Below are 51,172 nucleotides of genomic sequence, written 5' to 3'. Positions count from 1 at the left end.
CCTCCAGTTTTTTAAATGGCTATAAAAGATTTCAGCCATTTTTCTCCCCCAGTTTTATTGAGATATAATTTTATTGATATAATTGACAAATAACATTGTATAAGTTTAAAGTGTACACCATAATGCCCTGATACATGCATATACTGCAAAATGTTAACCACATTAAGAGTGGTTAATATTCATCACCAGTTACATTTTACCCCCTTGCGATACTTTTTAAGCTCCATTCTCTTAACTTTCAAATATATGGTACAGTCTTGTTAACTATAGTCACCATGTTGTACCTCACATCTCCAGAACTTATTTATATTAAAACTGGAAGTTTCTACCTCTTGATCACTTTCACCCAGTTTTCCCACCCCTCACCCTCCACCTCTAAAAATCACAAATCTGATCTCTATTTCTTATAAATTTGGGTTTTTTAATATTCCACATGTAAGCGAGATCATAACAATATTTGTTTTTCTCTTTCTGGCTTATTTAACTTAGCATAATGCCCTCAGGGTCCATCCATATTGTTGCAAATGACTTGATTTCCTTCTTTTTCACAGCTAAATGGTATATGTATATATATATTTATTTATTTATATATATATACATGCACCACTTTTTCTTTACCCATGCACCTGTCTTAGCTTGCTTCCATGTCTTGGCTACTGTAAATGATGCTGCAGTGAACATGGTGGTGCAGATGTCTCTTCAGGACGGTGATTTGGTTCCATTCTATTATTCCTCGAGGAGTGGGATTACTGGATCGTCTGCTAGATAGTTCTGCTTTCAATCTTTTGAGGAACCTCCACACTGTTTCCCACAGCGGCTGCACCAAACGCCACTCCCATCGGCAGTGCATAAGGGCTCTGATTTGGATCATCTTAAAGGACAGAGGTTTAGAAGCATCTCATTGTTGCAGTGATCCAAACCCAGGCACCCCATTTCTTCATCAAAATCCCATTTGTTGCTCTTGCCAGGCAGGGCATATTGATGATAAGGCTGAGAAGTGTGGGTGAGGAGAACGGGGTCTTCCTGGGGTGAATGGCATGTGGTGGGAGGGTGGTAGCTGTTAAAATCCACAGGCACCTTCTCTTCATAAAGTTCACCCCCTTGATTTGGCCATATGGGTGGATAGCTGGATTTGGCTGCTGCTGGTTCCACTGGAACCGGCTGGTGGAAGGGTTCTGAAGAGCTCTGGGAAGAGGAGAAGTCGTAGGGCCAGCTGGCCAGAGGAAAAGGGTAACTGGGACAACTGTTGTCATTCAGAGGACTTCGTCCCAAAGCCACGTTCTTATTCCATGTCTGCAGATCACTGTAATCAGAGAAGACTCCAGAGATGGAGGGCTGCAGCAGGTCTCCGCTGCTGGAGACCCGACTGTGGGACAAATCCCATTTGTCGTAGAGCTGAGGGGGGCCCAGGGTGGGAGTGAGGTTTGCCAGCTCAGAGGTACCCCCCAAACCATAGCTCTCGGGGAAGGATGAGCCGTCATTCCATGCCTTCTGCTGGGGAGTGTAACCTATCACATGTCCACTGTAACTAGGAGGCAATTGGACAGCTTCCTGGAAAGACCAAGTTAAACTTTCCCAACTTTGTGTTTCACCTGGAAGAGGCTGGAAAGACAAAAGCTCATGTTAATTAGTTAAACTCACCCTACTACCCCAGGCACCCACGAGTGACCCTGCACAAGCAAGCGCTCTGTGCATTTTCCTCATTCCCTACATGCTCGAAGCACAAACACGCACAGGGCTTTGCATGAGCTCACGAGGCCTGCAGGAACTCAAGGCTGCTGCCATTTCAGCGCGAAATCTGACCAACCAGGAAGGGCTGCATGGCCCTTCTTTCACTCAGACAGGAGAATGCTTAGAACATTCCACCTCAAATGCAAATCTGAAACCCTAATTGCCTCTGTGAGAAACTTGTGAGGGGCTATGTAAGAAAAATCAAACCACAGCTTCAGAGTTTTACATTATCCTCAGGGGAATCTCAACTTTCTCCTTGACTTCTCTACTTTTTAGTGGATTCCAAGGGATTATTTTTTTTCTCAAGAAACTCCAAGCTCACTTTGTTGAATCACAGACCTCTGGCATATGACGTGGTCAACTTTTTTTTTAAATGGAGAAAGTATATCATTCTCCAGTTAATCACAAGAAAAGAATCTGCTTGAGGACTAAGTTATCTTCTTGTTTATGTAAAACTATTGACTAATAGGGCTTTACCTGGTGGCTCAGTGGTAAAGAATCTGCCTGCCAATGCAGGAGATCCAAGTTTGACCCCTGGGTTGAGAAGATCTCCTGGAGAAAGAAATGGCAACCCACTCCAGTATTCTTGCCTGGAAAATCCCATGGACAGAGGAGCCTGGCAGGCTATAGTCCATGGGGTCACAAAAGAGTCGGACACGGTTGCTCCTATTTCCCTGAAATTATGGCTCAAGTTATGACTTTTTTCCTTAAGGTACATTAGAACCTCCAAGGACGGACTGGCTCAATTTCTGTACTCCTGAAATGTGGACCATTGACCAGCAGAAAAAGTATGCTGCATGCTTGTTCAGTCACTTCAGTTGTGTCCAAGTCTTTCTGACCTTATGGACTCTAGCCCACCAGGCTCCTCTGTCCATGGGATTCTCCAGGCAAGAATATTGGAATAAGTTGCCATGCCCTCCTCCAGGGGATCTTCCTGACCCAGGGATTGAATCCGCATCTCTTATGTCTCCTGCATCAGCAGGTGGGTTCTTTACCACTAGCAGCACCTGGGAAGCCCAGGAAAAAGTATAGGAATCAGTAAAACACTATTAAGCAGACAAACCCTACCTACACTATGACAGCCAGAAAGCCAGGAACATCACAGCACAGTTTGACTGTGGGGAGAAGTGGGCATCCGCACATTCCCAGATGACCACTGTTTTCAGAAATTGCCTGGTTATTTCATCTTGGTCAAGTGCACTAAGGAAATCATCGGCTTCGGGGGAGAATGAAGAAGTATGAGGCTCAGATTTTATGCAGATCATTTCTTTTTGGTTCTAGCAGAAATACAGAGAGTGCCAAACACAGGTTAAGTACTAATTCAGGTCTCTTTTTAACTACAGTAGGGAAGATGATTCTGAAATTATATGGACTTTATGGTTGAGAGCATGCTGCAAAGATGGTAGACATTAAGAGGAACCACAGTTTCTTTGCCAGATCCTGGCTCATACGTGAGCCTGAATATATATGATTTGGGGCTTTCCTTTGTAGGCTCAAAGACCTGCTAAGAGCATGCTTAATCCATCACAGATAAATTCTGCCTAGGAATTTGTCAGTCGTGTCTGACTCTTTGCAGCCCCATGGACTGCACCTTCTAGGCTCTTCTGTCCATGGAATTTCCCAGGCAGGTATACCGGAATGGGTTGCCATTTCCTATTCCAGGGGATCTTCCTGACCCAGGGGTAGAACCCGTATCTCTTGGGTCTCCTGTATTAGCAGGCAGATTCTTTATCACTAGCGGGCATGTGGGAAGCCCTCATTTGTAGGTGATGACAGTGAAATCTACTGCTGCCACCACAGGGATGGCAAGCCCCCAGATATTTTGGAGATGCATGCAGCAAGGTTACCTTTATGTCTGGGCTCTGTTTCAGCTTCGAGGAGACTGAGGAAGAAGCCGAGTGTGTTTTCTTCACTGCTCTTCTGGCCTCAGCTTCCAATTTGGTTTCTGGCTTTGGATGGTCATGCTCTCCCTTTGACTTAAAGGAGAAGAAGCAGCAAAATAAACAACTGGATGTACTTTATGGTATGTAAAGTCTTATCCTGTACTCTGCTGTTGGACTGGGTGCTGCTGCAGTTGACAGTTGTCACAAGATCAGAGTAACATTTCACGACCCTCCCAGGGTTGGGTAGCATCACCGATTCAATAGACATGAGGTTGAGCAAACTCTGGGAAACAGTGAGGGACAGGGAAGCCTGGCATACTGCAGTCCATGGGGTCGAAAAGAGTCAGACACAACTTAGTGACTGAACAAGAAGCCCACCCACCCGCCGGCCTTTGCTGATGGTATTCCTTCTTTGCATTCCTCTCCCCAGCTCTGCCAAGTCACATTCATAGTGATAATGAGTAACACTGATTACACATATTCTTGAATCTTCAGCGCAATGCTGTGAGGGCCACACCATTACCATCACCCCCAGCTTACAGAGTAGGAGGAGATGGAGGCATGGAGAGATTTACCACCTGGGAAACCTCCTCTAGTAAAGTGGGGGAACTGGGATCCAGAGTGTGCCAGAGCCAGCCAGGTAGAGAGCCAACTGTTGGCCATTCAGGTATTTTGTGAGCTGGTTGTTAAAAATGGCTTGACACTTTGCTGTACATCTGAAATTAACACAACACTGTAAATCAACTATGGGTGTGTGTGCGTGCTCAGTCATGTCCGACTCTTTGCGACCCCATAGACTACCAGGCTTCTCTGTCTATGGGATTTTCTAAGCAAGAATACCGGAGTGGGTTGCCATTTCCTCCTCCAGGTTACCTTCCTCCAGGGATCAAACCCGTGTCTCTTGTGTCTCCTGCATTGGCAGGCAGCTTCTCTAACACTAGCGCCACCTGGGAAGCCCCCCACCCCCAATCAACTATACTCCAATAGAATTAAAATTTTTTAAAATATGTTTGTTGGAGATACTGAAAGAACACAGAGGAAAGCAAGGAAAGAAAATTTCAGGTCGTCTTGCACAGTTCTAGCAAAGAGATCTTTCCAGAGAATTTCTGTCAAGCTTAATATCTTCATTCTCTATTACCTTCAATATTAATTTTTGATGTGCTTTTGCCATGAAACCCTGTGTTCAACCTTATGACCATGTAAGTATTATGAAAAAATGTATACTAAAATAATTGGCTTAAAGAAAACCAATTTGAAATCAGCCATGATGAGAACAGTTATATTCCAGAAGTTGGCAAACCCTGTACATTCAGAGCATTTTCTTTTCCAAGGCAGATTTAGCAAGGACTCAGATCCAGACAGTCCAGCTCTCAGAGTCCACTGTTTCTGCCACCTCCCTGGAGAGGACCCCTTAATACCACATTTTACTGAAAACTGGGGCTTAGGGGAATAAAGCAATGTGTCCATGTTTAGAGAGCTGATGAAAAGTCAGAGCTGGGTCTGCGGAAGCCCAGTGCACGGGGGCCCACGTTACCGACAGCGGTCACCCCCTTGGAGCCTGGGCTCCACTCTTGGCTCCTCTCTCGAGGTTCGGGGCACAGATGTTTGCTTGCCCAGAGGGTTCCCCCAGGGAGGGTGCAGGCTCCCCTCCACCTATGCCTCTCCTGGAGGCAAGTCTCCCTCGTGCTCTGTGAACAGTTCCTGAAGTAAACAGAAATGGAATCTTTAACGTAAATCCAACCTGGAAAAATATGAAGCGTCCGTCGTGCCTCCAGAAGTTGGTGACGGGAAAGCCCCCGTGGCCCCGGCAGGGAATGAGCTTCAGGGGCCCATCGCAGTTGGGGCAGCGTTTCCCTACAAAAGAGCAGAGGAAAGGTGACCACACTCAGCCAAGCCTGGCCAGCAGATCCCCGGGTCTGTGCAGCTCTGTCCGTGTCAGACTTGACTCCAGAACAGCAGAGTCCACCTGGACACAGTTTTACAGGCTTTCACCCGCTGGGCATGACTCCTGGGCCTAGGAGGCCAGACCACTAAAGCAGCCCAGGTCACTCTCACATGCAGTAGAGGAAGCAGTTACCTACTGAGTGGAATATTTTACAGGTCAGGGGTGTGCGGGGGTGGGGGGAGCTCTTTTAAGCAAAAAAAACACAAAAATCCTTCTCTCCTTATTTACTGATACTTGAAATTCTTTGTAAAGAGGAAAAAAATCCTTTCACTTCACAATTTGAACTAAGGGTCAAGGAGCAAAACCACATGATGGAGAGAATGCAGCTACTAAATTTCCACTAAAGTGTAAATGACTGATGCCGTCCTGCCCTGAGAGCAAGTTTGGAAAACAAAGGACAAGAAAAGAACGTGAAGTAACTTGAGATCCGAAGTGGGCAATGCACAGGGAATGCTGAATGTATCTATTTCACAATCTGATGAATATGATAAAAAAAAAATGAAGAATTAGCATGTGATGATGGCCTGAACCTAAATGGCAGGGAATTGAGTCTAACCTCAGATTTAGTCCTGGGTCCCCCCTCCAGATCAAAGCACTCACTGAAATCATTTGGGGGAACCCCATTCCCCAAGGTGTCGGGGGGCAAGCCTGGTGCACAACTTTCTCTTACACTATTCATATATGTGAGTGCACCGATGAGTTACTGTTTGTCCCCTGAGTGGTGCATCCTCCTTTTAACAGAGGCCCCGAGTCAGATCTTAACCCAAGGGAGCAGTGTTAGGGGTGGGTGCACCAGGCATGGCAGATCTATGGGAATACGGGGGCCCAGGGGGCTGGCTGTCTCTCCTTAAAATGATCTCTAGAAACAGCCTTGGTCACCTCCACCCTCCAGCAAGGAGGCTGGGCCCTCGGAGGAGGGAGAACGTTGAGGCCCCTCGGGGCGGGAGCGCCACTCACTCTGCTGCTTCTGCCGGGCCTTGTCGCAGATGGCTGGCCTCAGGTAGACCTTGCGGCCCTCGGCGACCGAGCAGTCGCGGCCGCACACCACCACGCCCAGGCAGGACTTCTTGAGGATGCGGGAGTTGTGGTTGTTGGTGTTGCGCATGGCCCAGCTGCTCAGGTGGCGCTGCGCGTTCCTGTCGTCGGAGCTGTAGATGTGCTTCTCGTAGGCATCGGGCCACTCCTGGAACCAGTCTGTCTTTTTCACGTTCTGATGAAAACACAAAGGAGATTATTATAGTTTCAGCTGGAAGTCACCACTGGACAGAAAGGTGGCCTGGCGCCCAGCTCTTCTGGGAGATGTATCTCTGGCAAAGACCCAGCTGGATCTTACCACGTAGCGGGGGTCTGAGCGCGCACAGCCCGGCTGCGGCCACGTGACCGCTGGGTCCATCCCACATCTGCCCCCTGGACCAGAATGGCTAGTGACGCAGCCCCCTGCGTGATTGATGCTCCTCTAGCCTTTGGTGATGAGTGAGGACCACTGCTCACTGAGAATGTTGGAGAGTGAAGCGATAGTATGCTTGCACAGTGGCTATGGATGGCACTGGGGCAGGGCAGAGAGACAGTGTTGCGCTCCACGTGGTGCTTAGCTTGTTGAGAAAGTGGAGGGTTTAATGCAGAACCAGCTGAGAAATGCGGTGGAAGGCTGGACAGCCACTTCCGCCTCTGCGGAAATTCTCTCCCCTTTGCTCTACTCGCATGTTCATGCGCCTCAAACAGGGTGGAGGAGTAAGGACAGGTTGAGCTTGATTGAAAACTTTAATGTTCCTGCCCAGGACTGACACAGTTCCCTGCCTATGGGTACCTAACTAAACCAAACTCTCCTCTTTAAGTAGGCAGGGACACAGGACACTTAATCCTCATAGCATAAGTTATTTGACTTTCTGTGTCTCCATTTCTTCATCTGTATAATAGAAATAACCAGACCTACCTACCTCGAGTGGGTCTGAGAGTTACATAGGATAACATATAAAAATTAGTTAGCTCATCACCTAGCATGCAGGGAGCTCTGGCTGAATGTTTGTGAAGTTATGGCTCATGGCCATGTTTGGCCAGTTCTTAGAGTGAGAATCATTAGCAATCTCAGTGGTCAAACTTAAGCAGCGCCCATTCTTGCAGCTTCCAGAGACATGGTATAAGAACATTTTTCAACAAGAAGCTTCTGGAAGGTTAGGGTTTAGATTCTAGAAGCTCCAGAAGGGTGCTTCTCCTTTGCTCCCCAAGCAAGAAAACACAGCACAGAATATGAGAAAGGAAAAACAAGACATTTGAAAAGGATAAGCAAACATCAGGATGGAAGGGCAGCTCCAGGAGGTCATGTCTCTCCAAGTTGGAGTTCAAGTGTAGAAGACACCAAACAATGGGAGCAGAGAGTCTTAGCCACTGGACCACCAGGGAAGTCCCCAATGCCTGTTTTTGTAAATAAAGTTTTATTGGAACCCAGCCATGTACATTCACATGTGTTGTCTGTGAATATGTTTACACACCGTGACAGAGTCCAGTAGGTGCAGTCAAGAATGTATGGCCCACAAAACCTAAAATATTTACTGTCTGGCCCTTCACAGAGAGCTTGTCAACTGTTAGTAGGAGCATGACTTGTGGAGGCACTCGGCCAGGCTGTGGGCCTCACCCTGAGAGGGAAGGGCTCCACTCTCTGCTCTGTGAGATGGGGGCCCTGGGAGTACCTGCCCGACAGGGATGTTTGGAGACTGAACGGGTCAACATACACAAAGCATTCAAAACAGTGCTCGCTATTCACAGCAGCCAAGGCATGGAAGCAACCTAAGTGTCCATTGACAGATGAATGGATAAAGAAGTTGTAGTATGTACACATCATGGAATAGTCAGCCATGAAAAGGAATGAAATAACACCATTTGCAGCAGCATGGATGGACCTAGAGATGATTGTACTAAGTTGAAGCAAGTTAAAAAAAAGACAAACATATCGCTTGTATGGAGAATCTAAAAAAGAAAAAAAAGATACAGGGAATTGCCTTGTGGTCCAGTGGTTAGGGCTCAGTGCTTTCACTGTTGAGGGCCTGGGTTCACTCCCTGTTCAGGAAAGTAGGATCCTGCAAGTTGTGTGAAGCAGGGGGAAAAAAAGGAGGGGAAAAAAAAGGAAAAATGAATTTAAATGATACAAATGAATTTATCTATGAAATAAAACTAAACTCACAGACATAGAAAACAAACTTCCGGTTACTAAAGAGGAAAGCAGAGAGGGCTAAATTAGGAGTTTGGAGTTAGCAGATGCAAACTACTATGTATATAAAATAGATTTAAAAAAAAAAGGCCCTACTGTATAGCACAGGGAACTCTATTTGATATCCTGTAATAAACCCTAATGGAAAGGAATATGAAAAAGAATATATATTGATAATGTGTATAACTGAATCACTTTGCTGTATACCAGAACCTAAACCAACATCAGAAATCTACTATACATCAATAAAAAATAAAATAGAACCCGTGCCTGGCACATAGCAAGTTCCACATCAGTGTTAGCTGTTAGTCTTCTGATCTCGGGCAACACACACCAGCCACTGGGTGTGAGGGCCAGCAGCTTTTAGATGACCCGCAGAGAAGTCACTTGATGCTTTAAACCTTGTTTAGCCAAATGTAAGACAGGCGTCCAAGCCCCTATAAAACCAAAGCTTAGTGGGCACAACTCCTGTTCTTGAGCCTCTCTCTCAGAACGATAGCTCCGCTATGCCGTCCAGCGGTGAGGAAAGGGCATGTTGCTCCAGAAGGGCAGGGGAAAGCGGGTGGTGTCTAGGGGATGGGGGTCCCCTCTGGTCCAAAGGCGACTGTGTCTAGTTTCTAGGAAAGAGGCCCAGCCAGCCCAAGATGCTGAATGAGCTGTCTCCAGCTCTCTCCCCAACTTCTCTGGTAATTCTGAGTGGGATTAATCAACACACAACCTCAGGCAGCCCCTGGAGGCAGCCCCCTCTTCCCCTCTCTGTCTCCTGCTTCCTCCACCCACCTTCTCTTCTCTTCCTTCTGATCCAAAGCTCTAAACAATGCTCTCTTCTGCCACAGAAATGCCACCGAAAGCATAATATTTTATCTTCTGAAGTAATAACAATATAGGTTAAAACGTTAAAATGTGGACCTTTAACGATCTGGGCTGCAGAGATTTACCAGTGGATTTGATTATTCCAATACAAAGCACAGTTGTCAGGGCAGCAGAGATAAGAACAAAGTGGTCTTGAAGGAAAGCTGAGATTTCCGTGTTTTAAAGGTGAGGGATGGGACTTCCCTAGCAGTCCAGTGACGAAAGACACCAGGCTCTCACTGCAAGGGGTCTGGATTTGATCCCTTGTTGGGGAACTAGATCTACATACTGCAACTAAGAGTTCCCATGCTGCGGTGAAGGTGTAACTAAGACCCAGTGCAGCCAAGTAAATACATAAATATTTTCTTTTAAATAAATAAAATAAAGGTGAGGGGCCCCTTCAGTCTGGTCAGTGGCATAGACCCCACAAACCAGAAGGAACCTACAGTGCTTGTGAGAGCAATTCAAATACTCCAGTTAAAGCAAGCACTCCCTTGCCAGAAGAGCCAGAAACGTTCTTCACTGTCTTTTCTTTCTCTCAGTTTAATGCATGTTTTCACTTCCCTATGAGGTTCCTTCTTTGATGACTTATTTAGAAATATATTGTTTAGTTTCTGTGTATTTACAGAATTTCCTGTTGGCTTTTGTTATTAGTGTCTAGTTCGGATCCATTATAGTTGAACACATCTGTGTTTTCGATTATTTTAATATTGTTGAAGTTTGTTCTAAAGCCCACATAGTTTGTTCTGCATTCCACAGTATGTTAAGCTTTTTTTCCATCAGCTCCTCCACCAGTACCCTAGTTTTCCAGTTCCATTAATAAGCCAGTAATAAGTTTGACAACGTAAAACCTCAAGAAAATTACCAGGAGCAAGAGTATTTATATCAAGATTTTCTCTTGGCTATTTATATATGACCAGTCTTTTGACCAGGACTTTTGTGGGATTTCTGACATTTTTTGACATTGCAGTTATGAGAAAACCTAGATTCCAGTGATGCAAAGGAATCCAGACGTCAAATGAATGATAGGGAACTCTGAAAATCTCCTAAATTTAAGGCACTAGAGCATAAAATTTTAGAAGAATGATTATTTCTTAATCTTGTTTAACAAATCCCCACAAAACATTTCCCTCTTTTTGGATCTTCTTTTTATGTTTGTTTCTAACTTTTCATGAGTAACTCTTTGTCTTTCCTCTTGGTTAGGAAGTTTATAATTTAAAGGGAATATTCTTAAGGTTTCCAACATATAAAATGTAACAAATTTATATTGTATTATATCATGGGTAATATCATTGGGGGTTTAATGAATATTTATGTGACTTCTGTATGTAATTTTTGTCCCTAAGAGACTTAGTCTTCTAAGTCACTCAAAATCTTTGAAGCTGTGCAATGATATAGCACCTTTCGTTCTTCCCTCATTCTCATTTATTTAACTACTTAAAGTTTTAATGGGTAGCTTAAGAAATACACACTGTTACATAAAACTAATGAATTAAAATCAAATTCTGAAATGAGATCTCAAAAATATTGATATTAGCATGCTATTATATTAAAAATGATTTTCCCTTGGGATATAATCCACTCTAGTGTAAAACAATTATCTGCCAGGTTTTCTTTAATAAGAATAGCTTATAAAGTCCTCATAAATAAATGTTTCCAAATAAAACAGGGCTAGCAAACAGATACATGTTTAAGCAAATCCGAGAGAGGGAAAAATTAGATATTACTTATGGAGCACAGAAAAAAAAATTTATCCAGCATTTTGATTTACCTTCAACCTTTTTGAAACTTACCTCTCTGAACCAACTGGAAACCCAACTCCAAATGTTTTCAAAGAGAGAAATTCAATTTGACTAAATGCTTTTGAGTTAACTTAAGCATTACTGCCTTTGGGTAATCTTGCCATTTTCCACCTTTATTAAAGATCAAGATGCAGGTCAAAAAGTTCCTTATTTGCTCAGACAACACTAAGGTGGGACAGAGTGCCCCAGCTTTCAAATTCTGTCACCCCCCCCAGATTTTCTGGTCTCCTTTTCCTTCCCAATTCCACCCGGCTAAGCAAGGGACCTCCTGGCAGGCACCCAACGAGAGTCTCTGCTACCATCCTCACCACCCCAGAAGCAGAGGGCAGCAGAAGAATTCTGGCCCAAAAGTGGGGGCACCCAATGACCATGGGGTCCATATAGGTGGAGATGTCCCAGGGAGTTCAAATGACATTGAGAGCAAGGAGAATGCCAGGCAAAGAGGACAAAGTCACGAGTGTCCCCGTCAGACCAACAAGGTGACCTGACCATGCAGTCAGATAATAATTCACCAGAAAGGCAGGCTCTTATTTACCCCTTAGCTCCCTAGCACCAAGACACATCTGATTACAACTAGCTTGTTCTGATTACATTTCTCTATACAAATTCACAGAAGGAGCTCAGAGATTCTCCTTTGCCCATAAGACTGAGGCAAAGGAAATTGTGCTTGTTAAAACCATGGTCCAGGAATGAACTCATCAAAGACATGGCCTCTTTGGGGTTGATTCTCCAGGCTTCAGGTGGCCCTGTATTTATGTTTAGCCTATGTATAGATTTTCTCTACAAAAAGTATATTTAAACATTGGAATTGTGTGAGTTAATAGCTCTGTGTGGCTTTGGTTGTGGGTTTAATCGGCAAACTGCTCATGTTCAAGAAACAAAATGAGTCGAGGTGTTTGTCTGCTGTGGGGCTATTGGAATACCTGTGTTTCTGCTCAGAGAATCTGGCAGGTGCAGGGAGCAGAGCGGTCGCTCCTGTCTCCCTCTTCAGTGGATACTATTGAGAAGAAAAAGGAATTGGTTTTCTATCCAATTGTCAACCAGAAAGAAAGAAAGAGATTACTTCATCATTCAAGGCTCTCAAGTATTACAATCAATGCTAATGAGATGCATCCTTGTAATGAACCATGTACGTGCATGCTAAGTCGCTTCAGTCGTGTCAGACTCTTTGTGACCCTATGGACAGTTGCCTGCCAGGTTTTTCTGTCCATGGGGTTCTCCAGGCAAGAATACTGGAGTGGGTTGCCATGCCCTCCTCCAGGAGATCTTCCCAACCCAGGGATCAAACCTGCATCTCTTGCACCTCTTGGAATCGGCAGGCAGGTTCTTTACCATGAGCACCACCTGGGAAGCCCAGTGAACCCTGTGGTGAGCATTTTTAACAAAGGTGAGACTAACCCAACCCAGACTTTTGCGGCTTGGATCAAGCAAACCCTACAGCAATTATATTTGAACTTCTAAAGTAGTTTAAAGGAATAGAAAGGGAAAGAAAAATTGGTGTATTACATTGGACTGGAATAAAGAAACTTTTATCAATGATGGTTTTGAGTAAGTTAAGTGCCTGCAGTTCTGGGCTGACTCCGTGGAGGCTGGATAAAGTAGAAGTGGTATCAAATTAACCACGAGCCAGACAAGTGATCAGAAATGAGTTCCATGAAGATTTATAAAGACAAACATGCAGCTGAAAGAAGGGAGGAGGGCACATGAAACAATTCTGCCTCCAAACCACCTTTCAGGCCGCTTGTCTCCCAGATCTCCTTACTGAATGCCTGTGCACGGCTCCCCTGTAGGGAGGCTTTGAACTTCAAAGTGCTCTACTTTGCCTTCGTTGTCTTATCTTCATCTGACCTAATCCTCTCACCTTTTACAATATACTTGTCCAGAGAGAGCCCTTTTGCCAGATGCTCAGCCTTTATCCCCATGCCCGAAAGTAAGTGAAAGTGTTAGTCGCTCAGTCGGGTCAGACTCTTTATGATGCCTGTGGACTGTAGCCCGCCAGGCTCCTCTGTCCATGGGATTCTCCAAGCAAGAATACTGGAGAAGGTTGCCATTTCCTTCTCCAGGGGATCTTCCCAACCCAGGGATCAAACCTGAGTCTCCTGTATTGCAGGTAGATGCTTTACCGTCTGAGCCAACAGGGAAACCAAAGCCTACAGCACTCAGTATTCCTAGGCAGTCTGCCATCCAAGTACTAACCAGGCCTGACACTGCTTAGCTTCCAAGATCAGATGAGATGGGGCGCGTTCAGGGTAATATGGCCGTAGACATGTCGGAGTCATACTAAATTATATATGCCCTCCTTCAGTGCCTCTGGCATTTTTCTATATGGCATTGATTCTCTGTTCGGACACTGATCTTGTTCCACTGGCCCAAATCCTGAGTCCTTCCATGAAAGTTAACATGGGTTAACAGCCCCAGCATCCAGCAGTATCTGACACAACCCACTGACATCAAAACTCTTTGATGTCCTGATGAGGATGTCATTGTTCACTGTTGCCAAAAATTAACTCATAGATCTTGATCTGTGATGTAAAAAGGGCCTTTGGAGTTTCCAGGACCAGAAGATGCAATAAGCACTCAGGTAACTATCTTGAAACTTGAAGCAAGTCAGTGGATTAATAAGAAAGGAATTTGTAGGAACCATGGCAAGAACATGCAAATATGAAAAACAAACTATAAATTCTTTGTATGGGTGGGAAAGAGAATGAAATTGGGGAAAAGTATAATAGTAGTAATCCAGTGCTTGCTATTATCGATGGAATTATTTGAAACATATTTTTTTAATGCTCAAACAGATGGTCTGAGGACCACTCATTGCCTAAGGGGCTCCATGGAAAAACAGCTTTGTGGTCAAAAATAAGTTAGGGTGACATTGCCAACACAGCCTCCTCTTGGGAGAGCCATAATGCAGTAAGAAAGACACTATGTCTGCAGCAGAGAGATCGGTTTAGGAAATTCTTCAGTGGTTAGAACTCTGCATTTCCACGGCAGGGGGCATGGATTCAAAACTAAGATTCCACATGATGCATGGCATGGAAAAAAAAAAAGAAGAAGAAATTGGCTTAACTTGGTTGAACTTAGTCCTTCTTTCCTTCCTTCACAACATCCATTAAAATTTCTTGTAACTTACACATACAGAACACATTTTGAGAAATCATCTGTTCTAAACAACTCAAAGATTCAAGCAAGGTATATGAGGAATTACTATTTTACTTTTACAGAGGAGATAGTGAAAACAAGAAAACAGATTTGTTTAGAGTCACCCAGATGATAAGCCATGGACCCACTCATTCATGAATTTCATACTTGTCCTTTCTTGTTTAATAAGTGCCAGGCCCTGTGATTGGCACCCAGTGCCTGTCCTAGGGTGCAGGCCACCTTCTGAATCTCGAGTCACCAGATCCTAGATTGTTAGTACTAAAAGAGTCCATAAGAGACTGTTTAGTGCAACAACTTCATTATCAGAAGAAGAAAGGGGACCTCAGATATGCTAAACCACTCCATGAAGTTCTACAGGTAAAAGGAGGCAAGACTGGAATTCAAAGCCTAGGCCTGGTCTCCTAGCCTTGTGCTTCTCATTGTACACTGCTCTGCCTCCAGAAACACTCTCAAAATATAAAAATCTACTGTGCTTGGCTTCAACACCTTCTATTTTTTGCCTCAGCTGGGTCTTGATACAATTCCACAGCCCCATAAATCCAGATGAGGACAATGTTGACTGCTCAGAAAATGTGCGTGCGTGCTTAGTCACTTCAGTCGTGTCTGACTCTTTGCAGCCCCGTGGACTGTGGCCCACCAGACTCCTCTGTCCATGGGATTCTCCAGACAAGAATACTGGAGTGGGTTGCCATTTCCTTCTCCAAAATACTAAGTCTTCATTTGCTCTTTTAATCATTTCCCTGGCATAGTTAACAAACTGAAGGACACTTATCTATTTTCATGAGCCACTGAAGTTTTTCTACAAACTAAAAATAGTACATTTCCAGAATTGCATGTAGACTTTTCTTGTAAGTGTCTCTGGTAGCTGAGAAGGCTTAAGTTTTGGAAAATTCATGTTGGAACATGAACCTTTATGAACCCTGAGATCCCCTCCAGGGACATGGTTCTTTCTTTTGTCTATAGATTTGATGAATGATATGACCCCTCTGCCCTAGAAAAAAAATACATGTTAGTACAGTGTTCTTAGACCCCATTAAAGGTCCCGCTCTGGGATGGGAATTTGCGAAATCATCTATATACCTGCTTCCTTCAACTCTTGTTTTTGAGGATGCCCAGTTTCTCTATTTGGGACCTTCTATCACGAATTAGGAATATGGGTCTCTGAGCCAAGAGTAATTAAAATTTACCTTAAAGTTTCCCCTAAAACAGCTATAACTACTGTAAACCAATTACAAGCAACTATAAACAGAAACCCTTAAAATAGATATTTGCATGATTTAGCTGTGATATAGTTAGCCATCCTTAAATGAATGGCAAGTAGGGCATACTTAGTACTTCCTAGCTCTTCCAAAACCTACCAGGAGAGAATGGGGGAGGAAGTGTAAGGGGAAACATAAAGAGAAGCACTTCACTAGAGTGAAATTTAGAATGATCTGGAAGCCTTTTTTAGAGTGAAATCTGGAGTGAGCATAAATCAAAACTGTGGGAAAAAACCAACAACGGTGGAATCTCCATTCCCTCTCCTCTGCTTGGGATAATTCAAATTTCTCATTCCCCCAAATCAGGCAAATGAGCATGACCTTCCACTAGATGGTTCTGGTGGTCTCCAGTCTTAGCTTTCCCAGGCACTCTTCCCAATAACTTCCAGTGAAAACCTTCTTTCTTCACTGGAAAAAAGACCAAAACGAGGGGTCAAGGAAATCAGTTTTAAACAACTAATGTTGGAAATTCTCTGGTGGTCCAGTGGTTAAGACTCAATGCTTTCACTGCTGTGACCTGGGATTCAGTTCCCAGTTGGGGAACTAAGATCTCACAAGCCATGTGGCTCAGCAAAAAAAAAAAAAAAAAAAGATAAAAAATAAAATAACTGTTTTCCACCAAATTAAGAGTTTAAAATGTCAATTGCCAGGCCTTCCCTGGTGGCACAGTAGTTGGGAATCCACCTGTCAATGGAGGGGACATGGGATTAATCCCTGGTCTGGGAAGATTCCACACACCGCAGAACAACTAAGCCCATGTACCGCAACTATCAAGCCTGTATGCTGCAACTACTGAAGCCTGCGTGCTTAGAGCCGGTGCTCCACAACAAGAGAAGCCACTGTAATGAGAGGCCCGAGCCCTGCAATGAAACATAGCCCCGGCTTACAGTAACTAGAGAAAGCCCGTGCAAAGCAAGATAGACCCAGTGCAGCCAAAAAGAAATAAAATAAAAAAAAATTTTTAATGTCATTGCCAAAGATGAAGGCAAAGAAAACACGAAGTGGAAGTCACTCTGTTTGCTGGAGAGTAGTCCCACATGCACGGACCGTGTAGTCATCACAAAAGATCTAGAAGAGAACTCTCACCGGGACATCTCAATGACAGATTTAGGTTAAACCCATTACTACCAGCAAATGAGGTTGTATGGGAGTTTGTGTGTTACAGAGAGTCAATCTATAGGCACATTATCATGGATTCCATTCTACTAGCTAGCCAGGCAGATGGCATTGGAGCCAAAACAACTTTGAAAGAGAAGGAAAGTAACACTTTCTTTGCTTCAGTCTATAACCAGGGGAGTCTGCTCTGTGAGGGCCTTCTCAAATCATGGGTTTAGGAATCTCCTCTTAAAAGTCCTCAGTCGGAGGCGAGGTTCCCTGGTGCCTCAGTGGTGAAGAATCTGCCTGCCAATGCAGGAGACACAGGTTCGATCCCTGGTCCGGGACAATCCCACATGCCACAGAGCAGCTAACCCTGTGCACCACAACTATCAAGCCTGTTCTCTCGAGCCTGTGCTCTGCAACAAGAGAAGCCACCACAATGAGACACCTGGGCACCGCAATTAGAGAAAAGGCCACGCATCAATGAAGACCCAGCACAGCCAAAAGTAAATACATAAAAAGTATATACATTAAAAAAGTCCTTGGTTGGATATCCAACTGAAACTCTGTAGGAGAGGCATTTACCCTGCTGGGACCCTCACCAAGTTCCTTCCAGGTCTTAGCGAGCTACGTTCAAGGCTTCACGGCTAAATGCTGAACGCAGCATGAGAACAAGTACATACCTGCGGCAGTTTCATATCATTAATATCCCAGCTTAGCTCTTTGTCTGCAGAGTCAGCGTTCTCAGGTTCCATGATGAAGTCAGGTCACCCACACGTTTCTGTCTATCCAGCAGCTCTAGAGGCACTTGAGAATTTTGCTCTCAAAGCCTCTTTCGGTTGGATCAGTCCACCCAAGCAGTTTAGATCAGGAGACTGCTTTCCAACACTAAAAAATAAATGACAGTGATACTGATCATTAAAGAGATAAAAATCAGTGCTCTTGGGTGGAGAGGGGATGGGAGGGAGGTTCAAGAGGGAGAAGACATAGGTATACTTGTGACTGATTTGCATTGTTGTATGGCTGAAACCCAGACAACTCTGTAAAACAGTTATCCTCCAGTTGAAAATGACTTTTAAGAAAAGGAATTCAGAAGAAAATATAATTAAAATACCAGCGCTCATCTGCCAGAAAAGACTGTTTCACTGACATTTTGGTAAGCGCCAACATACAAACAAAAACAAAATATAGGAGCCATTAGTGAGTTTGCTGGAATAAAGCTTGACCATGGGGAAGAACATCACTTTCACCCTCAGATTTGGGCTACCTTCCTGGTTGCTAGCCCTAAGTGCAAAGGCCTCTGTAGGTACCATGGTCACCTGTAGTCAATGGTTAGGACCTTTTCCTCCATGTGTCGGGTTGGGGAGGGAGGGATAACTGGCTTGGAGTTGTTTCCATGGATACACCTTCATAAATTAGCTACCCTGTGGATGTGTTATAAGAGGGGAACATCACAGCCAGATGTGTCTAGAAGTCTTTTTAAAATTTAAATTCCCATAGAGATTAATAATCCAGCATATATTTTCTATATTGAAGAAGGAAATGGCAACCCACTCCAGTACTCTTGCCTGGAGAATCCCATGGATGGAGGAGTCTGGTAGGCTACAGTCCATGGGGTCGCAAAGAGTCGGACACTACTGAGTGACTTCACTCATATATTTTATATCTTCAAATATTCTCAAATGATTATCAGATTCCTCTGAAACCGTGGCACTATTGACACTGAAAACCTGTTTGATAATCTTTGTTGTGGGGGTTGCCTTGTGCATTGTAGGATATTTAACAGCATCCTTTGGTCTCTGCCCATTAGGTGTTGGCGGCAACTCACCCCTCCTTGTTGACCACCAGCCGTATCTCCAGACATTGCCAAATGTCTCCCGGAGGGAAAAACTGTTTTTTGAGGACTACTGCTCTAAAATAGTGTTTCTCATCTTTGTTTGATCCAAAGCACCCTTCAAGACTTTCTGACTTTAGCAATCTCACTCTTCCCTGCCCGCCACAAGAAAATTCTGTCTGATCTTACTATCATTAAATTGTATTTCAGAAATAGTAGATATTAAAAAATGTCTGTGCAAACTGTATTCCACCACCCCCAACAAGAAATCCTAGTTTCTAATTATCATTGGTTAAAGGGGATTTGTTCTTGTTCGGTGGATCAGTTGTGTCCAACTCTTTGCAAGCCCTTGCACTGTAGCACACTAGACTCCTTTGTCGTCCATCATCTCCCCAAGTTTGCTCAAATTCATATCTATAAAAGGAACTTACCCTCCCCTCCCCCAAAAAAAGTAAAAAGAAGGAAAGATACTTAAAGTGTTCAACTTTGAGGGGAAAAAAAATCCAATTATTTTGAGATGACATGTGCTTGCTAATAGAATATGAAGTAAGACATGTTTACATGTGTGACATTTCCATGTCTTGGTGCTCTAGTGCCATAATGATGTTACACAGAACCACTTCAGAGGCACTCAAACCACAAGTCAGTTTAATAGTCTCAATCTTACAGAGTCCCATGTACTCTGTTCCTCAGTAATTTAGCTTTATGTAACCCTAATACTTGTCAGTCACTGAGATGTACTGAAGTAAAGTGCATAGATATAGACAACTGTTGACCTGAATGTGTAAATAAAGGTCTTTGCCACTAAACAACAAGTTAATAGGAGTCTTTTCCCTCCCTAACATACCTCACACTCACCTACAACCTAGTCATCCAAAAAGATGAAACTTCAGTACCCCCAATTCAAACACTGATGTGCAAGATTAAATATCCATTGAGTTTAAATCAAATTCTGTTTGGGAAAGAAACCCTAAGTTACAGAATAAATGATGCCACAGATTGACTTTAATTCAGACTTAAAAAAAAAGTGTATTAGAATAACAAGATTCACATTTCAAAACAGTCGAAGATATTGCCTTAAGCCTATGCAATGTCAATATAATTCTTTTGTTTTTAAATTAAGGAAAAGGAAATAAAAAATCTTGTGCAGAAAAACTACCTTGCTTTTCCGATTTTTTCTGATATGAATTTTTGCCAAATGAACATGAACTTAATATTTCTCTGAGAGCTAAGACTAAAATACAAGGAAGAAGAAAAGATGGTTTGCAGCCTTTGAAACAAACAAGCAAATTCCGTTTTCCTCAGGATTAAAAAACATTTGTCCAGACTTTCTTTCTTCAAAGCAACCTGGGCCAGAGTGTGTTCATGTCTCACCGTTTCTACAGAAGACCAAGCAGAACAAGTGAAACCCCTGTAGAAATGGGGTGACCATTGTCACCCCCCCTTACATTTGTCTCTCCTTAGGATTTCTGGCTTTGTTACATTTTTTTTTAATATAAATTGACTTACAATATTAGATTAGCCTCAAGTGTAAAACATATTGTCATCACGAAAAGACAAGCTACTATCTGTTACCATACAATTATTACAAAATTATTGACTATATTTTTAATGCTGTATATTATATCCCCATAATTTATTTATCTTACAACGGAAACTTTATAATGGTTTCCTTACCTCTGACTTCTGGAGATGTAGACAAAACTGCTTCAGAAAAATGTCCTCTCTGATTCAGGTCCCAGCAAGTTCTGGTCATTTTCTACGCAGAGACTGCTGTTCCCTAATCCAGGTCAAGGTACACTATGCTAATGAGCTCTGGCAATAATCCAATCAAAATCTAGATGCTCTCAGCTTGGGATAGGTAAGAGTGACCCGGGAGCCACTTACCCAGCCCAATTCTTCGCAGAATGCCAGCAATGTGATGAATATTCTATGGTACGCTTATGAACATTCCCCTTTTTATGTCAAAAAGGCATTTTAACAGAAATGGACATTGCTAAGATTCTCATGAGGAAGTCCAGATGTTTTCTTTCTTGTAATTTCAGAGTTTGGGCCCAAGGCAGACTGAGTAACGGTAGAATTCTAATTCTTTCACCATTTACCTCGGCATGTGTGCAAAGGAGAGAAGACAGACAACCAGCAAGATATGTCATGGTGATGGAATTGATTGGAATACACGTTTAGCAGCTGAACAACGACGACAAGATGTTGGTTAGCCAGCACCTCCCAAGCTACTAAAATCACTAAAATGCCATCCTGCCCCTAACAAGGATGCCCCATGACTTCTGAGTGTTTTAATTGCAAAGAATAATATAATCCTTTCTTCGAAAGTGTCCTGAGCAGTCAGGGTGCAGCCTACATTGATTCATCTCACCTGCCGTGTTCCAAGCAGTCTCTGGAGATAAGCAAGGAAGCGTTAAAGCCCTGAAGAAGTTTAGAGGTAGAAAAGATGAGCAGACACTGAGCTTAAGATAACGTGATGCATGGAAAAGAAGTAGTCTGGAAGGATGTAGAGGGGAAGGTACTAAGCTGGAGGGAGGAGACTCTGGGGAATCTCCTTCCACCAACAGGATGTCCGGTCAGCCTTTTGAAGGACAAACCATTTGAAGGTGTCAAGGAATAAGACTTAGCGCTAGATAGTGGCGACACCATGGGCAAAGGTAAAATGGTATGAGAAGTTATGTGTGCTCAGCCTGCTGAGAAGTCAGTACCTGGAGGAAGGTCCAGGTCATCGGAGGAAGGAACGAGTAAGGTGGAAGGCAAGATGCTGGGGCAGTCTCACCAGCTGTGTTATGCCCTGGGAGACCTTTGGCAATGTTGGAAAGATGTTTCACTAGGCTTTCAGTTCATTAGAAAATTCCTCCCCATCTTGAGTTAAGACCCTGCATGGTTTTCTTGTATTTTATTTGACTAATCTTGGTGTGCTCTTTGTAGACCCTCTTTGGTCAGGATCTTTCTCCATCCCCCAAACAGCTGTAGCATGACAAAGCCTGGCATTGTGCCAGCTGGCCAAAGAGAAATGTTCTGGGGTCTAGCTCCAGAACCAGGAAGCAGGACAAAAAGTGGACTTAGAGCTGAGAGGAAATAAGGTGATAATTGCACATGCCATGATCATCCAGTTGCTCAGGGTTTCTCACTAGGGTGTCTTCTCCCCTCCATACAGCTACACCCCACCCAACCCTCAGGAGCCCCCCAAATGCCACCTGTTATGACATCTTCCTACAACAAATCTAGAACACAGGATTTCTCACTTCAGTGGTATTCCAGAACTCTTAATTGGGTTGTAAGCTGTCTTATATCACTTTAAGCCATCACTTTTTTCCTTAATTACAAAATAAAATCATAATCTCTCTTTTCCCCTATTTTTTGACCAAGCTATGCAGCATGGGGAATTTTAATTTCCTGACCAGGAACTGAACTCATGCCCCCTAAAGTAGAAGCTCAGTGTCTTAACCACTGGACCACCAGGGAAGTCCCAAATTCATCATCTTAAAAAACAAAATCACCTCATGTTCCCAAGATCCTAGAGACTCCCACAGGTATATGTTGGCCATGTCTCTTCAGACTGTTTTCTTCCTACATACATCACCAAATGCACGTCTTACTTTGCATGATCGTAATACTACTGTACATATTGTTGCTTTAACTGTTCATGAGTGTTGGCTCTGGCTCCCCACTAAGCTGCTAGCTCCCTCAAGGTGAAGCTGGTATCTTCTACTCTCCTCCTCTTTACAGAAAGATCTGCTGGAATTCCAGCCTCAACAGCAGATCCATCTTTGTCCGCAAAACCAGCCCTACTCTGACACAGGGCGAACTGAGTCAATCAAGGTGCTCCGTCTCCACACTTGGGTTGAGCTCTGACCATATGTCCCAGATGAGTGATGACACTTCTGCTTTCTTAAGGCCATGCCCCACAGTCTTGCCCAAACTCTCCTAATTGGATCTCTGGCATTGTTATTAATAACAACAGTAATCATGACAGCTTTCCTTGACCAAACACTTACTATGTGTCGGGGCCATGCTAAGCACTGGTCCTTACTGCATCTCTGGGAGGTAGTGTTATTCTGTAATCTTCACAGCTACCTCCTGAGATATAGTATCATTAAGCTATATTGCTAGGATGAAACAGGCACAGAAATGTTAAGTACCGTGATCTTTATAAGATTGTTAAGTAACCAACCTCTTGGCATCAGCAAACTGACCCTGGTCACAGAAGAAATCAATCAGAGGAGAAGGACATTAAAAGGCATTCCCTTCCTGACAGAGTAAGCCTGTCTGACACCCCAGCCCCTCCAGGCATCAAGATTCCACAGCTTCTGGGGACTTTAGTGGTGTCCCAGTGGTTAAGACTCCATGTTTCCAAGGCAGGGACTGAGGGTTTGATCCCTTGTAGGGGAACTCAGATCCCACATGCTCCACAGTGCGGCCAAAAAGTTAAAACAATTTTTTAAAAAAAGACTCCACTGCTTCCTTACTTCATCATTTTAAAGAATATTTTTTTCCTCCCCCAAGGCTGTTTATCAGAATTTTCTGTCTCTTCTGGCATGGGACCCAGTCTGACTTGTGCAGTTCTTCCCTGGAATTTTCCAAATCAGAGGTGGACTTGTTATTTTTTCATTTCAGATGCCAAATTGTAAGACTGACCTTAGATTTGCTGTGGCCACATCTGTGGCCATATGACAGGTCTGAGAGATGAAACGAACAGGGGAGCAAGGAGCAGAAGAGAGAGGCAGACAGAGGAAGAGGAGAGAGACCTGGACACAGACAAGCCTGAAACCAGCCCCAACCTCTCCTTCCCAATTACGTGATCCTCAAAGACTATCTACACTCTCTCCCCTTAGAGAGGAGTGGCTCCAACTTGCAATTATTAGAGATCTACTAACACATCTCCCATCTAAGTAAGCCTGAACTTAGCCCAGACTTCAAAATAAATGACTCTCCTTTTTATTTATGCTTCTAAAAGTGAGCACCCAAAGGCACTTACCTGATACCCCTTAAAATCAGAAAATGCTTAGTAATGTCTCAACTGAGTCAACGTACAGGACATAGAGAACAGCCATCATCCACCCAACGAGGCACTTAGGTAACCCACGACACTTTCAGGCAGGTAACTGAGGAACCTCTCAGTGATCCCTTTCTGTGCTGCCTAAAACTGAACTTCGGGTTTTTCCTTTAGGGTTTCTCAACCTTTAAGCCATTTGTGATTCATGGAGAGTCTCCCAGTTCTGTCTCAGTATCTCAGTTTTAAAAAGAACCTGCATCATCTTAAAGCAAATTCTGAGCTGTATCTCTTCGGAGAAAGAAGAGGCTTAGCATTCTCTTTCCAATCTCTGGGCAGACAAGACAAACATGGTCAGCTGCTTAGAACCATAGTTGGCTGTCATGGTGCTTTTTGGAAAACATTATGAAATTTTTAAATATTTACTTTAACTATGAGACTTGAAAACTGTTTTTCCAATAGAAACAATAACTAACATATATATATATATATATATATATATATATATAAATCACAAGCACAAACCCAATGTCAATCCCCTCCCAAATAGAAAAAATTAAAACCAAACAAGCTCTCAAATTCATAGTGGTAGATTGTTTCCAATTGCCTATAAATATTTTGCTGTCCTTTTGTCTCAAAGGCAAGAGAAGTGGGATGCCCTACAGGTTGATAACAATGTGAGTAATGACAGGACTGAGAAACCTATTCTGTTTCATCAACAGTTTTGCAAATTAGGAAATAAACACCAACTTTTAAGAAATAACTTAAGAACCACAGATCAAACAAAGCAGACATGATCCCACCATTTCCATGAAGGGATGAGATACCACACTATTTTCATAAAAAATAAAAGTTTTTATAGTTCTGTTCAGAAAAACATGGTTTTAAGTTTACTTCCACAAAAATAAGATTTCTGTTAAACTGTATTGAGTTGTTACTGTTATTTTAGATAAATTAGTAAATATTTCAAAATTATCTGCTTTATTAGGTTGGTGCTCAAGTAATTTCAGTTTTGCATTGCTGAACTTTGCCATTCAAAATTTGCCATATTGGGATACTTTCTTAAATAAATGTGGTTACATTATATATCATTTTAATGTACACTTCTTGCTTTATGTTTTTTATAATGAATTATTTCTTGCTATTTATTTTATACATATTTTAGATTATGGAAATGATGTTAGACAAAAAGCAAATTTGAGAGATTTTCTTATTGGAGTTCAAAGTGGGTCATAAAGCAGCAGAGGCAACTTGTAATAGCAACAATGCATTTGGCCCAGGGACTGCTAATGCACGTACAGTGCACTGGTAATTAAAGAAGTTTTGCAAAGGAGACTAGAGCCTTGAAGATGAGGAGCGCAGTGGCCAGCCATTGGAAGTTGACAATGACCAACTGAGAGGATCATCGAAGCTGATCCTCTTACAACTACACAAGAAGTTTCCCAAGAATTCAGCATCAACCATTCTATGGTTGTTTGCCATTTGAAGCACATTGGAAATGTGAAAAAGCTCAGTGAGTGGGTGCCTTATCAAGTGACCACAAATCAAAAAGATTCTTGTTTTGAAGTGTCATCTTCTCTTATTCTACGTAACAACAATGAACCATTTCTTGATTAGATTGTGATGTGCAACAAAAATGGATTTTATGAGACAATCAGTGATGACCAGCTCATTGGTTGGATGGAGGAGAAGCTCCAAAGCACTTCCCAAAGCCAAAATTTGCACCAAAAATAAGAGTCACAGTCACTGTTTGGTGGTCTGCTGCCCCTCTGATCCACTACAGCTTTCTGAATCCCAGAGAAACCATAATATCTGAGAAGTATGCTCAGCAAACAGATGAGATGCATCAAAAACTGCAAGGCCTAACGGCATGTTGCATAACCAACACTTCAAAAGTTGAACAAATTTTTGCTACAAAGTTTTGCCTCATCTGCTATATTCACCTGACCTCTCACCAACTGATTACCACTTCTTTAAGCATCTTGACAACATTTGGCAGGGAAACTACTTCCACAATCAGCAGGACACAGAAAATGCTTTCCAAGTGTTTGTCAAATCCTAAAGCATGGATTTTTATGTTACAGGAATAAATAAATATCTTTCATTGGCAAAAATATGTTGATTGCAATGGTTCCTATTTTGATTAATAGAGATGTATTTGAGCCTATTTATGATTTAAAACTCAGGGTCTGAAACCATAATTACTTTTGCACCAACCTAATAATTTCTAACATGGTAAATACTGACAGATACACATATACATAAGCTCTTTGAGGGTCTCGTTACTATTTAAGAAAAGTGGTCCTGAGACCCAGAAGTTTGATAAGTGTTGCTATAAAATACTAAGCTTTAAAGTTCTGAACCTTGACCACCTCAGGGAGGCTGTTTCTGGTGACATTCTGTATTCAGTGCGTAAATTGTCCTTCCTCTAACTCTCCGTGGGCTCCTAGCTCAGGACTAGGAAGTGGGCAGAAGTCAAAGGGAGAAGATGACAGGACTTTCCTGGCTTTAGTGGTTAAGACTTCCCCTTCCAAGGCAGGGACTGCAGGTTTGATCCTTGGTTGGGGAGCTAAGATTCTACATGCCTCATGGCCAAAACCCAAAATATAAAACAAAAACAATATTGTAACAAATTCCATAAAGACCTTAAAAATGGTCCACATCAACCCCACCCACCCCCGCCCCGCAAAAAACATTTGTTTTTTAAAGGAGATGTTGAGGAAAAAGATCCTTTTAGGAAAACTGCACTCCACCAGCTGCCCTTAGGACATAAACTGCTGGAGGAGGGAGGCCTCGCTCACAGCAAGGCTTTCGGCATCCAGGACCGATTCCAGTACACTCGGTGCCCCACTTCTGTGTCCCCAGAGCTCCTGCCCATATCAGGCAGGGCTCCCCGAGAAAATGGAGACACTGGACTCTGAAGGAGGTGGTGGGTTGTGTGGATCTTAGCTGCCCCAGCTCCAATGTGCGCAGAGCAGGAGAGGAAGGAAAAGATGGACAAATGATAACCCAAGAGTCAGTGATGGGAACACAGGAGACACCTGTTGAAGAAACCGGATGATTGGGGTGGAGCCGAGATCCTGCAGGTGGGTCCGAGGGCCAGCACATAACCACCTAAAACTCTTTTAGCCACCCAATTTAAACTCTGAAGCCTGGCAAAATCACAGGGTAGATAGTCACAATTAAAGGATGATGAGAAAAGTGCAAAAAAAGAAGTGGTAACAGTTCTGTGTATTATGAAATTATTGATACTGTTTCCTTCTTCATATTTGTCTATAATTCTCTAAATTTTCCATCAAAGGCATGCATCCTTTTTATCATGTGATACATTTTTTCTTTAAAAGCCAATGATATAAAGTAAAAATTCTACTATTTCTACAGGACTTTGGAGTAGTAGTTCTCAGACTTTTGGATCTCCGGACACTTTTCATTCTGAAAAATTGAGACCCTCAAAGAGCCTTTGTACTCAGCTTGGTGCTCTGTGATATCCTAGAAGGGAGGGGTGGGGTGGGGAGGTACTGGTGGGAGGGAGGTTCAAAAGAGAGGGGATATATATGTATTTATAGCTGATTCATGTTGTTGTACAGCAGAAACTAACATTGTAAAGCAATTATCCTCCAAATAAAATTTAAAAAAATCTTAAAGAGCTTTTGTGTATGTGGCTATGTCTGTCAAATTTATCATATTAAAATTAGACCTGAAAAATTTTTGAAATATTTATTAATTCATCTCAATCAAGAGTAATAACCCATTAGGTTGTATTGTTGTTCAATTGCCAAGTCATATCCAACTCTTTGAGACCCCATGGATTGCAGCAGGCCAGGCTTCCCTGTCCCTCACCATCTCCCGAAGTTTGCCCAAATTCAGGTCCATTGAATGGGTGATGTCCATTGAATAACCCATTGTATTTTAACAGAAATAATATTTTAATGAAAATAACTGTATATTCAAAACAAAAAATTGAGAAGAATCACACTAGTTACCATTTTTGCAAGTGTCTTTACTATCTAACCTAATCGAAGACAGCTGGCCTTCTCATTTCTGCTCCCACATTCAGGCTGTTACAAAACCACCTGCCATGTAATCTCTGAAAACCCCACTGAATACTTGTGAGAAATTTTCAGTGAAGAAAGCCAAGTAAGAGCTTAGTTTTATCGTGTAAATAGTTTTGTTCTTTGAACCCTTCCTGGGAAACCCCCAGGTCTTTCTGGACCACTCTTTGAAAGTCCTTTTCCTTTATGCTATAAAAAATACATGCACCAACAAATCCCACTTGACAAAAACACTTTGAATTGAGCATATATTTTAACAGATAAGGAATCAGATTCAGAGAGGTTAACCAATTCATGCAACATCACAGACTCAGATTCTTGTCTTTAGTCTCTGAATCCAGATAACCATCCACCTTTTCTCAGATAAGCAACAGCCTGGGACACCCAAAGATTTTTTTACACAATAATTAGAAAGGATAATAATTTCACCTTCCCAGGTAGTCAAACTGTAAAGAATCTGCCTGCAAAGTGGAAGACCTGGGTTCAGTCCCTTGGTCTGGAAGATCCCCTGGAGAAGGGAATGGCAACCCACTCCAGTATTCTTGCCTGGAGAATCCCATGGACAGAGGAGCCTGGTGGGCTACAGTCCACGGGGTCTCAAAGAGTCGGACATGACTGAGCGGCTGACATACACACAATATTTTCACTCTAGAATGTGGTGTGCAAACAGAGAAGTTACGTAAAACAGAGCATGACAGAGCAGAGATAAGCACAGGTTCAGAAAGATGGGGCCCCCAAGTCCTGGACACAGACCACACCTCCACTTTTTGTGTGATTTGACACAAATTTCTTTGTCTCTCTGAGCACAAGGATTGCTACATCTGCAAAATGGGGTGATGGTATCTTAGCTGCCTGAAGACACAGACTGGCCCAGACGATTGCCCAAGGTCCTGGTTAATGGAAGGGCTGACGTTTACCCGCCATCCCAGTCATTTAGAAGTCTGGAAACAGGACTTGCTGAAATGGACTCATTTTAAAAGTGAGTCCCTGTAATTCTTCCCTTTTCTCTAAGGTAATACTTGAAACTTAGTAACTTTGAAAGCTACTTCAGTCATCAACGCCTTCAAACTTCATCCAGAAATCTCAATCTTGAGAACAATTCACTGAAACCACTTGCAAGTTGATATGTAGAAATTCATGGCAATTCAACCAACCTGACAAGTAGACTGAATGCCTGCTGTTGTGTGGCAGGTGCGTAAGACTACAGAAGCATGAGCATCTGATTTTTAAAAAATTCTTTTCTGATACTTTAAAATAAATTATTTACTTATTTGGCCGCAATGGGTCTTAGCTGCAGCATGAGAGATCTTTGCTGTGGTGCATAAACTCTCTAGTTGTGGTACTCAGGCTCAGAGCTCCTTGGCATGTGGGATCTTATTTCCCTGATCAGGGATCGAACTTGTGTCTTCTGCATTGCAAGGCAGATTTTTAGCTGGACCACCAGGGAAGTCCCCACTTCTGATTTCAATTCTGGACATGCTAATGGATTTACACACTTGCAATGCACTAAAGCGCCTTTATTTTTCCCATTAAAAAAATATTACTGTAAAATATACGTAGCATAACATTTACCATTTTAACCATTTTTGTTGCTGTTTTTACAAAATAGCTTTAGTTCAGTTCTCTCTGCATTAACAAGCCTGCAGTGGGCAGTGGCCTGCAGTACGGCTTGCAATACTGAGCCTGTAACTGCTGTTATCAAAATATACATCTGTGTCACCATAGAAAACAGCATTAGCTACCCTTCTTGTCTTACCACAGGTATAAAAGTTGTAACTATTTACACCCTTGTTTTACCCTAAGATGGAAATTTGAGGCCCAGGTCCCAAGCTGGGGGGGTGGGGGAGGGTGGTCAGCAAGGCCCGTGTGTGGGGTGCTCCTTAGACGGGTGGGTGCAGGATGAGGCTTGAAGATTGGAGGGGAGGGCTGTTGCCCCACCTTCTGGGCTCCCAGCATTAGAGGCAGACAAAAACAGAAACAAAACTTTGCTCCAAAATTTGTAGGAAAAAAAGGAACCCTGAAAGTTTAAGAGTGCTTGTCCTCTGGGACAGAGGACAGTGACGGATGAGTGAGCTATCAGGGGCCACGGACATGCCGGCCCTGCTGGGTCTGCCCTGGAAACTAGATCCTGCCCTGCGACTCAATGACAAGGAATAAGATAAGTATAGAAGGTCATACCACGCGAAGAAAGTTTAGGTTACACTCATACCATTTTTATCATCTTGCTGTTTAAAAAAAGTTACTTAAAACTATTTCTTTTGCAAAATAAGGAAAAAGATGAGACTATTTGGTCAACTGGTTTAACCATGTTTAATCGTGCATTTCAGTGGCATGAAGTATATTCACACTGTTTGCAAACACTGCCACCATCCATCTCCAAAAGACTTCTCATCTTGCAAAACTGAAACTCCATACCTGTTAAACACTAACTCCCCTTCCCCTTGAAGTCCTGATAAGTACCATTCTACTTTCTGTCTTTATGAATGGACTAAGTACCTCATGTAAATGGACTCATACAGTGTTTGTCTTTTTGTGATCGGCTTGTTTCATTTAGAAGAAAAGCCTCAGGTTCACCTATGTTGTAACATGTGTGAGAATTTCTTTTCTTTTTAAGGCTGAATAATATTCCATTGCATGTATATACCCCACTGGGTTTATCCATCCATCCATCGATGGTAACTTGGGATGTTTTCGCTGTATTTAAGCTTTTCAAGCCTTTGTATACAGGGTAGAGAAACTCGACATCAGTCAAGAAAAGAGCAAAATTGAGCTAAGAGCAGCAGACGTGGATCAGAGAAGTATGCTCTAAATTATTTCCAATTTGAGAAGCAAATTCCAGTGTTTAAAAAAAGTCAGGTTTTTGCCTTTGTTCTTTTCCCTCCTCTAAAGAGATATTACTGAATTGTAAGTTTCATAAGATCAGGGAATGTACTGAATTTAAAGAAGGACTGAAGTTACGGCACATTCCACATACTTCGTAGCAAAATTCCTAGCAAATTCCATTACCTTATCTTTGAATACAAAATGTAGTGTGCTGTTAATGATCTATTTTGATCTGAATTACAACATGCGATTTTACAACCATCTTATAAGATGAGCGGGCCGTTTACTTGTGCAATTTTGTAGGTGGAGAAGCTGAGAGCTTCAGCCATCAGCTCACCACCAGGCAACGTGGTACAGGAGACCCCTCCAGAGGTCTTACGGCACCAGCTCCAGCCCTGTCCCTTTGTCCACACGGCCTGTCGGTAGTCGTGATGAGCATTTCAAGTCACTTCCTGAGTACAGTTCCACCACGAGGCACAGACATGTAAGCTAGACAATGTCTTAAGGTCCTTCTAACCTTAATATTTTATGTGACAGTTTTCCACTGACAGTGAACCCTATTTTTATTGTTATTTTTATTTAAAACTTTTTATTGAAGTATAGTTGATTTACAATGTTGTATTAATTACTGTTTTATAGCAAAGTGATTCAGTTATACATATATGTATACATAGAGGGATTTCCTAGTGGCTCAGATGGTAAAGAGTCTGACTGAAACGCTGGAGACCCAGGTTTGTTCCCTAAGTCGGGAAGATCCCCTGGAGAAGGAAATGGCAACCCAAACCAGTAATCTTGCTTGGAAAATCCTATGGACAGAAGAGCCTGGTAGGCTACAGTCCATGGGGTCACAAAGAGTTGGACATGACTGAGCAACTTCACTTTCACTTTCATATGTATACATACATTCTTTTTTACAAAAATATTCTTTTCCATTATGGCTTATCATAGGATAGTGAATATAGTTCTCTTGGCTGTATAGTAAGACCTTGTTGTTTATAGGTGAAAGTGAAAGTCGCTCAGTTGTGTCCAACTCTTTGCGACCCCATGGACTATACAGTCCATGGAAATCTCCAGGCCAGAATATTGGAATGGGTAGCCAGCCGTTCCCTTCTCTAGGGGATCTTCCCATCCCAGGGATCAAACCCAGGTCTCCTGCATTGCAGGCAGATTCTTTACCAGCTGAGCCACAAGGCAAGCCCAAGAATACTGAAGTGGGTAACCTATCCCTTCTCCAGGGGATCTGTCTGATCCAGGAATTGAACTGGGGTCTCCTGCATTGCAGGTGGATTGTTTACCAACTGAGTGATCAGGGAAGCCCCCATTGTTTGTTTATAACTCCTTTTTAAATATGAAGATAGGTCTGTGAGATCAGGCCCACTCACATTTAGATAATAGTGAAATAATGCCAAGTTCTGTTAGAGACCCTGCAATAATGGGAGGAAATCAGAAAAACACGACAGAAGAGGGTCGAGTTGAACAGGCTGGGTAGGAAGAGCCTTGCTCTTTGACGCTCATGCTTCGCTTAGAAAAGGTTGGCATAAAGTTGATCACGTGTATGATGCTTTGGCCCAAGCAGGACTCCCTAGAGCAAAGCTAGGAAATGGTCATGTTCACTGCCCCCAAGTGCTCCAGGCTCCTCCAGTCTCCTCTCTGCAACTTTTGGATCAGACCTTTCTCAGCTCTGCCCAGGGCCTCGGTCCCTTCAAGCTGTCCCACGTGCCTAGCCCTACCAGGCGCCCTCTGAGCCCTCTTTCCAGACAATGCCCCATCCTCTGTACTTTTCCCTCTGTCTCTTCAAAACTTGCCCATTTAAAACTTCTGTTTAGAGGACTTCCCTGGTGATGTAGAGGTTAAGAATCTGCCTTCCAGTGCAGGGGGCCTGGGTTTGATCCGTGGTCAGGGAACTAGATCGCACATGCTACAGCTAAGAGTTCCCATGCTGCAGCTAAAGATCCCATATGCTGCAAGTAAGACCTGGGGCAATGAAATAAATATTTTTCAAACCCCCAAAACCTTCTGTTTAAAGATGGTAGATGGCCCATAGACATTTATTTTCCCACCTCCCTCCAACCGACTAGTAGCTGCAAAAGAATTTTAAATGCAGTTAGAACAAAAACTTGAAAAAAAAATAAGAGAACATAGTAGAAGAGAGATGTCCATGAATTTTGGGGACACAAAATAGACATCAGGGAAACTAACCTAGGAAGGGGAGACATTCCAACCTAAGTGGAGGTGGATCTGGAAGAAAAGAAAGCCAACTGGTTCACAGGCTTGGGGCCTGGAGACCCTAGGGACCACGGTAGGCAAGACTTTCAGGAGGGAAAAGCATTAGCTGAATGTCTGAGTACTGACCAGCTGGGTCATTGTCCCCCATGAACTCATCAGACAATAATCTCCCCCTGCCCCAACCAATAAGACAGCTGAAATTTGTTCTCTTGGGAAACTGAATAACCAAAGCTTTGGATTTGGAGAAGTTAGAAATTTGGGGGCATAAAGAACAAGGAAAAACTGGGATCAGCACCAGGCTGAAATTAACACAATTAATGTCTGCAAATTAATTGTCAGGATCACAGCCCTTTTCCCCGCCCTGCCCCCAGAAGTTCAACCACAAAGCCTATGCTTGGATACCACTCAGACTGTAACAAATGAATGACCCTTTTTTTCTGTAGAAATCTAACAGCCTCAGAAAAAAAGAAGCATAAATGGTTCAGGGTTCCATAATAAAAACGACCAGCTCCATAAAAAAGAACCCACGTCAACAAGTTTAACCTATATATGCAGAGCATCAAATCAGCTTTTTAAAAAGTGACCTCACTTTTAAATATGATAGTCAAGGATGACTGCACATTTGGCAAAAGCCCCAAACATGAAAGAGAGAGATTTCAAACCAACCGATCAATCCTAGTCAAGCCTTGGAGGGAGAAGAGTGCAAGAAATTGAGGCAACTATGACATTAAAGTCCTTGAGGATGGAATAAGCAAAATACCACGTAAAAAAAGAACATCAGAAAGCAAGAAAGGACTCGGAAAAATTGTAAATATAACAATCAAATGAAAAATACATAAGAAGGAGGAAAGTAAAATTAGCAAAACCTACTAACCAGAGAGTTAAACCAAAAGTCAAAGAGAACAAAACGAGTAATATTCCATCTGTAAGACAGTATGCAGGGGAGTAGCCACAATGCAAATTTTTGCATCTAAAGTATTTCTTGCATTGATCTTCCACAGATGCTTGAAATTCAATGACTTGGCTCCTGAGGGCTATTGGATATTTAAAGTTGTCTGCTAAGATGGAAACCTTCCCAGGAAAGGAGAGTCCTTTAGTAGGGATTACTTTGCTCCGTACTGAGTATGAGAATGGAAAATGGAGGGGATGACCTGGCCATCCAGGATTAGCCTTTGGTCGGGTCCCTGTTTTTAGCGCTCACCAGCCCGGGGCAGTGAGAAAATCATCGTAGATGCGGTCTTGGCGTATTTGCAGTAGCAGAAATCTGCCAGGAGGCGGCAGCACTATTTCATCCGGTGCCTCAGCGGCCGCAGTTCCCGCCAGGGCCACAGGGAGGCAGTGCAGGAGCACGCAGCCTCACCTGAGAGGCGGTTGAGTTGGCGGTTCTCAGCGCAAAGGCAGTTTTATTGTCGTTACTGCTGAGATTACCGAGGCCATTCAGCAAATATTTGTTTGAAAGGGTCAAATCTATGTGTGTGAAGTGTTAGACGCTCAGTCGTGTCCAACTGTTTGCGACCCCATGGACTGTAGCCCGCCAGGCTCCTCTGTCCTTGGAATCCTCCAGGTCAGAATACTGAAGAGGGTTGACGTTCCCGTCTCCGGGGGAATCTTCCTGATCCGGGGATCGAACCTGGAGATTGAACCCGGGTCTCCTGCATTGCAGGCAAATTCTTTACCGTATGAGCTACCAGGAAAGCTCCAGGGAAGCTTGGCAGGTGCCACAGCCTTGGGTGTAGGCTACTTCTGGCCCTTTGCGGTGTAAAGTGGCTAGAGAAAACACATTACGGTGCTGACTGGTCTCACTTTAAACTCACAACCGTAAGTATCATGGGGACCCTTATCAACCTCTGTTTCCCCAATTCATTGCCTCTAGCTCTCTCCTGGATGCCTATTTTACGCTTTGAACTCACTCTGCAAGACCGCCAACTGTTGATGGGTTTGCTTCCCACTGCACTGACCAAATGAAACAGCTGGAAGAGACGCTTCACCACATCCCCACCGGCATCCACATGCTCATAGCGAAGAGGAACTGCCCTGGTTCCTACAGGCAAGTCTGCTTGTGCCCTGGATGGAATCCCTTCTCATCTCCAGGGAGACCGGAATCCAGCGATGGTCCACGTTTATCCTACATCATCAGTTTTCCTCTCTATTGTGTTATTCTCAGTAGCACCCAAACCTGTTGTTATTGACCCCATCATAATTTAGGATCCCTCTCTGGCCCCAAGTACGTGTCAGCTATGCCTCATCTCTCTCCTCTCTTTTCCAGTAAAATTCCTGGAGGTTTCCATGCTTGCTGTGTTGAAAGCCTTTCCTGTCATTCTCAGGCAAACCCACCGCTATCAGGCTTTTGTTCAGACTATTCCGAAAAATCCCTTGACCTCCATCATTTAAATCCAATGGTCAGCTCTCTGTTCTCAACTCTGTCTCTCGGGGCAAGGGGCATATTGATGTCTTTGCTTTCCCTGGAGACACATTTTTCCTTTTGGCTCCAGGCCTCCTCCCTTCTTAGTCCTTTTCTGATTCTGCTTTTTCTCCCTGGTCTCTTATCCTTAAACTAATGGGCAACCTTACAGTCTCCTGCTCTCGCTTACAATCTCGCTCAGGCAATGGCAACCCCATCCTTCCAACTCCCACAGGCCAAAATCATTGCTGGCACCTGTGGCTCCTTACACTGAGTCACATCCCACATCTAATCCTGCAGGAAATCCTGGTAAGCGCAACCTTCAAAATATGGCCAGTTCCAACCACATCTCACCGCCGCCACTGCTACCCCCGGGCTAAGCCACCAGCATCTCCCCTGTATCACGGCCAGAGCCTCCTAACGGGGCTTCCTCTTCCACGAGTGACCTCCTGCGATTTAATCTCAGTACAGCAGCTGGAGGGATCCTTTTGTAAAAAGCCCGACCATGTCACTCTTCTGCTCTAAGTTCTCCCAGGGATCCCCATTTCAATTGGAATAAAAGCCAAAGTTCTTAGAAGGGTGTGCAAGACCCGAAACCAACACCATCCAATAGAAACAGGAGTCACATGTGGCGTTTTAAGTTCCCTGGTAACCATGATAAAAAAGTAAAAGGGAACAAGTGACCTGACTGTAGTAGTATATTTTGACACGGTATCTCCACAATATTACCATTTCAACATGGGATCCATGTAAAAATTGAGAAAGTTCACATTCTTGCTTCCATTTAGAGTCTTTGAACTGGAGTGGGTTGTAGCCGCATTTCAAGAGCTCAGTAGCCCCGTGTGGCTGGGGGCTCCTGCAACCCTCCCCCTCCATCTCCCTGACAGCATCTCTGTGATGGGTCCCCTTTCTCCCCCTAAACTCACTCTGCTCCTGCCCACCACACAGGCTGGCCCCGAACGACTTCACACAGCCTGTTCCCCTGCCACGCTCCCCTCCCCTCAACCATCTCACGGATACCTTCTCATCACCACCTCATCTCGGCTGAGTGGCTGTCCCGCTTACACTGGAACCACCACACCTTCCATTCAACACTCCTTATTCCTCTTACCAGCTTCCATTTTTTCCCTTAGCACTAATCACTCTCTGGGAGATCTGATATTCCTTGTGCATTCTCTGTTTTCTCACACAGAAGGTACGAGGGTGACCTGCCTATTTTGTTAGGAGATAGGCTCCCAGCACTTACAACAGGGCCTGGCACATAGTAGGCCCTCAACAGCTGCTTCTTGACTGACTGAGTTAATCAGAGCAGACACCTATCTTCCCAAAGGGTTTTCAGATCAGTGCTTGGAGCTGACATCTCAGAGATGATGTCGGAGTGATGGAGACCAGGGCTGTTTCATCTGTTAGACGTCACTGCGAGAAAAGGCAAGGCCGGGTTCAATGCAGTGAACACTTCTGGAGTCTCCCCCGAGTACACAGCTGTGAGAAGCAGTAACAATGGTCAGAGGGACATGACGCCCTGTCCTTCTGGCTGGCCTGTATTTCCTCTGGAGGCTCCAGAGGTCAGAGCCAGTGCCAAAGCAAGGGTGGGATGGGAAGGTGGGAATTGCTAGAGACTAATTTTTTGGAAGGAAAAAACTTTGACTAATTCAAGATGAAATTGGACTGTCTTAGGAGGTGTTTAACTCTGGCTCCAAATCTAGATTTCACTACCGCTGAGAAGATCTGGGTTCTGCGTGGGAGGTGAGACTTCTTCTCAAAAGTCGCCTTTCACATTCCACGATATGTAAGCCTGAATTTGGGGTTGAAGCCCTGGTCCCTATTTACATGCTGCTGTTTATCCATTTACATGTGATGTTTTTTCCTGAGATGTTGTCTGTTCCCAGGGATTTTCTGCAGATAATGTATGTAACTGTCTTCCATATGATTGACATAGACTAGAAAGTAATTTTTCATCTTTACTTGGATATTTTTCTTCTAAGTTTCAGGAGTTCCCAATTTTTTTTTTTTTTTTCCTCATTGCAGCGTGGGATCTTAGTTCCACACCAGGGATTGAATCCATGCCCCTAGCAGTGAAAGCTCGGACTCTTAATGACTGGACCTCCAGAGAAGTCCCAGATTTCCCAAAAATGTAGTTAAAGCACTGGCCCCCTTAAAAATTCTCGTTATTTCTAAAAATATGTTTCTACCAGGCAAAGATGATTCCTCACCTCCTTCCCTTTCAGTAACAGCAAGAATCACTACTCCTAAAAGTTCAGTGCTATTTCATTTCTTCTTTGCAAAAGGTGTGGAGGTAAAGTAAACTGAGGCTCAGAGATGCAAATTGATTTGCCCAAGGCTAAGGCCGCCAAGGAGCTTCTACAGGTCTTCCTTCCTTGTTCTGTACTCCACAAGTATTTATTCATCTCCTCTCTGTCAGGAGCTGCAGTGGGAATTGAGGACAGGCTGTGCACAGACCTCCCCACACTGATCCCTGGGAACTTAGTCTCCAGAGGTGGGTTAGGGTTTTTAACTATCACCTAGTCTCTTTCCTGACCACTCTGCCATCCCCTCCAGCCCCCAGGGAGGATTTCTGTAGATGCTGTGGGTTTGCCGCTTCTCCACTGACTCTGTCGTGTTTTCCTGAACTGATTCTATCGTAATCATAAGAACCGAAGCATTTTTCATTTCTGATTGGATATCAAGAGCTCACTTCTTCTGAGGTGGCCACACATCTTAGCCAGCATTGCCCAGTGGACTGTGCTTTGAAAACTCGAAAGTCCCTCTATGTCTCCTTGGAGTTTTTTGTTTTTAGATCCTAGTGACAACCTGGATGTTGATGGAGAAGGGGAGTGGTGAGTGCACGCTGAAGTGGGCCACGGAGGGACACGATTTAGCAGGAAACGTTTGCGTGCCTCTTCCCTCTTCTGGAAGGTCAGAACTTACACCCGGTTCAGGTCACGACCCTCCTCGCTGGCTCCTCCCAGACTCCTCCTTAAGCCCACCCTGCAGCGCCAATGCAAGCATCCAATGCATATTTTAAGGGATCAACCTTTCTCTTTTTATTCAGTCTGATTTTACTCACTTGTTCCAGGCCAAAACAAAAAGTCCTTTAAGTATTTTCTAAATTGCTTTCATTTAAAAATAATCAGAAGATTATGAAAACTTAAAAAAAAAAAAGCTTCAGCTAACCCAACCCTCATTTACATACTATAACGTGTTTTATGTATTTAAAACACTTTCATATTCAGGTATGTGAAATTGAGTGAGGTGTACTGACTTCACTGATTCACTACTTTTCTTCACACGGGAAGGGAGGCAGTGTTAAACCAGAAGTCCTGGGTCTTCCTTGGTGGTCCAGTGACTAATCTTAAGATTTCAATGTATGGGGCCAGGTATGATCCCTGGTCAGGGAACTAGATCCTACATGCCACAACTAAGAATTCACATGCCCCCGGTTAAGACCTGGTGCAGCCAAATATGTATTTTAAAAGTTAAAAAGTAGGAAAATAAATGAGTGGTCCTAAGTTCTTAGCATCACATTGAAGGACCCCTGGTAGAGCTCTGAATGACTTTTCTAGGTCACCCTGAACTGGAACCTTGCCTAATTTTTTTTTCACACCCACACACAGTGCTGATCAGACGATGAGTATGAATTATTTGTCATCTTGGCACTACTGATACTGTCACTATATTCAATCCCTCTGAGCAGCTAGTTCTTTGAATGGCTTTCTGCTAATGATCTCCTCCTCCCCGCAGTGGCACTCACTCCTCCAGTGGTTGAACCCTAACCCTTGTCGTCACCAGTGGCTGCTCCTGCTGGGATCTCAAGGGCAGCTGTTTGACTCTGCCTGGTCCTTTCTGGTACCCCTCCCCAGCATCCATTCCTGTGGGAGACCTCAATCCATTGATGCCCCAGTGTGCAAAGCTCCTTTAACTGCTTTATAGTCTCTCTCCCTCTCCTAATCACCGTAAAGGCTTCCACTAAAAATTATTTGTTCTTTATTTGAAATTCAGATTTAATTGGGTGTCCTGTATCATTGTTTAATAAATCTCTTTTATTCCTACAATCATTATAAACACTCTCTTATGCAATAACTCTCAACCTTGGCCTCATCCCACCTGACACATCAGTGGCAGAACCAGAGTGTGCTGAGCCCAACTTGGTGACAATTCTGTGTCGTGGCTGCGGAGACACTCAGCCCGCTTGAGCAGCCCTGACTTCAGATGCAAGACCGCCAACCTCAAAAGGGGTCAATGCAGCGCGGAGATGCGTTCTACTTAGGTGTTTCAGGTCAACCCATGCTCTATATTTTATGCCTTTGCTTGTCTCCTGAAATCGGCTATATTTTCTCACTCATCCTCCTTCTCAGGCTGCTACTTCACTGAGAAAACGGAAGCACTCCAGAGAATTCGGATTCCCCTCACCACTTATGTCCAATTTCTCTGCACCCATCTAGGTTACTCTTGCCAGTTACATAGATTGGGGATCTGCAGACTCTGGCCCATGGCCCAAACCCAGCCCACTGCCCAATTCTGCACAGCCTGCCATTTTCTTTTTTTTTTAAATGATCAGAGGAGGGGGAAATCCAAAGAAGAATATATTTGCAACACATGAAGAATATATGAAATTAAAATTTTGATGAGCTGAAATGAAGTTTTATTGGAACAAGCCCATGCCCGTTCATTTTTGTACCACCCACAGTGGCTTTACAGCCACAACAGAAGAGGTGAGACAGAGACCAGAGGACCCACAAATACTGAAATATTTACTATCTGGTTCTTTCTAGAAAGAGTTTTCTGACCCCTCACTTTCTGTGCTCCAATCCAAAACCACTTAATCCCATCCCTTCTCCAGTACTCAAGATGCTTACCCTATTATTTCTACCCAATTCTACACCATCAGTTTTTCTGTCTACTAAATCACTCCCATTTGCATACCAAAAACCTGTAATTTCTCCAATCCTAGAAAGAACATAAAGAAAGAAACCTCTTCCTGTCCTTCCCTCTGTTCCCTTCAGTAACTGCTCTCATCCACAGCTAAGATCCTGCCTGAATTACTTGTACTTTAAGGCCACGATTCTTCCCCAGATCTCTCTTAAACCATCCCCATCCCTCCACTGAAAGTGCTCCCATCAGTCACAAACAGCCGCTGTGAAGCTGAACCCAGCGACCCATCCCCGCCTCATCTTACCTGGTTGCTGCACAGCCTGTGACATGGGGGATGATTCTCAGCCTCAAAGCTCTGCTTTCACTTGGCTTCCAAGACACCACACCCTCAGGATTTTTCTCCTGCCTCTTGGATGCTTCCTCATAGTCTCCTCCCTCGGTTCCTCTTTTCCTGTCTTATCGCTGAGCCCCAGGACCTCCTTGCTCTGTTCCTGCCTTTCCCGTCTCAGAGCTTAAAGCCCATCTCTCAGGCTTATTCAGTTCAGTTCAGTTCAGTTCAGTTCAGTTCAGTCGATCAGTCGTGTCTGACTCTTTGCGACCCCATGGACTGCAGCATGCCAGGCTTCCCTGTCCATCATCAACTCCCGGAGCTTGACTCAACTCATGTCCATTGAGTTGGTGATGCCATCCAACCATCTCCTCCTCTGTCGTCCACTTCTCTCCTGCCTTCAATCTTTCCCAGCATCAGGGTCTTTTCAAGTGAGTCAGTTCTTCGCATCAGGTGGCCAAAGTATTGGAGTTTCAGCTTCAGCATCAGTCCTTACAATGAATATTCAGGACTGATTTCCTTTAGGATGAACTGGTTGGATCTCCTTGCAGTCCAAGGGACTCTCAAGAGTCTTCTCCAACACCACACTCAGCTCAGCCTTATGACTCCCAATAAATACCCCACTCGGGCCTCTCTTCCCTGTAAGCCAAGCTTTGTTACCCACTGCCCACCTGGCATCACCATGGGAGCATCTAAGAGAGTCAACATGCCAGTCCAAGCAGCGGTCCAGAGTGAGATCCAGTTCTTCTCCATCCCCTGCCTGCCCTCCCTCCCTTGGTTACTGTCACCCATTCTTCCTTTCAGCCCAAATCTTTGCCATTATTTTGATCACCCTCTTATTTCCACCTAGACTTGGTCAGGAGAATCTGTTGGCTCTCCATTTACAATTTATCCAGCATCTCTGTCCATTTCTCACAGGTGTCCCCATCTCATCATTTTGCCTAGATTATGGCAATACCCTCCAAACAGTTCCTCTGCTTCCAATCTTGTCAGATATTATCTCCACCCAGTGGCTAGAAAATTCCTGTTAAATGGAAGTCACATCAGACCCTTGTGTTGGCTCTGTGTTTCATTCAGAGCAAAAGCCAGAGATTTTTTATAATAACTATCAATAGAGTATAACCTTTAAAAATTGTTTCCTTCTCCATAACATATTATATCATGTACTTATTATGCAGTTACTACAATGTTCACTTTGCAAGGCAAGACATCTTTGTTTTGTTCTCTTCAGTTATTTAGTTCCAAGTGAAACTAAAATCCTCTCAATGAATGTTTGTTGAATGAATGAATTGAATGCCAATGTGCTAGATATTTTGCCTTCATTTTGTACTTAATTTTTCAACAACATTGAACGTTATGTGCTATCTACATTTTACCCACAACATTCATTAAATGTGGAGGTCCTTGGAATGAAGTGGACTGAATAAGAAAACCCAAACCTAAGCCTGAAATGTCTAAGAATCAAAGCCTAAAGGCAAACCATCACTAAAAGTCAATAGGGCTGTAAGCTACAGCCAATCCCACAGTTTCCTGCTATGTTCTGCACCTTGTCTGTGTCTTTCCCCCACTCCTGTCAACAAAGCTGTCCTAACCAAGTCCAGTTTGGTGCCACCTGATTTGAATCAGTTTTTCCTCAAAATAATAATCTGCCTGCCAATGCATGAGACAGAAGAGACCTAGGTTCAGTCCCTGGATTAGGAAGATCCCCTGGAGAAGGAAACGGCAACCCACTCCAGTACTCTTGCCTGGAGAATCCCAGAGGAGCCTGGTGGGCTGCAGTCCATGGGGTCACACAGAGTTGGACATGACTGAGCAACTAACACACTTCTGCTCAAATTAACTTCAAAATTTTAATATGCCTCGGTTTCTATTGCAATAACCTGTAAGGATACCAGTATTTTAAGTGTAAGTAACTTGCACAGATCACAGGTCACATTAGCTTGAAAAGTGAAATTGAGGACCTCAATCTTTTTTCCCTCCTATAAATAGTGTTGTTCTCTGCTTTCTAAATGTTCCTCTCTAAATGTTTCTCTGCTTTCCCATGTTCCTCTCAAGTTCAAGGCATGACAAAGGCACTCATGCAGTATATGATTTCTCGGAGTCCATGAAGAAGGCAAAATTCTGTAAATCAAAGCAGAATGTCCCAAAATAATGCAAAGGAAAAGTTAGGAGTGGACACTTGCTCGTAATTATCATTCCACTTGTTCCTAAAATAATCCATACATTTAAGAAACATAAATGTATTTAAATAGGTAGGAATCTTTTAAGAATACATGAAGGAGTAAACATAAAACTAATCACATTTATGGAGTTTATTATATTTATACTATACATGTTTACTATTATGCATATAAATAATATACATATAAGAAGTGATGGATGTGCTAACTTGATGGGGGAATATCTTCACAATATATAACAAATCATTATTTGGTGCACTTTAATATCTTATCATTTTATTTGTCAATACTACCTCAATATATCTGGAGGAAAATAGACTTATGAAGCTCTAGTAGTGAAATCAGTGTGGTCTTTTGGTGCAATGAAAGGCAAATAGACCAATAAAACAGAATAGGGCCCAGAAGCACACATGTATGAATGGCTAATTTACAATGAAGGTGTTACTGTATATAGTAGAGAAAACACAGTCCTTTCAAAACAGTGCTAACAGGGTAGTCAAATGGAAAGTAAAATGAATCTGGACCACTACCTTACAACATACACAAAGACCAATTCAATGGATTGGAGATCTGAAAACGTAAAACAACTGAGCTAATAGGAAACAGATAAATATCTTCATGAGTTTACAGAAGGCAAAGATTCCTTAAACAGGAAACAACAAATGGTAACCATAAAATAATAAAATGTAGGGAATTCCCTGGCTGTCCAGTGATTGGGACTTGGTGCTTCTACTGCAGGAGGCCTGTGTTGGATCCCGTCGGGGAACTAAGATCCCGCAGGCTGTGAAGCTTGGTTAAAAAAAATAATTACAAATTGGAGTACATTAAAGCTAAGGACCTCTGTACATTCAAAGACACCATTAAAAGGATCAAAAGGAGGCCACAGAGAGGAAAAGTTATTTGCAATACACATAATAAATAAAGGACTCATAGCCAGAAATGTAAAGAACAACTAACCTGTAAAAAAAAAATGTCCTGTGGATTTTTTTTTCTTTTAATGAGCAAAAGACCTGAATATCTGTTTACTAAGAGGCTCATGGAAAGAGCCTCATGGACCTTGAGAGTCTGAAGAAGTTTTCTTTCTTGTTCTAGGAGGACATGAGTATGTTTGCTTTGAGGAAAAATATTGAGCTGATTACTTATCATTTGTGTACATTTTCCTTCAAACATATACTTGAATAGAAAGTTTAGATTTTGAAAGTGGAGTCAGTAAATATTCATACTGATATGCATTGAAGTCCCTAGAGAAATACAAAAGAAACTTTTTTTAAGGAGGAGGTGCTAGGAAAATGGGGACAACTGTGGGAAAGAAACTTCCCACTCTAATTTTTAATTTTTTCAACCATCAGAATGGAAGATGCTTCTAATATTTGAAGAATAAACTTGGGACTTGCCATATGGTCCAGTGGCTAAGACTCCTAGCTCCCGAGGCAGGGGGCCCGGGTTTGATCCCTGATCAGGGAACTAGATCCCACATGCCACAGTCAAAATAAATTTATATATATATATATATATATTAAAAAAGAATAAACTTTAGACAAGAAGTTGCTCTGTAGCACAGAGTGCCCAGGCTGGCACTCTATGATGAACTGGAGGGATGGGAACAGGGGAGGGGATGTGTGTATAATTATGCTGATTTGTGATGTGCAACAGAAACCAACACAATATTGTAAACTTTTTTTTAATTTAAAAATAAAATTTTGAGATATGAAATGAAAAAATAATGTTTTTCTAAAATTCTAATAGCTTGATTTCTTGATGGTCACCAAAATTCTTCTTACAAGAGGCAACACTTCATCAACAAATGGTAAGATAGTTTATTTTTTGCTAATCAATCAACTTTCAGTCTTTCACAAACATACTTTTCTTTAGCAGTAGAATTTATTTTATTTTTATTAGTTTTTTTTCCTGAGTATATTGGAGTCACAATATAATATAATATAGGTCTCCAGTGTACAACTTGGTGATTCACAAGTTTTAAAGGTTATACTCCCCTGGCAACCCAGTGGTTAATGCTCCACGCTCTCACTGCCAAGTTCAATTGCCACGTTCAATTTCTGGTTGGGAAAACCAACAAGCTGCACACACGAAAAAAGTTATATTCCATTTATAATTGTAAAATGTTGGCTGTATTCTCTATGCTGTACAATATATCCTTGTAGTTTATTTAGTTTCTGCATAGTAGCTTTTACCTCTTAAAGCAAATGTACTTTGATCTCGTGAAAATGACAACTCAGCAAAGGACTGTAAAATTTAGGGTGAAATAAACAGGGGGCTTCCCAGATGGCTCAGTGGTAAAGAATCTGCCTGTGATGCTAGACACTTGGGTTCCATTCTTGGGTGGGGAATATCCTCTGGAGAAGGACATGGCAACCCACTCCAGTATTCTTGCCTGGAGAATCCCGTGGACAGAGAAGCCTGGCAGGCTACAGTTCACGGGGTCACAAAAGAGTCAGACACACAAACTCCCGAGCACAGGACACACAAACAGTTTGGGATTAGGCAACTCTCCTTGTCTGAAGGGGTCCCGAGGAGGGTCTGGGGCTCCAGCCTAGGGACATATGGGACATATTTGCCAAAAATGGAAATCTGGAATGATTTCCCCACCAACTGAAAAGGAGGCTGGCAAGGAAACACCACTGTTTTCTATTTAACTCTCCCTGAATGTTTCGCCATCCATTCTCAGCCAGACGGCTGGCAGTAAAAATACTCATTTATTCTTTCATTTACTTGGATCAATACAGCCAGACTCTAACAAAAATCTCTGGGTCACTGCTTGTTCCAGCCCCAGAACAGGCTGTTCTAGTTTAATCAAGGTGAGATCAAATGTCTCAGCACTGCTTTCATCAGCCAGCACCGAGTCTGTGCAGGGACCGTCTTCCTAAAAGAGTGTGAATAAGGTGAGGAGAAGGGGCCACAGCAGAGGAAAAGCATCACGGCCCAGTGAACACAAAGGGAAAAGAGAAGCAGGATTTATACTTTTGTTTTACTCCCCAAGGCTGTGGCAATAGTCCCAGGGAGACAGTGGTTCTCCAGTGACTCTGACCTTGCACAGGTCCCTGGATGCAAGAAGTTTTGCTCCATCTCCAGACTCCAAGCCTGCAGACGATCCCTCTCTGCTCTTTTCCTCCCGCCCTCCCTCCCTTTTCTCCTTAGCTCTTGATCTCACTCTATTTGTTTTTAAGGTCAGATTAATTAAAATATAATTTTTACTCAAGAGTAAAATTCACCCTTTTTTCAGTGCATACTTCTATGAATTTTGACAAATGAATACAATTACATGGGCTTCCTGTGGCACTAGTGGTAAAGAACCTGCCTGCCAATGCAGAAGACTTATGAGATGCAGCTTTGACCCCTGGGTAAGGAAGATTCCCTGGAGGAGGGCACGGTGACCCACTCCAGTATTGTTGCCTGGAGAGTCCCATGGACAGAGAAACCTGGTGGGCTACAGTTCCATAGGGTCACCCAGAATTGGGCACAACCGAAGCTACTTAGCACAGCACACAGCATAAAATTACATAACCACCAAGATACAGATCATTTCCACCAGGATATGGAACATTTTCATCCCCACCCCCACCCCCCTCCACATTCCCTTGCCACTTTGTAGTCAATCTCATCCTCTAACCCTGGGCCCTGTCAACCACTGATCAACTTTCTGTCCCTTTAGTCTTTTTCAGAATGTTGTATAAATGGAATCATAGAGCAAATAGCCTTTTAAATCTGGCCTCTTCCATTCAGCAGAATGCTTTCGTGATTCATCCACGTTGTTGTATGTATCAGCAGTCTATTCCTATCCATTGCTGAATAATATTCCATTGTATGGCTGTTGGTTTATTGATTCATCTGTTGATGAACACTTAGTTTGTTTCCAGTTTCGGGCCATTATGAGTAAGGCTGTTATCAATATCTGCAAACAGTTTTCTCTGTACTCCTTAGTTTGTTATGAATATTCAAACACACATAAAAGTAGAGAGAACTCAGTAGTGGGACCCCACCCATACCCATTCTTTGAAATTTAAGTGTCAAAATTGTGCTGTGTCTTCTATATCTATCCCTTTCTTTTCTTTCTTGCTAAAATATTTTAAAGAAGATGCTAGAAATCACATCAAATCTCTAAAAGCATAACGGATCTCTAAAGCATGGCATTTCACAATTCCAAATTCACTCCTAACTAAATGACTTTTTCTTGGTATTATGCTTTCGAACTCTGGTACTGAAGCCGACACTTGAGAGTCGCTTAGACAGCAAGGAGGTCAAACCAGTCAATCCTAAAGGAAATCAACCTGAATACTCATTGGAAGGACTGATGCTAAAGCTGAAGCTCTAATATTTTGGCCACCTGATGAGAAGAGTCAACTCATTTGAAAAGATTCTGAGGCTGGGAAAGATTGAGGGCAAAAGGAGAAGGGGGCAGCAGAGGATGAGGTGGTAAGATAGCATCATCGACTCAATGGACATGAATTTGAGCAAATTCCGGGAGATAGTGAAGGACAGGGAAGCCTGCCATGCTGCGGTTCATGGGGTCACAGAGAGTCGGATGTGACTTAGTGACTGAAAAACAGCAACAAATCCATTCTATTGCTCCTTATCAGTCTTGCTTGATTATCTCAAAAATGTCTTTTTACACTTGGTTTCTTAGAGTCTGGGCCCATATTACACAAGGCTCTGATGGCTCTTTGGAGTGTTCATCCAGACTAGTCCACTCTCCTTTGACTTGCATGTCACTGACTTACAGAAAACACATCAGTTTTTCTGTAGAATGTTTCCATATTCTGGCTTTGTCATCCTGCTTCCGTGTGGCATCATTTAACTTTCTCCTCTATTTCCTGCATTTCATGTAAGCTTAGCTCTCAGGACATCATTAGATTGTTGGGTGCGTTAAAAAATAAACTGAGGCCTATGACAATTTTTAAGAGTTTGAGCAAAAATTGATTCCACATTGGGCAGTGTTAAACCAGGAATGGTTTTGAGTCCTTCACCAAAGGGAGCTGGGAGAGACTTTTAGAGACAGAAGACAGAAACAGGGCAAGGAAATTATTGATTGGCTGTAACTTAAAGCCTAGTTTGCAATTGGTTGTCCTTATGTTTCAGTTTCTTAACCTTGAGGCAGTCACAGGCTTAGATTTTGTTTTGCTTATGAAGGTCGTCATGGCATTAGAGCTACCGCTGGTCTCTGGCTTCCTTGTTTAATGGATTTAACAGAAGCAAGACTTCTTCCTCGGAGAGGCAGTGGGCTTCAGGTCCACCCCATCAGGGCCTCTTGCCTACTGTCCCTATTAGTGATGCTAAGTTCCATCAATGTCAGAATTCGAGTGGTAGGCCAGGCATGAAAGGGACCATCACGTCCTTTTGAAAGTTGTGCAGCTCTATCTGGATGACCCTGTTTCCTCCAAGGGAATGGGCACACAGATGTGGAAGTCCTGGCCAGCTGCTCCGCACTCCGACCCACAACTCCCATCCAGAAGGAACCCTTTGTCCTAACAGCACTATTTGCCTCTGCAGTCTACCTGGCTTAACGCTTGCCATTTGTGCCAGCTCCCTTTAGGCCGCAAGCCTCTGAGGGCAAGGCAGTGGTTTGTTTATCTTTTTCCTCCTATTTTCCTAAGTGATATGACCTTAGCGCTAAGAGCACAGCTCCTGAGACAGAGAGACAGTGTCTGTTCAAAAGCATCTCTACTGCATGTGGATGGCAGGCTATGGACAATTGACTTGGATTCTCTGTGCCTTGGTTTCTACACCTTTAAAGTGGGGATAGTAATAAAATTAATTCATGGGGCTGTTGTGAGGAGTGAATAGTCAATGAAAATTACACATCTTCATCATCCTTATTGTGCATAGTTGGCTATCTATACAGAACTCTGTGTCTTTGTTCGCTGCTCAGACACTGGTATGTCTTGTATTTGCTTCATGCTCAAGAAGTGTACAGTTGATTTTTTCTACTTCATGGGATTCTATGACCCCCGAACTTGTGGGTACAAGGAATTATTTGGTCCAGTCCTCAAACTTTCAGGGAGGGGATAAGATGCTGTTCTCATCTTACAGGGACCCTCAGAGCCTAATTTATTCAAATAAAGAGGGAGGGATTTGAAGATTTAATGGTAGAGGAGACCTGACAAGCAATGGGTAAGTGGGTCTTGGTGATTACAGGGCTAAGAAGTGTTGGAAGAGAGTTGGATTTCAGGTTTCCTACTTCCAGCTATAGAGGTCTTTCTACTACAGCCTAATATTTATGAATTTATATAGCATTTGGGTTTTCACTTGCAGTTGACTTGACAACTATAGCAATGAGGGAAGACTAAACTGAAGGGGGAAAATGTTGCAAAGACCGTTTTGCAGAAAGTCTGTTTCTGCAGCACTCAGCTCTGCTCTCGGTTAGGGCTTCCTTGTAGCTCAGTCAGTAAAGACTCTGCCTGCAATGCAGGAGACCCGGGTTTGATTCCTGGGTAAGGAAGATTCCATGGAGAAGGAAATGGCAACCCATTCCAGTATTTTTGCTTGGAGAAGCTCATGGACAGAGGAGCCTGGCAGGCTACCGTCCATGGGATCGCAAGAGTTGGACACGACTTGGCAACTAAACCACCATCACCACCACTCTCGGTTGCTCTGCATTTGTTTTCTTCTGCCCTGTCTGTGATTAATGTTCCCAGCAGGAAAAAACACAAACAAAAAAAGTATATTTTCGTCTGCTTGAATATCTGTGAGTACAGGAGATATGATCAGGTCCTGGTAGAATGCTCCATCATCTTTATTTAATTTATTTATTTTTTTTTTGCTCACTCTTGGAGTTTATTGTCCACTTGGTGCAAGGCACAGGGTTCTGGGATGTGAGGAAGGCGTGTTCGTGTGGCTCGGATAGCAGAGAGTGGGGTTCTCTCAACTTCCTTTTTGGTGTTTTGATATTAAAAACCGAACTGCTTCCCTTGACTGCAGCCTGCTTGGTCTTGGGGAGAGGAAGGGAAGGAAGGGTACAGGGCGGGGGAAGGAAGAGGGCTCTGATGAGCCTAGCGCCTTGGAAGGAAGCCTGGCAGCTGGTGGTGGTCACTCAGGATGGGGGCCTGCAGTTGGTTTTGCCAGGCTGGCCGCTGGGCTGCTGCTTCCCCACAGCTTCCCGAGCCAGGTCACAGGTGATCGTGCTGGTGGAGGCCTGGGCAGACTCCGAGTGCTCTGGGGACTCTAGCACTGTGGCCATGAACTGGAGAGTGGACTTTCCGAAGAAAAAGCTAGCCCACCAGTGTCCTGGATCTGCTTTGGGGAGACCCGGGTGGTGGGGGATGGCTTCCCCAGGGTACTCGGCACTTCCGCAGGAGCTGTTACTGGAAGTGGAGCCCAGGCGGCGCCGGTAGTAGTCTTGGGTGGCCACGAGCGAGCCGCTGGAGGGGATGGCTGCCATGCTCTTGCTTGCGGGCTGGTGGAAACCTCGGCGGCGACCCCTCGCGGGCCTCGGCGTGCGATCACGGACGGTGGGCACAGGGGCGCTAGGCCACAGAGCCCATCTGCCTAAGAAAAAGCGGACGGCCGCTCCAGAAACCAGACACGCAGGGCGCGCACGCCTCCATCATCTTTCATACCTTAATCGCTGCTTGTGGGGCCTGGGCACAGGCCAGTTAGGTGCCACCAGGGGCTTCCCAGGTGGCACTGTGGTGAAGAATCTGCATGCCAATGCAGGAGACACAGGAGACTGGGGTTTGATCTCTGGGCGGGAAAGATCCCCTGGAGTAAGAAGTGGCAGCCCACTCCAGGATTCTTGCCTGGAACATCCTATGGACAGAGGAGCCTGGTGGGCTACAGTTGTGGGGTTGTGAAGAGTCAGAGATGGCTGAGTGACCGAGCACGCACAGCGGGTATCACCTTCTGGACAAGGCCATCTAGCCTAACGGTGCTCACATACCTCTTCCACCCCCATCAGTCCCTACAACTGAAATACAACTTTGAGAAAAGTCTTTCCCTCCAGCCAAGGTGCAGTCTCCAAGATTACTTCATTAAAGTGCAAATGAACCCTCAAGAGATATGAGGTCCATTGTACTAATTCACAATGTGGACTCCTTGCTCCTAGGAGAAGATCCCTAACAGTTGCTAATCATCCTTTTAACAAAGGATCCCAGCTTCCCTCATGCAAGGTTTAAAGTTGATTTGAGAATATTGTTTTATTTCTGCCATATTTTTTTATGGTTACTTTATATTTGTGCCAAATGCCTTTTCTATTTTAATATGTCACATAAAATTGTACTTTAGGATATATTTATTTAACTCTGTAAAAAATAGGTAAATTTAATAAAAGTTATTAGTCAAATAACTATTGAAAACAATATGGGGTTCCTTAAAAAATGAAAAATAAAGCTGCCATATGACCTGCAATCCCACTCCTGAGCATATACCCAGAGAAAAGTCCAACTCAAAAAGATACATGCACCCCCGTGTTCACAGCGGCACTATTTACAGTAGCTAAGTCATGAAAACAACCTAAATGTCCATCAAAAGATGAATGGATAAAGACATGTGGTATAAATATACAATACAACC

General features: G+C 43.4%; 1 protein-coding gene and 2 pseudogenes across 1 annotated transcript; all 3 read right to left on the bottom strand.

Annotated features, from left to right (window-relative positions):
• Nucleotides 1–491: 491 nt before the first annotated feature.
• Nucleotides 492–17,814, bottom strand: GCM1 (glial cells missing transcription factor 1). The gene is made up of 5 exons (XM_020902707.2): nucleotides 17,618–17,814; nucleotides 6,517–6,769; nucleotides 5,356–5,468; nucleotides 3,579–3,707; nucleotides 492–1,602 (listed from the first exon to the last, which is right to left on the bottom strand). The coding sequence occupies exons 1-5, from the start codon at nucleotides 17,687–17,689 to the stop codon at nucleotides 868–870; spliced, it is 1,302 nt and encodes a 433-aa protein (XP_020758366.1). The 5' UTR covers nucleotides 17,690–17,814; the 3' UTR covers nucleotides 492–867.
• Nucleotides 13,566–13,684, bottom strand: LOC139031620 (5S ribosomal RNA; annotated as a pseudogene).
• A 31,591-nt stretch (nucleotides 17,815–49,405) lies between the features above and the next one.
• Nucleotides 49,406–50,204, bottom strand: LOC139031415 (pancreatic progenitor cell differentiation and proliferation factor pseudogene; annotated as a pseudogene).
• Nucleotides 50,205–51,172: the final 968 nt, after the last annotated feature.

Source organism: Odocoileus virginianus, chromosome 27, assembly GCF_023699985.2.
Source record: "Odocoileus virginianus isolate 20LAN1187 ecotype Illinois chromosome 27, Ovbor_1.2, whole genome shotgun sequence".
Taxonomy (NCBI): Eukaryota; Metazoa; Chordata; class Mammalia; order Artiodactyla; family Cervidae; genus Odocoileus; species Odocoileus virginianus.
This window is presented reverse-complemented; position numbering and strand designations above follow the sequence as displayed.

Excerpts from the sequence above, each read along its gene's own strand:
- GCM1 (XM_020902707.2), bottom strand. The coding sequence starts at position 17,689 with ATGGAACCTGAGAACGCTGACTCTGCAGACAAAGAGCTAAGCTGGGAT. Across the intron at positions 3,708-5,355 it reads GACGCTTCATATTTTTCCAG|TCAAAGGGAGAGCATGACCA; the intron begins GTTGGATTTACG and ends TTCTCCTTTAAG. Across the intron at positions 1,603-3,578 it reads AACAGAGCCCAGACATAAAG|CCTCTTCCAGGTGAAACACA; the intron begins GTAACCTTGCTG and ends TTGTCTTTCCAG.